The sequence below is a fragment of the Garra rufa genome, chromosome 11 (assembly GCF_049309525.1).
Source record: "Garra rufa chromosome 11, GarRuf1.0, whole genome shotgun sequence".
In the NCBI taxonomy this organism is placed as follows: Eukaryota; Metazoa; Chordata; class Actinopteri; order Cypriniformes; family Cyprinidae; genus Garra; species Garra rufa.
Genome location: NC_133371.1, coordinates 19,985,688 through 20,057,776, shown reverse-complemented (window position 1 = coordinate 20,057,776; position 72,089 = coordinate 19,985,688). Strand labels below are relative to the sequence as shown.

Sequence of the window (72,089 nt, the reverse complement as noted above, 5' to 3'; positions counted from 1 at the left end):
TACAAGCTGGCGTACCAGATCATCTTGTGGTCGCAAGGGAAGCTTCTCTCATTGAGAGCAGTTCACATTCCTGGACGTCTCAATGTGGGAGCAGACGTCCTGTCGAGGCAGGGGCCGAGGCCCGGGGAATGGATGCTTCACCCAGTGGTGGTGAAGCAGATATGGAGAGTCTTTGGTCAAGCCCAAGTGGACCTCTTTGCGACTCAGGAGACATCGCAATGTCCCCTTTGGTACTCTCTAGTTCCTCCAGCTCCTCTCGGACTGGATGCCATGGTACAGACGTGGCCGAGGCTTCGTCTGTACGCTTTTCCCCCGATCGCTCTGCTCCCGGGAGTTCTAGAAAGAGTACGCCGGTACGGAGTACGGCTGCTGCTAGTAGCCCCATACTGGCCGGCCCGAGTATGGTTCTCGGATATAATCGCCCTCCTAGACGGCTCTCCATGGGAGATTCCTGTCAGGAGGGACCTTCTTTCTCAGGCTGGGGGCACAATCTGCCACCCCCACCCAGAGAAGTGGAAGTTATGGGTGTGGCCCCTGAGGGGGCACAGCTCATAGAAGCTGGTCTCCCAACCGAGGTTGTTGAGACCATCCTTCAATCCAGAGCTCCCTCTACGAGGAAACTTTATGGCCTAAAGTGGAACCTGTTTGCGTCATGGTGTCATGAACGCCACTCAGACCCAGTCCACTGCCCGGTTGGTACAGTGCTGGAGTTCCTGCAAACTCGTTTGTCCGCTGGGTTAGCTCACTCCACCCTGAAGGTGTACGTGGCGGCTATATCGGCTTACCACGCCCCTCAGGGCGGCCTTTCAGTGGGCAGAAACCCCCTGGTCTCACGTTTCCTCCACGGTGCACTCAGGCTGAGGCCTCGTGCAAGACCGAGAGTCCCTACATGGGACTTGGCTGTGGTGCTAGAAGCACTGTGTAAGCCCCCCTTCGAGCCTCTGGAGGAGGCCTCCGATCGGATGCTTACCCTAAAAACAGCACTGCTGTTGGCGCTAACATCTCTTAAGAGAGTCGGGGACCTGCAGGCCCTTTCAGTGGCCCCTTCTTATATTGACTTTGCCCCAGGGTTGGCCAAAGCATTTCTCTACCCAAGAGCTGGGTACACACCCAAGGTCCCCTCAGTAACACCACAGCCAATAACGCTGCTAGCGTTTTATCCTCCTCCATTCGTGGCGCACGACCAGAGGAAGTATAACTTGATGTGTCCAGTAAGAGCACTAGACACTTATGTCCACAGAGCTGCCCTGTGGCGTAAGTCAGAGCAATTGTTTGTCTGTTACGGCCCCCCTAAGAGGGGGTGCCCGGCTTCCAAGCCTACTATCAGTAAGTGGATCGTTGATGCCATCTCTACTGCATACGAGTCCTCTGGTCTCCCATCCCCGATGGGAGTCAAGGCTCACTCAACTCGAGGCGTCGCAGCCTCCAGAGCTCTGATGGCAGGTGTCCCGATCCAGGACATCTGCAGTGCGGCGGGTTGGTCCTCACCTCTTACGTTCGTCAGATTCTACGAACTAGACCTCAGAGCCACTTCGGGCTCAGTCATCTTTCAGCCCTAGCATAAAGGCTAGGCTCAAGAGGTCAAAAGGCGCTTTCCTTCAAGTAAGGAAAAGAGTTTCTACCCCTCCTGCTCTGGCAAATTCCCCAGACAAAGGCGTATGACTCTCCTCTATATTCCCCACCATCTGGGCCTGGCACTGCCCAGGCAAGTGGTGTGTTATCCAGCCTCGTGTGCCCGAGGGCCGAGGCCTGTATTCCTCGTGTCTGGTGGTTGATCACAGACAGGGATGAGTTCCAGTGTCCTGGCAGGATCACCAGGCACTTCCTATGTCCCTCTTGTACTGGCTGTACGCAGACAACGGACTACCATTTCTCCTCGTGTGCCTGAGGTCCGAGGAGCATTTCTCCCCCTGCACTGGTCGTGTGACAGGCAGCGGTTGAGAACCTTATCCTCGTGTGCCTGAGGGCCGAGGTCTTTTTATCCCTCTTGTCTGGTGGTGGATCACAGACAGAGCTGAATTCCAGTGCCCTGGCAAGGTCACCAGGCACTTCTTGCGTCCCTCTTGTACTGGCTGTAACGCAGACAATGGATCGCCACTCCTCCTCGAGTGCCCGAGGGCCGAGGAGCATTTCTCCCCCTGCACTGGTCGTGTGACAGGCAGCGGTCGAGAATCCTATCCTCGTGTGCCTGAGGGCCGAGGTCTCTTATTCCTCTTGTCTGGTGGTGGATCACAGACAGAGATGAATTCCAGTGCCCTGGCAAGGTCACCAGGCACTTCTCGTGTCCCTCTTGTACTGGCTGTAATGCAGACAAAGGACCACCATCTCTCCTCGTACGCCCGAGGGCTGAGGAGCTTTTTCTCCCCCTGCACTGGTCTGATGACAGGCAGCGGTTGAGAACCTTAGCCTCGCGTGCCTAAGGCCGAGGCCTACTCTACCCCTCTTGTCTGGTGGCTGATCACAGACAGAGATGAATTCCAGTGCCCTGGCAAGGTCACCAGGCACTTCTTGCGTCCCTCTTGTACTGGCTCTAATGCAGACAAAGGACCGCCACTTCTCCTCGAGTGCCTGAGGGCCGAGGTTCATTATCCCTCTTGTCTGGTGATGGATCTCAGACAGAGATGTATTACCACTCGCGTCCTGGCAAGACTACCAGGCGGAGTTACCACAGTGTCTCATCAAGTAATTATTTTTAGACACTGTCCCTTCTCGGTCTTGCGAGACCAGACGAAGGATGACATGACCTCGTGGGCTCGAGGGCCGAGGTCTCCTTTCCCTCTGATCTGGTGGGCTCCACAGTCAGAGATGTACTACCACCCATGTCCTGGCAGATTCCCAGGCTGAGGTTTGTATTGTATTATAACGCTGTTTTTCCCCCCTTGTTCTAACAGACACTAGGCAGGGTGCGGAAATTATGGGGGCGTTGATACCTCGTTCCCCATAGCGTTTCAGGACGCAGTGTAGAGTTCCCGGAAGGGAACGTCTCAGGTTACGTATGTAATCCTGGTTCCCTGAGGGAACGAGACACTGCGTCTCGGACCATAATTCCCACATCCCTGCTGCGCTCGCTTCATTCCTTTGAAGCTGACGCCGGCTTCAAACGCACGTGCTTTTATACTTCCTGGTCGGCGACGTCACCGCGCCTGTGACGTCACTCCCGTTTCTCATTGGACGTTGGACATGACTCAGAGTGCGGCCCGCCAATGGCATTCCCCATAGCGTTTCAGGACGCAGTGTCTCGTTCCCTCAAGGAACCAGGGTTACATACGTAACCTGAGACGTTTTCTTATGCGCTATTAAAAACACAACATTGAAGAAACATTAATAAATCAAGCACGTCCCGTTTTATGAAAGTCACGTTACATGATTTAGCTAATTTGCAAGTGAAATCAGTCTTTTATGGAGGAGCGAAAGCGCACCAGTGGAAAGGGGGCAGAATGGGGCGCAATAATCGCCTCATTTCGATTACTGCATTTTCATGATCGTTGGAAGGAGAAATCGAAATCGAAACCAAATTTCGATTAATTGAACAGCCCTACGTGGGGTATTAAAATTTCTTTTGAATGTGTGTGCGCGTTTTACTTTTGGTTTCGTTTTAAGTATCGCGCGTGGTGCAGAGCATGCATTCTGCTGCGCGTTGTCAGTGACAGGAAGACGGCTAATATCTCAAATCTTCATTAAAGGTAACAATAAAGATTAAGTTTAAATGGTTATGTAATGTTGGAGAGAACGGCGAACGCATCAGCTCACAGCAGTCTGTGCAGTAGTTAGGTTAGCAAAAGTTTTGTAAAGAAATGAAACTAGGTCGCACCACAACAATTTCTCGCACTGGCACAAATGCTCCCAAATATAATTTGACGTTGCGCAGATTAAATTTTGGGAGCATAAACGGTCGCAATTTTGATCCCTGTATATTTCAGACGCACAAGTTCAGCACTGCTGTTATTTTGTCCCTTCATACTCCTGCCGTATTTATTTTTCATTCTATGCTCTGAGCCACCGGGTTCACCTGTTCGCCCGTTCTAGCCAATAGCATTATAGAACCTACTAGGGAGGCGGGTATAAAGAGAGTAAGCCCCCATCTGGTTGGTCAAATGAGGACAACCTATGCATGCAATGCACAAATGTTTGGCACATAAATTAAATGTCAATTATCGCAACTCTCTGCGATATTGATATCGTGTATACTAATATCGCGATAACGATAATTCTTCGATATATCGTGCAGCCCTAGTCCAAAGCCCCCAGTAAGGACACTGGTTCCATTGGGCCACTTACATGTAAAAGAGAGAGCCTCTTTATGATAATGCCAGCTCAGCTTGCGTCTCCTATGAGGAAAAACAGCGCAGATGACCTCTGTGTAACGGGTGAAAGCAATAGTGAATTTAGCAAATGATAAGATGGTTGTGAGCTGTGTTTTTTAGGGTGACAGAAAATTTGTCGTAGTCGATTTAGCGATCTGCAGATGAAGGTGAAATTGGCAACTAGGCATAGGGATGATAACCGGTTTCAAGGTTTACCGCGGTTTGAAAAAGTCACGGTTTCAAAACCGCAAACAAAAAAAGCTATACCGTTCTTACTATATGTGCATTTTCTGTGTCGTCAAAGTGAAAGCGCAGGACTCCCTACTTCCCGACTTCCCTGCAGCGAAAACAATGCAGCCCCTCCCCCAGCGGTTAGTGCTGCAGGCACGTGTCTGTGATTGTGCACGTGCTCCGCAGTCAGTGAGACTCAGCAGTAATATAAGTTCAGGATGGTCGAAGGAGGTGAACCCCCACAACACAGAGTGGGGAATAGCAGACTATATGTACTAACGTTACGTTTCTGTGATTGAACATTAGTACAACAATTAAGTTTAAAGTGAAATCACGTCTTTGCTTTTAAGCCTTCTGCCACGTTAAAGGTGCAGTGTGTAGGTTTTTGCGGCATCTTGTGGCGAAGTTGTGAATTGCAACAGTCCACCGCTCACCCCTCCCTTTACAGAACTACGGAAGCCGATACAGGATTAAAATCTCGCCGTTTTTGACAGCAACGAATAATGAGATTTCTTTTAAAACGTAATTTAAGGAATTACACTTACTTAATCATTCAATAAAGCTATATTATTGTGAATATTACTGTTACTTGTTCATCATTGTGTCAGTGTTTTTTGTTTGTTTTTTTTTTTTTTGCAAGCTGATAATTCTAAGTTAATAAAAACATAATGGTTCATTAAGGTCTTTATGCACCCCTGAAAACATAGTTATTGCACCTCTGTCTAGAGATCATCTTAAATATTACACAGTGCACCTTTAACATCTTTTCAAAATCACAGCATTAAAAAAAAAAAAAAAAAAAAAAACACTCGCTGGCTCTCATGTGTCTTTGAGTATTTGTTTATTTTTGGAACTGTCACTAATGGTCATATTTTTGCTTTGATTTGTGATTGCATTTTTTCCATTTAGAAGGATTTGTTTTTGAAAATGTTATTTTGTTGATTATTGTTGAGCTGCAGGCATAGGCTCACACAAGTGACTGCAATTAAATTTAATTAAGAAGTTTCAATTATTGATTTTAATTATTTTGGCTGATGTTCCATGTTACAAAATGTTCTATGTTTCCTAAAATAAAATATACTATGTTCAGTTAAAAAAAAAAAAAAAAAAGGTTTTTTTTTACCCAGACATTTAAATATAACATTGTAGAGCAGTAATTATAATACCGTGAAACCGTGATATTTTTATCCAAGGTTATCATACCGTCAGAATCTTATACCGGCCCATGCCTATTGGCAACAAAAGAGAAAAAAGATCTACATCCCCACCTGACAAGATCTGTGTCTTAATGGAGTTGGCCACGGGGGGTGGTTTCAATGTGAGAGCGTCATCCGGGGAACACCCCAGGCTCACTGAAGGTCTTCTGCTGGTGGACTAAGCGGTGACTGGAAATGCCGGAGGATCCGTGGACTCAAAGAAGTTATCTTCCGGATATATCAATTGGCCGTGTTAAATATCTGTTACCTTATCTTACTTTCTGTATTTGGCGTGCCGTGCTTGTGCAGGATCATGAGCTGCGCAGACTCAAATCACTGGTGCTAATTCTGGGTGTTGCAATTTGTTCACCAATATAAGTTGCAATTATTTATTAATAAAAAATTATGGAATTACAGTTGTTATAAAGTGAAGTCCTGCCAAGTCATGAAGTTCAAGTCAAGTCTCAAGTCACTGAATCCCAAGTCCAAGTCAAGTCGTGCCACTTTCTTTATTTAGTCAAGCAAGTCACTTAAATCTGTGACTCGAGTCAGACTCGAGTCAAGTCATATGGCTTTTTAAATATACTTTTAAGATTAAAGTAGGCCTACAGTATTTAAAGTCCACATTCGATACAATTAAGCACACTCTTTTTTTTTAAGTTTTTTTTATTTATTTATTTTTTTTTTTTCATAAGAGCAACAGGTCAAATCTGTCTGCAGGTGGTTATTCTGACAGATTGCTGTTTGTTTTGTTTGTTTTATAGTGAGTGCAACTGTATTCAAACAAGAGCTTTCAAAAGCACAGACATTACTATAAGTGAACCACAAAACAAACAGAGGGTATCTAGGTATAATATATTTATGCTATGCAACTGAAGGGTGCACAGAACTCCAGAGGGTCAGGGGAGAAACCATGTTACAATGGTAATTCAGGGGTTAATGGATGAGCATATATCTAATGAAATTCTTAAAATGAATGTGAATATTAGAATATTATGTCTGAAATATTAAATAGATGTTCCATATAAATGTTTTCCATTATAAATATGTCTTTAAAATACTTCTATCTTCATTATATGTGCTTTACTGGTTCAGTAATATTAATATGTGCCTGCATGACCATTAATTTCCAATGACATTTAAAAAGATGGTGGGGTTGCATAACATCCTTCAGCTGCTCAAGAACAAGGTACCTCTATAGCAGTACAATGACATGAGTGTGGCTGTTTTGTAACAGTTAGTAAGCAAGATAAACATACTCACACAAAAAAAGCATCCCGTCACTCTGAAAGAACAATGTTCTCTTTCTCCCCCTCTGTCTGGCTGTCTTATTGAGTGCTGTTGAACTTAAGTGATCATGAGAGTGCTTGGGGGACTGCAGAGGTCCAGAGACACATACTAAACATCAGGTGTTTAGAGGGATGCTGTTGCTATGGTGACACGTGGGACTAGTGGGTTATTTACAGAACATTTTGTTCTGTAAACATCTGAGTTTTGAGTTGCGTTCAGAAAGGCTGCTTCCAACTGTTGCATCTATTAATATTAATTAATGCTTGTGTATATGAAACAGTGAAACTGTTTTTAATCCATCTTTTTTCTTTATGTGAATCTGAAAGTAGGGACTTCCAACAATATGAATGATTTCTTCTATTCTGCAGCCCAGCATGAGTTATAAAATGTATTTACTTGGTAAGACTATGCTGTTATTTCGCAATCCTTGTAGAAAGAGTTTACAGTTAGCATGGAGCGGAAGTTGCAATCATCATTTCTATCTTTTCTTCTATATTGTGACATTTAGCCATGTTTCTGCATAAGAGAAACCCAGCCGCAGTTTCTGTTTTATGAGGCATGAATATTTTTCAATGAACTCAGCACACAGACTGATATTCGAATATCCTAGATAGCTCTGATTTGGTGCCCAGTTGGCAAGCTGTGTTTAATTAGTGCCTCAATTATCTGGTTGTATCATGCAGCCTCATAAAATACAGGTCTTCCAGACCTACAAGTCAAAATATATTTCACCTCTGCTGATTGATCAAATGAAGGCAGTCTGATCTGATCCTTTGATCTGGTTTATATGATTTGAAATTTTGCATAAAGACACACAAAAGAAGTGAAGTCATAAAAATGTAAAGGCAATTAAAATTGGATAGCTTTGATACTTGTGTAGGTATACAAATTCTTTTAGAAATGTCAGTATATCCTCTTGCCGACAAAAAGTTTGACAAAATTGCACATTTGATTTTAGATTAAAAGTTTGTCAGGCATTAATTTAGTGAAGTGCACATTTATGTAATTCTATCATTGTCTGCAATACCCTATACAGCCACAGGATGTCGTTGCATCATCCTGTGTTGTGTATTCAGCTAGTGTTTACATTTAATGCAAAGAGATTTACAAAAAACGAAAAGCACAAGAAAAAATCACAAAGCAAAATTTCTCAAAAAAAAAAAAAGACAATAATATTAGCATTACTAATTTAATAAAGTACTAATGAGTAAACCAGAGTTTACTCACATTCACTTTAAATACTGGTTCCTTAATCGGTTAAATTGTATTGCAGTGGGGATCATTAAGAGACAGAGTGAGAGAGAGAATATTTATGTACTCATACCCAGTGTAAATTAGATCTTGATGGATTGGTGTGAATCATAAAATGAGCCTTGAGCAGTGACTGCTGTGCAATGCATTCCAGATACTCCATGAACAAATGTCACCGCATACCACGGTCCCCACACACCATAACGGTCAGTCAGGGGTCATGTCATTAGATAACAACACACAGTAGTGAAGAGAGGTTACCATTCGATGCAAAGGATACGTGACAGGTTTAATGTTACAAGCTGTGTTTCAAAAGGTTTTCTGTGTTTTTCAGACAATTCCTCTTCTTCCGAGGCATGTATGTTTGGAACTACTGAATGCTTATTAGAGATGGTCTTTCATCTTTGAGTGGGAAAGTTCACAGTGTTACCCATTTCTCTGTAATACATGCATACTTGAAACATTGTTTACTCATTTATCTATGCCTTCCCTCTCACACCTGTCTTTGTATCCTTTATCAGATTATTCAAGTGGCGTAACATAATTCGCTTTTATCCAAAAATGCAAAATAAGGCATACAAAAGTGACACTGGGTCATATACATTTAACATACTGAAGGATAGAATTGACATGTAGATGCTTGATAGAATGGTGCTCTCCATTTAAGCTTAATTTTGACTTTTTTTTAAAGTTGATAAAACACTTGTGACACAAGCAACTTATATCTATGGTGTTACCAAGAAAGACAGTAACACCACAGACAAATTAGCCTAAATCCAGACTTTTCTAAAATGTGCCATCATGATGATTTCAAGATCAGGGGACATTTTGGAAATATTAATATAAAATATAAATATAAAAATATGTATTTATCAAAATTTTGATTAAAATATGTCAGATCTGTAAGTTAACACCACAGACAGAAATAAAGTGTGACATGAAACTGTCAGAAATTTAGCTAACTTTAAAAAAAAAATGAATAAGAAAGAATGTACTCACCGTGCACCCCTCAGATCAACCATCACCTGCAATGACCTTTAGGAAATAGTCCAAATAGATTTCCCTCTTAGAACACCACAGACATGAATTTGGGGGACACAACTTTTTTTCTTAGATATAACAAAAAATGTATTTTTTAAAACAATTTAACACAATTGTACATGTTAAATAAAATATATATTTATAATATAGCCACTTTATTAGTGTTAAAAATGTTGTTGCAATTACATTCCATGATACCTCTCTGAGGTATGGCAGTAACATGCATATTTTGTTGCAAATGCAATCTTTCAAACTCAATTAAATATGTGCACAACTTGTGTTTACCCTACAGAGAACAAACAAGCAAACATTTTATGATTTATTGTTATTTAAAGTTTATTTCAGCTGTTGGAAATACGTGGAGGGACACCACTTGTCACCACAAATGAGGAATGACAGTGATTTGTTCTACCTACTGAAATCCATTATTAGCTAGATTAGTATCAATTTACATGTCATTCTCTTTAAAACTTCCCTCACAGATTCCCAGTGGCTTTTGTAGAACTGTTCAACAAGAAGTAAATGTTGAGTAACATACATTTTTTTAACAGCACACTGTAGTTCACCCCCCCCCCCCCCCCACCACCACCGGGAACTTCAGTGCTGTATCAGGAGCTGACGTGCAGAGTTCACTAAGACTATAAAAGGGCATCACGTGTGTAATCACATCCTTAGATCCTTTGTCTTCAGGAAGATGTATGTTTGTGTATGAGGGTCCCATTTGGATCTCTTCTTGAAAGAAGAGATTCAGGCAGATGGCCCATGTCATCAGCCCTATGGTATCTACACTGTGATTTTAACGGTAAAAGACTGTAAAAATACTACACTAAACTCCTATTAATTAGTTAACGGTAAGTTCCCCTACTATATATGGTGAAAAACTGTATTGGACATTACATGTAATTTTATGATAGTATACCATTTTTGGAAGTGGAAAAAGAATGTATAATTTACAGTGAATAACCGTAAATTGACATTCCCAGAATTCCCTGTGTTTGATTTTACGTTTGATGTTTTTTAATTAAAATAATTATGTTTTTTCTTAGTTTTTTTTTTATCAGATTTGTACATTAAAGTTGTATCTAATATAATGGCATTATTTCAGTTTTATGTGTGTCACCACGATGGTGTTTATGCTAGTGTGAATGGCACTGTGCACCTTCTATATATGCTAGTATTTAAAAGTTGCTTGTGATGGGCGACTTTTACAGGCATTATTTTCTAGTTCCCAAAAGGGTTGGTTGGGGAGGGGGTGCATTCAATTTTGGATTTACGTTATCTGAACCACACAGGATACTTAAAGATGCTAATGTTTAATCACACTGTGTCGCAAATCCCTGTGGTGAAGCTTTACAAGGGTCAGAAGATTTGTGAGCACACAAAAGGGCGTACACTCCTACTTGTGCCAGTCCCCGTGTGGGAGAAAGTACCCCAACCAAATCTGACTTGCAGGGCAGTGCAATTCAGGGGTGAAGCATATCAAGCTCTTGCTTTTGGCCTGGCCTTGTCACCTTGCACCTTCAAGAAATAAACAGATGTAGCCCTGGCTCTTCTGCAACTCCAGGGCATCCTGTACTGAATGACCTCAATGACTAATCTAATCTTAGCTCAGTTTGAGGCTTTAGCTGTTCAATAAATGGCAGCAACAGCCCTGGCCATTCCATTAGGCCTGCTCCATATGAGACCATTACAAAGTGGCTTAAATGCAGGGGCTTTCAACCTCAGTGCAGCCCTCTGCAAGTTATAAGGGTAATGTACATGTGTCTTTGAATCATTCTTCTGTGGAGATGACCTGACCAGAGTGTCCCACTTGGGCTGTGCTGCATCTGAGGGAGCTGTCATCTCTCTTGGCAGATAAATTGCCTATAGCTGAGGACAGTATTTATCAGCTTAAAGTGCTTTCTTACAGACCAGAGGGGCTACCATGCGACTGTCTGCATGGACAAATGTGGATGGCCAGGATGAATTGTGTTATTAACTCTACCCACAGGTGGTGGAGTAAATATGGCAGTGCAAAGGTGGAATTGTTCAAGTCAGTAGAGGTACATTGTTCCCCCCGATCAGAGATGTGGAAACTGTGGGTTTGGCTCCTGAGGGGGCCCATTCATAAATCTGGGTCTCCCAGCTGATGTTGTTGAGAGCTTCCCCTACAAGGAGATTGTACGGTCTGAAGTGGTGATTCTTTGCATATTGGTGTGAAGAGCGTTATTAAGACCTTATTCAGTGCTTGACTAGTTCAGTGCTGAAGTTCCTTCAAAAGCGGCTTTCAGCAGGGCTGGCTACTGTGATACTAGAGGCTTTTGCGCCAAGTAGTTCTAGGAACTCATTTCTTGGAACTAGCCAGCATGGTGGTTCCTAGAGAACCAATTTCCCCCTACTGCCATTTTCCTGGTTGCATTAACACCAGCAGCAGGAATTCTGATGCGGCTGACTGCATCGTCTTAATTTGCACCAATTACAAATGTTAACAACTGGTGAATGGAGGATGCCTTGATTGGAGCTGTTTTAGTTGTGTGTCATGGGATTTGTGATGTAAATCATGATAATGGAATGTAAATGCACAATTTACGTGCATTTGCACTGCAAGTTGTTGTTAGACATTTAGTCAGATTTTCATACTCTTTATGATGTTTGATTAAACAAGGTTCAGGAGGAGCACGATCAGATAATCAACCCATTCGGCACAGGTGCAACCTGTTTAACCAATCATTCAATCAGCGCATCCTCTATATATTACCAGCCGTCTTACCTCCATCCAGCGATAGTTTCTTGGCATTCGGTTTGGCGTTGGTCAAAATATTACAGTCAAAGACTAAACCTGTACCGGGGTTTTTGGATCATCCGTTGCAATCTGTCGGCCTTAGATTGACTTCGCCTCGCTCGACACCACTAGTACCGCACGAGACCCGGCTTTCGAGCGTCGCAGCGACAAGCCTCAGACCAGCCTGGGTCACGCCCTACTTCTCACCGCAGCAAACCCGACTCGCTTCCCGCTTTGGTTCAACTATTCACCGCTGCCTTTTCCGGCCGCAGCGCTTCATGTAGTCAGACCACCAGCTCTCGTAGCAGTCGCTAGCGAGAGATGGGCCGTGTTGTTAATTATTTTTAGGTAAGTTTAGTGGACGGTATACGGCGTATACCCACTATTTAAAACCCCTTTTGATGTGCATTATTCAGTAACGTTAGTGTTCCGCATTAGCCAAAATCATGACAGTCTACCACATCCAGTCATATGTGAATAAATGTAAATATTCGCTAAAGACAGTGATAATGCAGCCAGGACCGTGGCGCCGGCTTGCTATGAAATGTATTTGATGATTGCGCCTAATACGCCCGCTCCCTAGTCATTTGAATCACTACAAAAACAACACCTTACAAAGAAAACTAGTAAGATTTTTACGATCAAACGTTTCTTAAACCAGCGAACCTCTGTAAACATTTTAGTCCAAGGATCCAGTAATGCGTTCAAATAGAAAGTTAAAAACGAAATTCATAAATGAAGCGTATGGCCACTTCTCCAGGCATTACTACACCACTTGTTAAGCCGCTAAAGGCAGTCAGTTGTTGCTAAAAGCCGATAAACAATGCGATGCATAATTTGTTCATGTCATTTCGTAACCAGAACACAAATGAAATTATTAAACTTTTCTGTGCGTGATGTTTCAGTATTGTAGCTGGGTTTTTAAATTACACATTGTACTCCGAGATAAATAAGATAAAGATTATAGAAAATACGTTAAACTGTGTTCTTAAATTAACAATTTTGAAGTGGCAAACTAACAACTAAGGCGCATCATAAGGCAACCATTAATATTTTTGTTGAGTTCAACTATAGCAACCTACCGGTATTTAGACTTTTTTCACACACACACAATCTCAAAGTAAAGTTTGTTCCGCTACAGGTCTGCACCTGTCGTATGCCCTCGTTTAAAATAATGCCTCTTACCTTTTCTGTTTTTCAAAGTGTTGTTATCAACAAAGACACGTTTTACTAGTTTGTAATATATATGTTCATTCAGGCTGCTGACCGCTGACAAAATAATATGCTCAATAGCGCCAGCTGGTTTCTGTTTTCAAACTCTGGTCAATTTGAGCGTGTTTTCTCAATTTACTCCGTTAAATTATTACAGCATTTATATCCAAATGCACATTTTTCCAAAGAATAAATTATACTTCTCCTGTCGATGCATAAATTTAAGAAATAAGCTTAACAAATTGTATTATGATTTTGTCATGTTTATTCCTGGGCGCATTATTCAACGTACATTCACACTGTCACGTTAATAATGCGAAGGAGAGCTCGTACTATACACAATATTTTAATAATAATAATAATAATAATAATAATAAAAAAAAATAAAAAAAAGTCATAACGCACAGCCAGCACAAATAGACAGAACGGTAAATAATGTACTTGATTATAAGCACCCATGTTCAGAATTAATAGACACAGTATCTATGATGACCCAAAGCCGACAACGTTTTAGAAGAAATGTTTGCTCTTTGAAGAAGTAAAACATCGGTATGTATCATAGCACCACAAACCACTCCCCTTTCCCGTGACCCAAAGCTAAAACAGCGAAAACAAACATAAGGCTGCCTCCGCAAGCTGTAAAGGCTGCACAGACTCTTGTAGGATTACAAATTTATAAAAGGTTAAACATAGATTCCAATATAACTGCCTAAACAGAAAAGTAATGCATATTGTGATTTCTAAGAGCAGACAAACCAGACCCTGAGACAGGAACCTTATGTCTTTACGCAGTTCCTGAACATCTGGCAGGTTTCTCTTATTAAGTGTGAAATCTAAGCTCAAAGTACAACTGTGTCCTTTTGTTTATTCCCTTTGCATTTGAATGCTAAATAGATCAAAGCCGGGAAAATCCTACTAGGCTGACTATCTGTACTGCATTTGCATGCTTTGTTTAGATTGACTCCACCTCTATGTTTTCCTCTCCCCCTGGAAAGGTATATAAACTGTAATGTATATGCCTTAGTAGACGACTTTTGATGACTGCAGCGAACGAACAGCTAGGATCTCAATAAAGAGAAACTTCTGCTTCAAGATATCCAAAACGTCTCCTGGTCTCTGAGAAAAGTTCACAACACTCTCCAGCATTTTCTTCCGCACATCTCAAGCTTCAGTGACCTACAGCTACAGCAGCCGAAACAAAAGCGAAGTTGCTTCCGCTTGCAACAAGCCTTAACATCTCAGTGTTTTCCTCCCGTTACTTCTAATCCCTTTTCCTTTTCAGTGGCCTACAGCTCCCATAGCAGACGCTAGTGCGAGGCCGCTTTCACTTGCTGTGCAGGCTACACAGGCTCTTCAAGATGTCTCAAACCGTACTCGCTTCCCAATGAAGGAGGCATGAGGCTGTCTGTGTTTGCAACTTAGGCCCACACATCTCAGACTTTTCCTCCTGTTACTAATAACCTCTTTCTTTTCAGTGGCATCCAGCTCCCATAGCAGACACTAGCCCTATTTAAGTATGAGGCTACCTCCCTGACAATTGCGGCCCATGCTCCTCTCCCTCACAGCTTTCTACTTCATTCAAAATAATGTTGTCTTTCTCCAGGTCAAGTTCTGGCTCTTAAGCATCAGGATGAAGCAGGTCATCAGCAAGCCTAGGCCGCGCCCCAGACTCGGCCACTCCTCACACTGCACGCTATCATGGCTTTTTCTCCTATATTTCCCATGCCTTTCCTTCTATCTCCTGCAGCAGACGCTAGAGTGAAGCTGCCTCCGCTGGCCGCTCAAGACCTCTTACTCTTACCCTCCTGCTACTCCTTTTCCCTATCAGTAACCAGGGGCTAATCCATGCGTGAGGCTGCCTCCACAAACTGTTATGGCACCGCCCTATCTTCATTCTGATCCTTCTATTCAATCTAAACCTTGGTACACTTTATTCACAGCAGTCCCACTACTTACTCCACTGAATGCTGTCGCTCTGGAACCACCCCCTGGGCCTAATATCATCAAGTTCAGAGCACTGGATCTGGAGGCGGGCCAATCGCCAACCCCAGTACCTCACTATTCGCAACTCATATTCCCATAACTCATCCCTTGAAACCGCTCCTTGACACGTCACTCGACTTTATCCTCTAAGCAATTTCTTTGGCTTGGAGATTTTCGGAAACCACAATAACGTCTAAATTCAACGGCATCAGATTTACCCATTCTAGATAACGAAATTATCGCTTCTTCGATTAAACAAAGACAAACCAAGAAGAAAAGGCTACTACATTGACATTTAACCTCCTTTCTCTAATTTAACTTTATCACACCCCTTTTATTACTTTCAATTTGGGGACGCGCAAGCTAAATCTGCACTGTATCCTCAATTTGTCGTCGACTCCAACCACCCCGTCGTATGTTAAATTTAATCATTGTCACCACCAGCCGTCAAATTCAATTTCTTATTTAGCATCGGACGGGGCTCCCCCTTCCGGTGCAGCAGGGCCGCGGCTCCCTTCAGTCACGGCGTGAGCCCTCCGTCTGTCATTCGGGTTACGCTGCCTACTCGACGGCGGATGTGCTCTCCCTGCCGGTGCAGCAGAGTCGTGGCTCCCTTCGGTCGCAGTGGGAACCCCTCATCCGACACTCGTCGCCTCGCAAGGGGGTCTCTCCCTTCCGGTGCAGCAGAGCCGCAGCTCCCTTCGGAAGAAGTGAGAGTCCCTCCATCAATCGCCTATTTTATTGCCTATCCAGCATCGGACGGGGCTCCCCCTTCCGGTGCAGCAGGGCCGCGGCTCCCTTCGGTCACGGCGTGAGCCCTCCGTCTGTCATTCAGGTTACGCTGCCTACTCGACGGCGGATGTGCTCTCCCTGCCGGTGCAGCAGAGTCGCGGCTCCCTTCGGTTGCAGTGGGAGCCCTCCATCCGACGTGCCTCGCAAGGAGGACTCGCTCTTCCGGTGCAGCAGAGCCGCAGCTCCCTTCGGAAGAGGGTCCCTCCATCAATCGCCTTATCTTTATCGCCTATTCAGCATCGGACTGGGCTCCCCCTTCCGGTGCAGCAGAGCCGCGGCTCCCTTCGGTCGCAGCGTGAGCCCTCCATCCGACGCTCCCCTCAAGGGGGACTCTCCCTTCCGGTGCAGCAGAGCCGCAGCTCCCTTCGAAAACAGTGAGAGTCCCTTCATCAATCGCCTATTTTATTGCCTATCCAGCGTCGGACAGGGCTCTCTCTCTTCCGGTGCAGCAGGGCCGCGGCTCCCTTCGGTCGCAGCGGGAGCCCTCCATCCGACGCTCCCCTCAAGGGGGACTCTCCCTTCCGGTGCAGCAGAGCCGCAGCTCCCTTCGGAAGCAGTGAGAGTCCCTTCATCAATCGCCGATTTTATTGCCTATCCAGCGTCGGACGGGGCTCTCTCTCTTCCGGTGCAGCAGGGCCGCGGCTCCCTTCGGTCGCAGTGTGAGCCCTCCGTCTGTCACACGTTACGCTGCGTACTCGACGCCGGACGGGCTCTCCCTCCCGGTGCAGCAGAGTCGCGGCCCCCTTCGGTTGCAGTAGGAGCCCTCCATCCGACGCGCCAACCCCCGCCTCGCAAGGGGGACTCTTCCTTCCGGTGCAGCAGAGCCGCAGCTCCCTTCGGAAGCAGCGAGGGTCCCTCCATCAATCGCCTCATCTTATTGCCTATTCAGCATCGGACTGGGCTCCCTCTTCCGGTGCAGCAGAGCCGTGGCTCCCTTCGGTCGCGGCGTGAGCCCTCCGCCTGTCAGCCGAGTTACGCTGCGTACTCTACAGCGGACGGGCTCTCCCCGCCGGTGCAGCAGAGTCACGGCTCCCTTCGGTCACAGTGGGAGCCCTCCATCCGAGGCACCTCGCAAGGGAGACCCTCCCTTCCGGTGCAGCAGAGCCGAAGCTCCCTTCGGAAGCAGTGAGGGTCCCTCCACCAATCGCCTCATATTTTGCCCATTTCAGGGTCGGACTAGGCCCCCTCCTTCCGGTGCAGCAGTCGTGGCTCCCTTCGGTCGCAGTGTGAGCCCCCTATCCGTCGCTCGAGTTACGCTGCGTACTCGACGACGGGTGGGCTTTCGCTCCCGGTGCAGCAGAGTCGCGGCTCCCTTCGGTCGCAGTTAGGGGGCCACATCCGACCATCGAATCGTTTAAAAAAAAAAAAAATTGGCACTCTCCTCCTTTTCCTTACATAAATTTAGTTCTACGCATATTTTGGGGGGGCTACCTAAATTTCTTGCTTCGTGGCAGCTGTCCTATGCATAAAAGCTTCTTTGGGGAGTTCTCTGGTTCCGGCCTGTATTCCGGCCCGGAACCCTTCCCCAGGACAGCACGCCAAAATATGCTTAATACTCGCTCAAGCAGATTAGATGTAAGGGCGAACTCGTGAAATGATGTTTGATTAAACAAGGTTCAGGAGGAGCACGATCAGATAAACAACCCATTCGGCACAGGTGCAACCTGTTTAACCAATCATTCAATCAGCGCATCCTCTATATATTACCAGCCGTCTTACCTCCATCCAGCGATAGTTTCTTGGCATCCCTCCTCCACCCCTACTCCCCACTTCTAATCTGTTTCGATCCTACACTAGCAGGGGGAGTTCTCTGGTTCCGGCCTGTATTCCGGCCCGGAACCCTTCCCCAGGACAGCACGCCAAAATATGCTTAATACTCGCTCAAGCAGATTAGATGTAAGGGCGAACTCGTGAACAATCATATAAATTGTGTGTTTACATTCCAGGTTAGTTATCAGGTATATCACCTACAGGACTAATATGATGAAGTGAAGAGCGGCAAATCCCTGTGGTGAAGCTTTACAAGGGTCAGAAGATTTGTGAGCACACAAAAGGGCGTACACTCCTACTTGTGCAAGTCCCCCATGTGGGAGCAAGTACCCCAACCAAATCTGACTTGCAGGGCAGTGCAGGGTAAAGGCATTACATAAAGAAAAATAATATATAAATATATTATATATATATATATATATATATATATTTTTTTTTTTTTTTTTTTTACTGAGTTGCTGATATTCTGCATTACAGTCTCTCAGGGCTTGATTACCTGGCAAAGAAAATGCCACAGAGGTCTTTGAGGCCTGTTTTTGTTCCCTGTTCAACACTCTTCATCAAAGCAGAGAAAACAAAATACACAACAAAGACATTTTTGCATTAACAATTTATTAATAAAACAAAATTCTCTTTTGAATATGCTTATTACAAAGTATCTAAATACAGGCATCTGAGGTATATTTGTTTGTGGAGTGGTTGAGATGGATTTATTTTATCAGAGAGGGGAAAGCAGTGTGCAAAGACGTAAAATATATAAACAATACTGAGAAGAAAGACCCCCTGGGATCAAATGGACAGAATGAAACAAAAATGTAAAGAAAAAAACAGCAGCATTTTAATATTTTTGTTGACACAGCACAGGCAAGATTCCTTTGAGCTTTTTGTTTTTAAACTTACAGTATCCCAATGCCCTTAAATAAATGAACTGATCTTGTACTGCTAATGTAAAATATAGTTACTATACCTGATAACTAACAATATCACAAATATAAGCGTTTACATTTTCAAAAATGTGAAAAAGAAACAAAAATACATTAATTTGACAGTTTGTGTCCATGCTAATAAAGATGTAATAGATATGTTGGGAACAGCATCGCAGAAATAATTATATAAGATATTTTTTCCCCTTAAAAAAAAGTAAAGATATGTGTAAAAATCTTTGGCATAAACATACTGTCTGCATGAATTGGTCTCAGTATGATTCATTTAGTCCTCTACATCTAAAAACATTGACAGATGTTGAAATCAATAGAATTAAAAACATTTTAAGGCTTTAATTCAATGATGTTTGACAAAATGACATTATTTGTCACATGCACACTCATTCATACAAGCAAATATCAAGGCCAGCACATTGAAAGAAGAAAAACAACACAAACACACGCCAAACACATTCAAATAATGTAAGCAGACATCTTTGCATTTTAATACGTCTATCATTTTGTCATGTTTGGTATTTTCGAATCAAACATTCAGTGTCTGATTTACAGAAAATGTATATTGTCCCAGTTAATATTTTATGATAATAAGCACATTTTCTAAAGAAAACAAATTCAATGACACAAATTACAAATGAATCTACATATTTTAAATTACAATGTGCTGTGTACAAATTAGATAATTTGCTATTCAGATAAATGAATACAGAGTTTATTTATTTATTTGGAATTCACTTAAATATCTATTAACTCCTATAGTATTATACATAATATTCTTGGCATATTTGAGTAGCTTCATAGTTATTTACTGAATCTAATCAAGTTGACCAGTATAAGTTGTGGATGTATACTATTATTGCGATAAATATGTATATACATAATGCTACTAATATCTCCAGTTCACAGTTTTACGTGATTAACATTATGTGATCATTTTTGACAGTATCTCTATATAATCTTTACTTTTTTTATTTTACTTTATATTTTAGATTTGCTTTACATAGTGTATAAAACAGTAAGAGCCATGAATTGAGTAATGATCTTTCAAACTGTTATCAAATAAATTGGCTGATGCCTGTAGGAGTCTACTGAGACAGCTCCCCTTCTCTGTATATGGCTCAAGTGCACTGGTGGAGTTGAGCGTAGTGGCCATAGCTTACACAATGAGAACATTTATCAGCATTTGCCATAGTGGTCTTAGAGTCAGCAGAGAGGTGAGAGTGTACGGACCACAGGCCCTTAATATAATCATCATCTTCTGTTGTTTGAGTAATCACCACACTCTGCAAATCTTCTCAGGCACCATGTTGGTGTTTTTCTGGCACTGGAAGGCTTTGGCGAACTCTGGGAAGTTCTGTAATGACCCAAGAACTCTGTATAAAGAGAAATTCCAAAGTAGTGATTATCAACACATTCTGACATGATTGTGACAGTCTAAAGGCATAAAGAAGAAGTGCATCATTGTCGGTAAAAGAAGGTTAACATACCTAAACTTCCCTGGACTGTGGACATCAGTTTTGATGGAGTTGACAGCATGCTCTGGTCTATGTGTTCCACACCAAACCTTGTAAGCAAAAAAACAGATATTCACAAAGCTTAATTAAAGCATTCTATTTGTATTAATAATCTATTTGCATAATAATTGAATATTATGAAAATTTAATGTTTCGCAATGAAACAGGAAGTTGCTGTAACTCAGGCAAACAATTTCCGATCTGCCCCAAACTTCACACATTTAATAATAGTCGTGTCCATAACACATGTCCATGCCCATATTTAGAAAGTACATATTAAAAAGTGACAGCAAGTGTTAAATAGGGTAGCAACATGCTTGAAACATGCTAAAATATGTTAGCAACACTTAGCTAAGTGCTAAAGCATGCCATTGATGCAATTAAACAGGAAGTTACTGTAACTTAGGCATGCAGTGTCTGATCTGCCCCGAACTTCACATGTTTGATAAAAGTCCCGGCCTAAACACTTCTACGTGCCAATATTCGGCTTTTCCTAAAGCCACCGGTCGGCGGTGAGCCCAGGTGTGAGGGCCCTTTCATCACTGCTTGCAGCTTTAATTTTAAAAACTAGTTTGCACTGTCCGCTTAATCTGGCCCATAATGCCGATACACTCTTAAACATGACAGTTTTAACAGAATATTAAAATTCTGTTAAAACTGTCATGTGTAAGCTGTTTTTTTAAGAGTTTATTGGCATTATGGGCCAGATTTAGCAAACAGGGCAAAAATGTTAAAATAATCTTTATGATAATCAACATTATGCCACAAGTGCTTTCAACTGATCTTAACTTGTACTGAACCTGAAATATTCCTGCAAGTTCTTAGTTATATTTAAGTGTTTCACCTGTGCAAAGTTCAGGAAAAAGAGTTGCTCGTGATTGAGGTTAATTCCAGGCAGAGGAGCTTCTTTTCCATGTTTTTTCACATAGTTCTGGTAGGCCTGAAAAAGTAGGCACAGTGATTCTGATAAATCTTGGGAAGTATTTACTGAAAACAAACTCTTGTCTCTTAAATTTCTAAATAATAATTAACATCAGACATGATTTTTTTTATCTCACAGCCAAATCTGAAAGCTCTCTGAATGTGAATAAGTGACAGATTTGTGATCGTATCTTATAAACTGTTTACTGTATTTGATGGTTCAGTGAGACCTAGTATTAAACACACTGAATTGTAGTCCATGAGCCATTTTCTCCCCCTTTGGCTTTTCTAAGAATCTAAACTATTAAGCTGATTCCCTCTGTCATCACAGTCTGTCATCACAAAAATCCATCCACAGCGGAATAAACTGAGCTGCCTTCTCTGCTCAGCATATGAGTACCTATCATTGTGTTTTTGTTTTTTTTCTACCTTCAAACTAACTCTATTTGACTCAAATTAGATTCACATTTCAACATGATTGAAATTTTGGCCCCTTTTGGAAGTGAGAAAGTATATTAAACTAAACCAATTCCTCTAGCAGTAAAGAGGGATGTCAAAAGAGCTGCAGTGAAGGCTAAGATGCCCTCTCTTTACTTGATAAGACTGGCGAATGCCCCCGTTGTCAGCAATGTTCTCCCCAAGGGTATTATTCCCATTTAGCTGTTCACACAAAGGACAGAAGAGAGGAAAAAAAGAAGAAAGGGGATGGAAAATAAGACAGTAATTTAGATGTCTTTCTACATCTGTAGAAAATCACAGTTTATTCTAGTTCCAGGAAAACTATTTGTGGGACTAATAAGGTCCAAATTACTGCTGTCAGAAACTCACAGATAGCTATAAGGAACCAATGACATGAAAGTCTAATGTGCCACATAAGGTAAACAACCTAGCACAGTAGGGTAAATAGAACTGTATTATTTCCTGTTAAACAATGTTTGCTAAATTATCGGTGATGGTAAGCTTTATTTAACTGGACATCATGTACTACATAACATTGTAGAAAAAAAGAGGCAGTTATTGGATACATTTTGTCCATTTGCCAAGTCCCAGGAGTAGCTTCCATACTGGTCCACAATACATTTGGAAAGCTCATGGAATTTCTGAGTTGAAGATGAAGACCACCAGTCTTTGAGGTCACCGTCTTTATCAAAATTACGTCCTGAACAAGAAAAGAAATGTAGGAAATTTAACCCTACAGCACTGTTAAGTGACAATGTATGGGAGATCTGTTTCTAGTCTGATACCATTGTCATCAAAGCCGTGAGTGATCTCATGCCCAATGACCATTCCAATGCCTCCATAGTTCAGAGACCATGGCTGACCTTTACCAAAGAACGGTGGTTGAAGAATACCTGCAGGAAATACTAAGAGAAAGCAGATCATTCAAATTAATTATCAACTGATCTGTTTTTTATTTGTTTTTTGTAGTTACTGCTAAATTGTGTAAATACAATTCAAATACCTATTTGGTTTCTGCTAGATGAGTAAAATGCATTGACCACAGCAGCTCCTGTGATCCACCTTGAATTAAAGATGCATATCACTTTAATATTTAATGAGAGCCCTTTATTCGTAAGGGTTTTATGACAGTTACTAAACTGGAAATTGGAAACACTATTTTAGAGCCTAGTTATACGTTAATATATCTTATGAGTTCATACTCTTCTTTGTTCACTTTGACTCTCAGTTTCTTCAGGCGTTTCTTCTGACCAAACTCCAAGTTCTTTAAAATGTTCTCAAAGTATTCTTCTGCATTATAGCTTAACTAAAAGGAAAATGGAAGATGTGCACAACAGATTAGTTTTAAATAATTTAAATTAACATGATCTCCTCATTTCACCCTTCATCTTGTAGGCACTCACATCTTGGTATTCCTGGTCCAGGTATGTGTTGTTCATGATATTTTCTGAGAAACCAATTCTTTCTCTAATTGCTCGTGCCTGTAGCAAAGACGAGTAAAGAAACAATATTTATAAGGTGTGCCTTTGGTACATCAAAATATCAGTTATTATTATTATTTTTTTTTTTGTCATGTCTTGGCTTAGATTGTTCAGTATCAATGACTTGAAATACAAAATTAAAAATATGCCTCACCTTCTTTTCTGCAGCTTTCTTAGTTTCAGCGTCCATCCAGGCTAGATCATCCAGATTACTCACAAATACCTCTCTGATGTTAGTGATCATCTCATCCATCTAAAAAATCACACAAAATTACATCATGAGACATGTTTAGTATGTTGTGCTCATACTGTTCATCCAAAGGATGAACATGCATTATTTAGGAAGTCCAACATAAATGAGGTAATAACATTACATACATACATTAATAAATTACAAATGGATTAAACCACTTTTTCGTGTTTACATGAAACATGTAGGCTTTCAAGGAATTTTGTGCAAGACCAAGTTATACTGCGGCTTAGACATGTATCTAGTATGCAGGCCAAGTTTCACATCAAACTTTAATAGAAAGTCTTATCTGTGAGGGGGAACAAGTAAATATATCCTAACCTTTCTAAAAAACTGTAAACCGTTTTGAGTTCTTTATCACCTATTTAAAACCAATGACCTGTGCAAAAACACCAAAAACTGTATCTATTCTGTTTATATTTCACAATGATAAAGTTATGGAAAACTGGAAAAAGAATCAGCTATCTGTAATGCATTTTCACACTTTGCCTGATGGATTTGTTTTAACTGGAACTTACAAGACATCTTGTTCTCTCATTTATAAAACTGGCAGACTAAAGAGACCACTGGTAGCTCACTGAATGTTGTTCTCATTACTTCTAGATAGACTCCTGGACAGATAGACAGTGCTGGATAAGGCTAATTATTGGCATAATGACTTTGTGTGCATATCTGTAACATTATCCTGGTGACCCACTGGCACAACATTGATGTGAGGAATGATTTGTGGGTTGGCCTTGTAGGGGTCACCTGATCATGGACAAGCACCCACAATGCTAACGCTTGCTGTTATGCATGTGCTTTTCGCAGGAGAGTATAGTCGTAAACCCAAATGCTGCTGACATTTGCCAAAAAAAACATCATCAAACAAGCTGATAAGCTGATATTCACCAATGTACATGGCACACCTTGTACATGAAATGATTGTACATGAATCAAATATAAAGAAATACCAATCTGACCAAACAAATACAGCCGATAATATAAACAAAAAGTAAAATAAACATAAAACTTCTCTACATTTTTTGAAAATGATTTCTATAATTTTTTCAAAAACTAGGCTTAAGATAACAAAAACTATCATTTCCATTATAGCCAAGTAATTTAATGTTTTATCAAGTGTATTGCACTTAATCACCAAAGAGAAATCACTGAAGAACAAATGAGAATAAAATCTATGCGAAATATGAGGCAAAAGATGAGGAGGGAAAAAAAGGTAAAAATCACTTATAAGCAGAATATTTATATTGATTATCATTTCCAGTCAAGTTGTAATAGCAAAGACATACTAATATTTAGGTTGCAAATGTATATTTAGGTTACACATATTCTAACAAAGGAGTAAGCCATTTTATTCTAAAATGTTTAAAATGTAATTTCTACAAAAACACACATAGGTTGAGATGTGATAGAATTATGTCAGGGTTTCGCAAAAATGTATGATTGTATGTCCGCTGCTCGACAATGTTAGTAGAAAAATTGAATTAGTGAGTGTAATTTTTTTTTTTCCTATTCCCAGAGCCCATATTTGAAGAAACACCCGCACATACACTATGCAGCGTGCTGCCATGCACATGTGCTTGGCTTGAGGTCAGGAGAGTCCAATGATTAATGGAGTGTTAGAAAGTGTGTTTTATGACAGGTGGTACTGGTGCACTGCTCAGCTGTTCTTACACTCATACGAGAAAAAGGACCCAATTCAAATCATCCCACACAGGAGTATGTACAAACACACACAAGCATATTTTCACAAACCATTATAGGACCTATACAGTCATATACTGTATACATATACAGCTCACCATGTCTTTGCTATCTCCTGCAAAAGCTTCCTCCACATAAAGTCTTCCCACAGCATTCTCCATATTGTTGTTCACATAGATGGCACACTGTCTCCAAACTGCTGGTTCAGAGGTGGTCCCATAGATAGCCTGAGATGGAAGAGAACAAGATTATAAATGTATATAAAATTATGCCTGTTATTTCACAGTTTGAATGTTTTCTTTGCTCCTTACTTTTCTGAATGCTTTCCTGGTCTCCCTGTATGTCCTGCTCAAACCCACCACCAGATTCATAACGAAGCGCCACACCATGTAGTTCTGAATGTCCCTGCACATACAATCACAGAATGATTTATACTGTATATTCATGTGAAAAAATAAGTACATCCCATGGAAATAGCTTAAAAACATTTTAAAAAATTGACTACTTTTGAATTTTTCACAATTTAAATTTAAATTCAGCTTAAAAAGATATCAGTCACATGGAAAAAGTAAGTATATCCTTACATTTATCACACATTAAAAACCATAAAATTAGACTCAGGTACCAGTCAAGACTGGGTGTCAGTGATTAAAACCTGCTTAGAGAGTGCAGGTGGAACCTGTCTTATTTAAACCGCTCATATGTCATATGTGGTGTCTGATGTTCTCTTTGCTATTGAGTTGCGTGGTGTCATTTCTGCAAGGCCGTCAGGGGGAAAAAAGTTGTGGATTCCTATGAGTCTGGCAAGGGATTTTAAAATCTCCACATTATTTTAAATACATTATTCCACTGTAAGAAAAAACATCTACAAGTTTATTTATTTATTTATTTTTTGTTAGGGACAGATACAATAAACATAGATGAAACTGAAATAATAGTCATGTATCAGTGCTTGTAGCTAAAGTTAATATGCAGCACTTGTCCCTAGGAGGGCTTTTATAAATTACAAAAAAAAAACGTCTCAGGTTACGTATGTAACCCTGGTTCCCTGAGGGAACGAGACACTGCGTCATCAACGCTTTGGGGGAATGCCATTGGCGAACCCGGCTCTGAATCAGTCTACAACCAATAGGATGACGGGAGTGACGTCACCGACGCGGTGACGTAATGCGACCAGGAAGTATAAAAGCACATGCGTTTCAAACCGGCTTCAGCTTCCAAGAATGAAGCGATGCACGGCAGGAATGTGGGAATTATGGCCTATGACGCAGTGTCTCGTTCCCTCAGGGAACCAGGGTTACATATGTAACCTGAGATGTTCCCTTTCGGGAACTCTACACTCTACACATCAACGCTTTGGGGAAAGATATGCCAACTTCCCCAGAATTCCAAATTCCTGCCCAGTGGTGTTTGTCTGGGAAAGAAAGGAAGCGCTGCTTCTGGTGGATCAGGCCAGGAAAGCTCTCTGCCTGGGAGGGGGACCAGGGCAAGAGAGACAGTACACCTCTGTCTGGGGGACCAGCCCAGAACAAGGGGGCAGTGCCCGAGATACTTACCTGTTGGGGCACTGAAGGTTCTCTGCCTGGGACATCTGCCAGGAACAAGAGAAAGATTACAGAGGGAGATGGCATATACCTCGGCCCTCGGGCTCGCGAGGAAAGTGGTCCACTCTGTCTGGGGAACAGCCAGCACAAGAGGGACTAAACAGACTTCGCCTGGAAAACTGCCAGGACGCGAGTGGAATTACATCTCTGCCTGGGGGAGGCCCCAGTGCAAGAGGAAACATGGTAGGAACCTCGGCCCTCAGGCGCTCGAGGAAAAGTAGTCCAAACTCCGTCTGGGGGACAGCCAGCACGAGAGGGACTGAATTGGCTCCGCCTGGAAAGTAGCCAGGACGCGAGTGGAATTACATCTCTGCCTGGGAGTACCCAGCGAAGAGGGATATGATCCGCCTCGGCCCTCGGGCTCACGAGGAAAGCGTTGACCTCAGTCTGGGGACCAGCCAGACATAGAGGGACAGGTAGCGTCTGGGAAAGATGCCAGGACGCTAGGTTGCTCCGCCTGGGAAACTGCCAGGACACGAGCGGGATTACATCTCTGCCTGGGACGTACCCAGCGAAGAGGGATTATAGACCTCGGCTCTTGAGCCCATGAGGTTAGGGTCATACACCCCAGTCTGGTCACCAGCCAGAGAGGGGGTTCTCCTTGGCCCTTGAGCACACGAGGAGAGGGTAGTCCCTTGTCGGGGCGTACCCGGACCAAAGGGACCCAAGCAGTGTCTGGAAACTCTGGCCAGAACACTAGAATGGCTCCGCCTGGAAACTGCCAGGACGTGAGTAGGATTACATCTCTGCCTGGGGAGTACCCAGCGCGAGAGGGAACATGATAAGTACCTCGGCCCTTAGGCACACGAGGAGAAGCAGTCCAAACTCTGTCTGGGAAACAGCCAGTACAGGAGAGACTAGGAGGGCTCCGCCTGGAAAACAGCCAGGACGCGAGCGGAATTACATCTCTGCCTGGGAGCACCCAGCGCAAGAGGAAACGTCTACCTCGGCCCTCGGGCTCACGAGGGAAGGTAGTCCCTCGTCAGGGCGCACCCGGACAGAGGGGACCTAGGTAGTGTCTGGAACTCCAGCCAGAACACCCGAAGAGCTCCGCCTGGAAAACTGCCAGGACGCGAGCGGAATTACATCTCTGCCTGGGGACGCCCAGCGCAAGAGGAAACATTCACCTCGGCCCTCGGGCTCACGAGGGATTGCGCCTTCCCTGCCCACTTAGGACAGATGAGCTTGTAGCTCGTAGGTCTAGTTCGTAGAATTTAACAAAGGTCAAGGGTGTGGACCAACCCGCCGCACTGCAGATGCCCTGAATAGGGACACCAGCTAGCAGAGCTTTAGAGGCTGCTATGCCTCGAGTAGAGTGAGCCTTGACATCCATCGGCAATGGCAGGCCAGATGACTCATAAGCAGTAGTTATGGCATCCACGATCCATCTACTGATAGTATGCTTTGTTGCCGGTAACCCCCTCTTAGGGGGACCGTAACAGACCAATAGTTGCTCTGACTTACGCCACAGGGCAGCTCTGTGGACGTATGTGTCCAGTGCTCGCACTGGACACATACAGTTATACTTCCGATGGTCATTCTCCACGAATGGAGGAGGATAAAAGGCCTGTAGGGTGATTGGCTGTGGTACTGCTGTTGGAACCTTCGGTACATACCCAGGTCTAGGGTAAAGGAATGCTTTGGCCAAACCAGGTGCAAAGTCAATATAGGAAGGGACCACTGAAAGGGCCTGAAGGTCTCCTACTCTCCTCAGAGAAGTAAGAGCCAGCAGCAGCGCCGTCTTAATTGTAAGGAAGCGATCTGAAATCTCCTCTATGGGCTCAAATGGAGGCCGAGAGAGGGCTTCAAGCACCACAGCGAGATCCCACGAAGGGGTTCTGGGTGTCACCCGAGGCCTTATCCTGAGTGCACCACGAAGGAAACGTGTGACCAGCGGGTTCCTGCCCACTGACAAACCACCGAACGGGGTGTGGAAGGCCGATAATGCCGCCACGTACACCTTTAGGGTGGAGTGGGCTAGCCCTGTGGAGAGGCGAGACTGCAAAAACTCCAGCACTGCACCAATCGGGCAGTGAACTGGGTCAGCGTGTCGCTCTTTACACCACGAGGTGAAAATTCTCCACTTAAGGTCATAAAGTTTCCTAGTAGAGGGAGCTCTAGAATGAAGGATGGTCTCCACAACCTCGGCTGACAGACCACCATCTATGAGGTGTGCCCCCTCAGAGGCCACACCCACAGTTTCCACTTCTCCGGGTGGGGGTGGCAGATTGCACCCCCAGCCTGGGAAAGACGGTCCTTCCTGACCGGAATCTCCCATGGAGAGCCGTCGAGGAGGGAAATGATGTCCGAGAACCATACTCGGGCCGGCCAGTACGGGGCTACTAGTAGTAGGCTGACTCCGTACCGGCGTACTCTTTCTAGAACTCCTGGGAGCAGAGCGATCGGGGGGAAAGCGTACAGACGAAGCCTCGGCCATGTCTGTACCATGGCGTCCAGCCCCAGCGGAGCTGGAGGCACTAGAGAGTACCAGAGGGGACACTGCGATGTCTCTAGAGTCGCAAAGAGGTCCACTTGAGCCTGGCCAAACACTCTCCATATCTGCTTCACCACCTCGGGGTGAAGCATCCATTCCCCGGGCCTCGGCCCCTGCCTCGACAGGATGTCTGCCCCCCTGTGTTGTCGGTGCGGACTAACACGTGGCGGTTCCTCAGGTCTGGGAGGAAATGCCTCAAAGCCTTGAAAACTGCCAACATCTCTAGGCAATTGATGTGCCACGAGAGATGATGACCAGTCCACAGGCCGGAGGCCGAGCGGCCACTCATGACCACTCCCCACCCGGTGAGGGATGCGTCTGTCACTAGCATGACGCGGCGACAAGGAGCTCCCAGAACCGGGCCCTGAGATAGAAACCAAAGTTTCTTCCACATGTTCAAGGCACGAAGGCATCGCCGCGTGACCTTGATCTTGCAGAATGGATTTCCCCTTGGGGAAAAACCTTTGGTCTTGAGCCACCACTGTAGCGGCCTCATGTGTAGCAGGCCAAAAGGTATCACGTTGGCTGCTGCTGCCATAAGACCTAACAGTACTTGAAGCACACTTTTCTTGGCGTTGAGCCTCAACGCCAGATTTTTCATATGAGCGAGAACAACATCTCGATGCTGAGCCGCTAACTGTTCTGAGCTGGCTAGGATCAGCCAGTCGTCTATGTAGTTGAGTATGCGGATGCCCTGGAGTCACAAAGGAGCCAGCGCAGCATCCACACACTTCGTGAATGTGCGGGGTGAGAGTGCTAGGCCGAAAGGAAGAACTCGATATTGGTAAGCTTCGCCCCTGAAAGCGAACCTGAGAAACTTCCTGTGCTGAGGAAGGATGGAGATATGAAAATATGCATCTTTGAGATCTATCGTGACAAACCAGTCCTCGGACCTGATTTGAGACACGACATGCTTGATAGTTAGCATTCTGAACTTCAGTTTCATAACTGAGCGGTTCAGAAGTCTGAGATCTAAGATGGGCCTCAGCCCTCCATCTTTCTTGGGAACGATGAAGTACCAGCTGTAAAACCCGGACTCTCTGAGCTGAGGAGGGACCACCTCGATGGCCCCCTTCCTCAGAAGAGAGTTTACTTCTTGTTCCATCACCAGAACCTGCTCTGGGCCTACCAGAGTAAGAAATACTCCGCTGAACTGAGGCGGAGGAGCGCCGAACTGGATTTGATATCCTTTCTCTACCGTACGAAGGACCCATGAAGACACATTTGGCAGTAGTTTCCATGCTGCCAGAAAATGTACTAAGGGAACCAGCCTCTCGAGACTGGTCTCTGGTAGAGTTTGAGAAACTAATTTGGTGGCCTGTAACAGCTGACTGGCAAGCGACACCTGAACTAATTGCTCTGAGGACCCCCGTAGGGGTGACAAACTCCGCTACGATGTCGGGCGGAAACTGGGTATCATCTTGTAGCCGTGCTCTTCTGCCCCTCCAACGTTACCATAATAACCGGAGGAGGGGGTGAAGACACGGGCTGAAAATGTTTTTTCCCATGATCTCGACAGCTCACTGTGGAGATCAGGAAAAAACGGAAGGCTCCGCCCTGGAGGTGGCTTGCGTGTCCGCAGAAAGCGCTCATCTAATTTGCTTTCATGCGGCTCATGACTGTGCTCGGCGGGCCAGCTGATGTTGAGCCTGGCTACCGCACGAGTTACCACCTCCAGGAGCTCCTCAAATTGCGGGGAGAAAGGGGATCACCCGTCTCCATTCCCTCCAGCAGATCGAGCTGCGAACCCCACGAGTGCAGCTGCCGCTCCGCCTCAGCGAAAGCGGGGCCAGACCCGCGAGGAACGCTGGTGAAGGCTCCCTCCTCGAAGAGAGCCTTCCGGGAACGGAGCACCCGCAGTGGAAGGCGCTCACACTGCGGACAGCCAGCCCCCTCGAGGGCTGACTGAGCATGCTCCGCTCCTAAGCAGAGAACACACAGACTGTGTGTATCCCCACCAACGATGAATCGCTGGCAGGGAGGAACACACCGTCTGTGTGACTGCTGCACCGCCATCTCAAATTTCTTTCCCCTCTTAGACATTGCTCAAATAAAAGTTGTGCAAACTGGCACAGAAAAACAGCAATGCAAGAACCAGACAAACAGACCAACATAGAGCGCTTCGCTGAATGACAAAAGCTGAAGCCAGTTTGAAACGCACGTGCTTTTATACTTCCTGGTCGCATTACGTCACCGCGTCGGCGACGTCACTCCCGTCATCCTATTGGTTGTAGACTGATTCAGAGCCGGGTTCGCCAATGGCATTCCCCCAAAGCATTGATGACGCAGTGTAGAGTTCCCGAAAGGGAACTAAAAGTGCACAAATGTATAATAAATATACTAAACATGACTACAAGTGTCACAGTTCTGTCTGTCTTGTCATTGGTTTTGCCCATTTATCTTCCCCCTGTCATTTTGTTATCATTTGGTTTAGTCCTCGTTTGTGTAATCACCGTCATCTGTTTCACCTGTGTATTATCAATCAGTTTGCTTTATAAGTCAGTCTCTGTTTTCAGTTCCCTGTCGGTCGTTAAATGTTGTATTAGTGTGTGGATTCTCTTGCCTGTTCCTGAGTGTTCCAGCCTGCTTCTCTGAAGATTATATTAAATATTAATGTTTATTGTTTACCTCGTCTCTCGTCTCGTCAGTCCAGCACGTATCATAACAGGAACGACCGACCGAAACAGTTTACCCGGCACTTTCCCCTGCGTTTATTTTCCCGTTTATTTTCCCTCAGTGTTTTGTTTATTTTTGTTTGATTCATTATGGACCCTACTGTTCATCTCATCCTCCTGAGGCAGGAGGAACGCTCTCTTGAGGACCATACACGTGAGTTCATCTTCCTGGCAGAACATTCCCACTTCCCGGATAGCAGCCTATGCATCTACTACCACCTGGGACTGAATTCCACCACCAAGGCGCTGCTATCCGGGGAGGGTCCTCAAGAGAGCCTGCCGGACTACATCGAGTGGGTGTTGGCGTCCTGCCAATCTTCCTGCACTGTCGGCGTCGTCGAGGAGGACGTCAGCCCCACTCACGACCCAGAACCCAGCCAAACATCACCCTGACATGCGGAGTTACAGCCCGAGCCCACCGCAGATGGAGTGCCAGAGCCGAGAGCGACAGAGCCTGACCCATCTGACCAGGTGCGAGAGCCGGCATCAACATCCGTGACGATGGATTGTCACGTGGAGCAAGAGAGGGCGATAGAGAGCCCTACCCACTGCACCACCACTGAGGGTGAGCTTGGATCTAATTCTGGGGATTTAATAGACTTCTTCTCGGATCTTGCCCAAGATAACTCATGTGACTTAATAGACTTTTTCTCTGAGCCACTGACCTGCATAGACTTCCCTCCCACCCGCCCTCGTCTGTCTGAATCTGCCTGGTCCCCGCTGGTTCCGCCCAGCCGTCCTGAGTCCCCGCTGGTTCCGCCCAGCCGTCCTGAGTCCCCGCTGGTTCCGCCCAGCCGCCCAAAGTCTCCCAGGTCAGCAGTCAGTCCCCCAGCTCACCCTCAGCCCACCACCTGTGCAGTGGGCTCGCCGCGGGACTGCCAGCTTCCATCGGCGTCTCGGCTGGAGGATCCCTCAGCTCCGCCTCCAGCCTCCGAGTCCAGGACTCCGCCTCGGCCCTTCGACCCCGCGGTTCCACCACGGCTCTCGACGCCCTCCTCTTCACCGTTGCCCGTCGATCCACCAGCTCCACCGGGCTCCATCGTCTTTCCGGCTCCGCCCTGGTTCCTCCCTCCGTCGGCTCCACAGTGGGCCGTCATCATGGCTGCGGTCTGGGTCGGTTCCTCCTGCCTTAAGCCCCACCCATGTCCTCCCTGGCTCCTCCCTCCGTCGTCACCCCTCTGGACTGTCTGTTCTGTCACCTGGACTTTTGTTCTGGTCCTCCTCCGGGGGTTGCGTCCTCCGCTGGAACCCCCTCCTTCATTGACTCTGGTATCCTGGTTTTTCCGCCCCTCTCGTTTTTTCTTTTTTCCACGGCGCGAGGACGCGCCTTTCCGGAGGGGGGCGTAATGTCACAGTTCTGTCTGTCTTGTCATTGGTTTTGCCCATTTATCTTCCCCCTGTCATTTTGTTATCATTTGGATTAGTCCTCGTTTGTGTAATCACCGTCATCTGTTTCACCTGTGTATTATCAATCAGTTTGCTTTATAAGTCAGTCTCTGTTTTCAGTTCCCTGTCGGTCGTTAAATGTTGTATTAGTGTGTGGATTCTCTTGCCTGTTCCTGAGTGTTCCAGCCTGCTTATCTGAAGATTATATTAAATATTAATGTTTATTGTTTACCTCGTCTCTCGTCTCGTCAGTCCAGCACGTATCATAACAACAAGTTTGTTGCTGTATTAACCAAGATTTTGTGGCTTTTTTAAATATATTTATCATTTGCAAAAGATTTAAAATAGTCAGGCATTGAATTCCAAAATTTAAACCTTTTACTGAGAGAACAGTCTAAGCAAATTATGTTTTACAAAGTATAACTTTACAGTTTCCACTAGAAGCCATTCTGGATCTCCCCTCCAGTCTCTCAAAAATTACATAAGGACATGGGGGTAAGACCATTTAAACATTTAAACACAAGCTTTACATAATGAAAAAGATGGTATCTTATTTGATTTCTATCTAAAATTTTCAAAGCTCTATTGTGAATACATTCAATCTGATTAATTATGGATTGATTTGTCTGAGACCAAATTGCTGATCCATATACCATATGTAATAATATAATCGAATTTAAAAACAGAAATTTAATTGAGAATCTGAAATCATACCAAGATATTTTTCCTCTGATACTTGTTCAATAATCTCATCTTTATTTCTAATGTTTCAGTTGATTCTGTTACAGGTAATTGTCTTATTGAAAAGCATACAGACTTTTCTTTTTAGTATATAAAGTTTAAAAAAGAGGCATCAAGCCAAGCTGACACTTTCTCTAAGTTTCTTGTTAACTTCAATTTCCAAACAATTCCTTCCAGATACGTAGATAACCGTGTCATCAGAATACATTTGAAGACTCACATCAGGACACACTTCTGGAAGATCATTAATATAAATGCTAAAAAGAATCAGACCCAAAATTGTTCCTTGAGGAATTCCTATATCAATATTATGAGGAATTGTCTTAATTAATAATGACAACACTTTGTTTACAACTACAGAAATCATATTTTTTTTTATTGTTATTATTCACATTAAAATATTGTTATTTCTGGTATCAAATGCCTTTTTCAGATCCAGGAATACTGAACCATCTTTTACTTTGTTATCAAGTGAATGCTTAAACATTTCAAATAATTAGCAAGTAGCTGTTTCTGTGGAATGGTTATATCTGTAAAGAGTTTAAAAGATTGTTCGTCTCTAAGTGATGCAAAATTTGTTCTGATACAACCTTCTCCAGCACTTTGGAAAGAACTGGAAGAAGACTAATTGGACTATAAAATCATTTAATCTGAATTCCCACATTTAAAAATAGGCTTTACCATATTTTTTTTTTTTTTTTTTTTTCAGGGAACTGTCCAGTTGCACACACATTAAAAGTAGAAAACTTTTGTAAAAAATAAATTCAGAAGTTTGGGTTCAGTACTTCTTTACCCTTTTTTAAAAGAAATTAATATTTACAGCAAGTGTATATATAGCAATGTTAATAACACAATCTAAAGCACTACACAGAAGATTGCACATGAAACTACCTCTTTGTGTACTTGGCAAGGACAGGGTTAAGCCTCTTAAAATAGTTTGGGGCATACACAATAACCTCCTCACTGTCTGTAATGGGAATGCCAACTGTGTCCAGGATCTTATTAGTGAAGAGCGTCCAGTTGAACACCTGAATAGGAGCAGTGCAGAACAAAATGAAAATTTGTCATTTAATTGAGGTTTTTATAAGATTAAGATAACAATCACACTTTATTTTAAAGGACTAAAATTTTCAGAACAAAAATTTTAAGATAATGTACTCACCCCCTTGTCATCCAAGATGTTCATGTCTTTCTTTCTTCAGTCATAAGGAAATTATGTTTTTTGAGGAAAACATTTCAGGATTTCTCTCCATATCCATGAAGCCCCAAGTTTGAACTTTCAAAATGCAGCTTCAAATGGCTCTAAACAATCACAGCCGAGGAAAAAAGGGTCTTATTTAGCAAAACGATTGGTTATTTCCTAAAAAAATAAAAAAATAAAAAAATTACAATTTATATACTTTTTAACCTCAAATGCTCGTCTTGTCTAGCTCTGTGTGTACTCTATGTAGAGATTAAAAAGTATATAAATTGTAATTGTTTTTAGAAAATAACTGATCGTTTTGCTAGATAAGGCCCGTCTTCCTCGGCTGGGATCATTTAGAGCCCTTTGAAGCTGCATTTAAACTGCATTTTGGAAGTTCAAACTCGGGGGCATCATAAAAGTCATTTATATGGAGAGAAATCCTGAAATGTTTTCTTTGAAAAACATAATTTCTTTACAACTGAAGAAAGAAAGACATAAACATCTTGGGTGACAAGAGGGTGAGTACATTATCTGTAAATTTTTGGACTACTCCTTTAAGGTCCAATTCTCGCTATTAACAAACCATTAAATACGACTTTTGCCTTAAAACGTCTCGGGTTACGTATGTAACCCTGGTTCCCTGAGGGAACGAGACGCTGCGTCATCAACGCTTTGGGGAACGCCATTGGTGGGCCGCACTCTGAGTCATAGTCTATAAACCAATCAGAAGACGGGAGTGATGTCACCGGCGCGGTGACGTTCCCCAAAGCGTTGATGACGCAGCTCAAGTTCCCGGAAGGGAATCCTAATTTCCTGCTTATTTATAGATATTAAGGTAGTTGTTAAGTTTTGGTACTGGGTAGGAATAGGGGTGTAGAATATGGTCATGCAGAATATGTGCTTTATAAGTACTAATAATCAGCCAATATGTTAATAATAGGCATGCTAATAAGCAACTAGTTAACAGTGAGAATTAGTCCCTATACTAAAGTGTTTCAGAGATAATGCTGTTTGATAAAGATTGACTTATATGCTACATATTATAAGTAAAATGTTAGGTATATAAGTGTATCGTAAAACATTGTATGCAGTTGCATGGGATGTGACGCTTTTCTTTCTTTTTTTTACCCTGGAATCAAACTCTAGAGTGAAGTTGTTTTTCAGGGTCTCCAGAGGCATCTTGTTGTAAAGTAGAACCGGGTTGTTTCTCTCCTCTGGTGTGTCTGTCGCCTGTGCAGACAAGGAGAGCATGAAATTGCAAAAAGGGTGACAGCATTTCATAGGATGTGAGAAGGAGATTCAACAGCTATTTGTCCAGTTATTTTAGTCCCTTCACTCTATACACACAGCATCCCAATCCCCTAATACTATAAGTATGAAATTCCATTACCTCTAAAGGAGTGGTTTTCAATTCCAGTCCTCGCATACCACTGCTCTGCACATTTTTATATGTTTCTCTTATCACTTCAGAGGTCTGTTCTATTCGACCCTAAGTGGCTTGCGAAGTGGACATCACAGGATATTCCATGATGAAACACAGTTCATAAATGGAGCTCTCTTCTAATAGGCTTGTTATCTAAATGAGGAGTATTAAATAAGAGAGATTGAGCGGTGGTACGCGAGGACTGGAATTGAGAACCACTGCCCTAGAGGATCTACAATATAACCTTGCTGTACACAGTCTTTAAACCAAACCCCAACTGCACAAACGCAGATTTTTATTGAGTATGAGCATTTAACTGTATTATTATTGTCAAGACAAAGGTCTCAAAAGCAGTGTGGGTCTGACTTGAGACCTTGAGTAACGCAGGGTTAAGTTGAGCTGCACAGCCACTCTAGCAAATAGTTTCAGAGGGAGCACAAACATGTCATATGGGTTAAACAAAGAAACATACTGTTTCTTGGCCAATGGATGTGTAATAAAGTTTCAAGTAACTCCCAAGTGCTTTTCTGGATTTAGCTAAAAAAAAAAAATGAATACATAAATGCATAACTAAATACATTAAACATTAAACCCTCTTAATCAGAAAAGAAAGCCCACATACCTTAGGCCATGTAGTAAACAATATAAATACAAATATAAATATAATGTTTTATAAATGTGTTAATGGAATTGTTGATTGGTAATAAAAAGTGATTAGTTCTCACTTTAGATTAGGTCACAGAAAACTTTTAATATTCAAACTTTACTGAATATTATTTGCATTCATATTCACTGTCCCTTAAAATGATTAAAATACTTTAAGGACACACAGACACACACACACACACACATATTGGCAAAAGAGGTTTACAGGGAATCTTCATAAGCATAATGGTTTTTATACTGTACTGTACATGTTTTATTCCGTATGCTATCCCCTAAACCTAACCCCAACAATAAACCTAACTCTCACACAAATCTCTCTCTCTAGTTTCTCTCTAGTTTTCTATGAGGGTAGGGTTAGGGAACAAAAAATTACAGTTTGTACAGTGTAAAAAAAAAACATTAAGCCAATGATATATAAATATAAATATATAAAGGTTGGTTTAAAGCACTTAATTACTGCCATTTTCCCATTTTCTGTCAATTAATCTAAAGTGATAACTATATATGGTTAATAAATTGTTAACATAGCAATATCATATGAGCAAATTAAACAAAAAATTTGGTTAATTATACTAGCATTGAATTAAGGGCTCACTATTTGTATAGGGTCTAATAATGTATTAACTATAGTTTTCTAAAAAATGTTGTTTTAATTTTAGAAGCTTTTAATGCTTACATTAGCTATTTCCTTTTCCATCATCATCACCCGGGCAACCTCTTGCCTGATATTAGTGTCATTGACCTCCAGACCCCGGTCATTTCGGATAAGCTTTGCCAAGTCAGTCATGAAGTTCTCATATGTTACACAGGCCTGAGAAAACACACACACACACACACACACACACATTAAAAACACATCCGTGCTAAATTCAATACCTGTTAGCATGCAAATGTTTTTCAGTCATATACAATAGCACCCAGATCCTGGCTTCCCAGTCATTTAGGAAGCATTAGTCCACTGAGAAATGATTCAAGCTAATTCATTCTTTCCACTCATCCTCTGCTTTCCTGCAAAAAGTTACATAATCATCACTGTTTGTCATCAAACTGGAAACATAAGACAAGATCTTCTCCAGGTGTTTCCATCTGTTTGTCCCTTTCTAACTTTCTTTATTGTCTTTTTTGTATTAAACAGGTCTGGAACATAATGGCAGATAGCACTTATACATCTGACCTGAATAACAATCACTTAATGATAACAGATTAGCGTATTTTAAATAAGTAGCTTGTTGGATCTTTCAGGAGATGGACTGGGCTTATCTTTCACTTCTAACATGTGTGGCCTGGGCAAATCTAATATGAGGCCGGAGCAATGTTCTGAGACTGATGCAATCATTTCAATCTATGCAGGAAGAACTCCGGGTATAAAAAAAAGCCAGGGGTTGTTTTTTCTGTAACTCCTAAATTTTGTACATTTCATAAATAAGAACTTTTTAATGAACAGACAGCTAGAGACCACACTTCATTCTGGTCTAAGCTACCGCTGAGAGAGAGGTAGACTGAAACACAAGGATAAGTATGACAAAATCCACCTTTTCCTGTTTAACAGGCTATTCTTACCTCCTCATACGGCCCGGTGCACACATAGTAGTCTCTTGAGGAGAGGCCTAGACTTGGCTGGTCAAACTGACACAGAGAATAAAACCAAAAGACAATCAGCCTTTCATTCTTAATAAAAAAAAACAATGCATGTACATGCAGTGCCGCAATAAAACTGTATCCGTTACTCCAATTAAAAACCTCACAGACCAATAAATATGGATACTGTTTGTTTAAGCAATTATGCAATTTTAAGTCTTTGGCTTGAAAGTATATATTATAGTTTAATCTTTTCTGTGGACAAATTATTTAAACTAAAGTGAACATGCATTTGTGTTTGTATGCAAAATAGAATAGGTGTAAACTGTTGTTGCGCACACCTACATGAATGATGTGCGCATTGGAGTCTCTGTCATCTGTACCAATAAAAAAGCTAATCAGGACTTGCTTTCCATATTTCTCATTCAGTTTAGCTATGGCATCTTCCGCTCTCCAATTCATTCCTGTAGAGGAGATGAGAGAGGAGAAATTGGAATACAACGTACCTATGAGGTAATTGGGCTCATGCATAAAAGCCTACTGAGAAACTTTCTCGTACCGTACTTGGTGTCCCAATCATCTGCTGCTATAGGCCACTCAAAGACATCTGGCAGCATTGTAAGTAGAGGCATCCCACCTCTCTGTTCAATGAGGCCTGTCAGGAAAATATCGAAGTAACGCAGGGTTATTTAAGCAGCCAGTCAGTTGTGGAAATTAAATTGTTTGTTGATCATCTCTGCATGTTTGGCAGCTCATTTGAAAAACTGCATAATGATTTGATAACGACATGGAGTCTTGACGGCATCTTTCTAACAATATATAAAGATATAATAATAAACCAGAAAGCTATATTGCTATGACAATCAATCAAGTTATACTCACTCTCATTAGTGCAAGACCTGTAGAGGACTTTAGCTTTGAGCAGTGAGCTACTGCTTCCACTCTCTTCTCTCTCCAGCACTCCTATAGTAAAAGAATATAAAGTATCATTGCATTTGTTGGACAATATAACAGACTGTCTTGGAGATGGATTTAGAAATGTCAGTCTTGTACTGCCATTATAGAGAGTGGCTAAAAATCATCCCAAATGAAAACCTCATGCACCATGCTTTCGTGTATACTTTGCTACTGTCTACCTCTCATTCAGTAAGTGGCCCATCTGTTGCTTTAAATCTCTCATATCCTGTTTGCAATACTTGTGTTCAGATTTTGTTTTAATTAGTGCTTGGTTCCCAGTGTTTCCTGTGAAAGGGCACAGATCATGTGTGTGTGAGTGATTGGATTAGAGACCGCCTGGTGGCCATGTGGCACGAACCCCTACAGCTTCAAAACTCTGTCACTTCATCTCAGTCACTCTTTTTCTCCTTCCATCTGACATGTGCAGATTACTTGTTTTTTTCTCTTGCTGATTTACAGACAAAATACTTAAAACTTAAGACTTAAAAAAAAAAGTCTTGAAGCACTTAAAGCCTGTCATTGATCTAAATCTGAGAGGATATTATGCCTATATTGTGCCTGCTGATAGTACTGTTTGTTTGCATGTGGTGTCTGCTGTACTTTGTTTAGCCACTGATTCAATTACAGGTATAGTTCACTCAAAAAAAGAAAAAAAAATAATAATTTACATAACTTTCATATTCTAAAAATAAAATTCTTTCTTCTGTGGAATAGAATACAAGCTTTTTTACGTATTCCACAGAAGGAAGAATTTTATTTTTTGATATATATATTTTGAAAAATGTCTTTGTGGAGAAATGTATCCTTTAAAATGTCTTCTTTTGTGTTCCACTGATGAATGAATAATGATTTGTTTTCTTTTAACTATGCCTTTAGAGTCAACTGCTCAAACACAGACCCATTTTTTTAGTGTTAATGCGGAAGTAGCAGAAGTATTTAGTGAATTTTCCAGACTACTGACTAAATGCACCACAGACTTAGCCTTAGGAAATAAGAGGATTGGTCATTAGTTAGCCCACAAGTTTAAAGCTTTAAATTATACAGTACTTCAACCAGCCATAAAATGTGTTTTATTCTTTGTTTTTGTAAGCCATAATTTGTGGAACACAACTTATAAATGAAAAAATAATAATAATACTAAAACAGCACTGAATGACCAAAAACACCCATTGAAGTGGAAATAAATGAAAACAGATGTATCTATATCAAAGCCAAGCTACTGGTTTTTTCTCTCTCTTAATGGAATGACCACAAAAGCTTGTATACAGCTCCACTGAAAGTTACTTTTTGATACTGAGATCAGCACTAGCCTTATCTGACCCACATCTCCCAACAAAGCCCACTCTGTCCCGGCAGGAAACAGCCCTTCCCTCGAGCATCTCCTGCATGTATATGCATGAGTATTCTTCTGGCCCTGTTCAGAAAGCTTCTCATATTTATATCCCATTTTCTGTCAGCTTGATCTGGATTATGTCTCTCACAGCCTATCACAGTGGGCTAAGTCTGCTAGAGACATGTTAACATTTAGACATTAAGATCCATAATGTAGTGTATTTATCTTCCATTTTCTGTGATGGCAAAATATCCCTGCTTACAGATATGAATTAATGCAAAGTGCACTGCCTACGTAAAAAGAAAAAAGTATGACATAACGCTTCTGTTCTCTTTTCATGTGTGTTTCATCCTTTTCTTTATTTCCTCTTCCTTTTTCTCCATAGTAGCCTGTTTAAAAAACTGTCTGTGATCTCTCTCACTCTTCGTATTTCATCCGTGCTTCTCTGTTTTTTTAAATCAGCTTTTATATTCTCTATAAGTCTTTTTGATTACACTGTAACTCTAGCTATTTCCAGCGGTTCTGCTGACTCACATACTGAAATTTATATAGTGTTTTACAACTCCTCACACCTGAGCAAAGCACATGCTTCTCAACCAGTAACAGAAAATACCCCCTGGCCATATAAATCATTTGAACAGCATCCAGGGTAAATAGCCACATTTACTGTAATAAGGTACTGAATTAATGCCACAAGTATGTGAAGCTTGGTGCTGAAGATGTAAGGTAGTTGCTGTTTATGACAAAAGCTGCTTAGATAAATTGCTTTGTGGAGAATAAAAAGGAGTGAAATTTTATTCCAAATACTCTTTTGTGTATGTTCTTAGTGGCAAGTTTAATATAGGTTTGTTTTTCGATGCCAAGAGTGAGGATCAATAAAAAAAGTCATATTAAGTAGAAATAATCAAAGTCTGCAGCAAGAGTGAAATGGAACATGTTTCTCTGTGGCCCATCAGATTGAACTGTTGTGAAGGGTCAGTGCTTTTATTATTGAAATGTCAGACTCTGGACTGGCAAAGGTGCAATGTAAGCATTATGAAAGTGTTTTCAGCACAGATGTAGAAGCTTTTATGGCATGAACTTTGGCTAATCGTACCATAAGCACAATAGCTATGCAGTAACTTAAGTATGTAGCTCATTCCGCTTTTATGCAAATAAAAGTTGTATTATCATAAATGTGACAGCATGTTTACAATTGGCGAAGACCAAATATAATCATATGACAATAAACTACTAGAAAACCATTATAGTCAAATGCTAATGTGAATATTAGAGTGGAATGGTCTGTGTATAATGATGCATGAGTCTACATAAGCATTTACTCCACAAATTAAACCCATCTCTCAAAGTCCCAACAGCTGAATACAAAAGTGAGGTTGGGAAACCAAAGCATAGGCCCTGAACACTAATTTCATCAACACTGCATTTGCATAAAAGTCTAATCAAATCTCTAAATAGACTCTTATTTTCCAATCAGCATTTCCTTTCATCCCACAAAAGCTCAGCACACTGAAAAATGCTAATGAGGGGATTTAGATTTCTCCGGGGAAGTCACAATCCTCACTACTCCTTGATGATTATTTTTATTTCACCCTCAGTGTTTGTTCATTGATTAGTAATGATTTTCAATTAATTAAACGTTAAATAAGGTGAGAAAAGTCATAGAAATTCTCATCAAGGCAACAATAAATGAAAACTAAAGCACGTCCTTGTTGATTTTTGCTGTAAATCAAGAACTCATTGCCACTCTGAATTAAAAGCTCATAAAGCAAAGGCTGATTGTAACAGATCATTAATTGTTAAAAAGGTGGCACAGAGAGAGGGGCTGTAAAAAAGGCACTGAGCAAGCTATGTTTTGACAAGCCCTACCGTCAAGGTTAAGTTATAGCTCTGGTAGCATTTGACCCCTGAATCTTGAGCTCCCCACAGATTCAATAACATTTAACTCCACAACACATCCTCAAGCCTCTGTCTGTGCACAGCCCCCTACAGCTCCTAACCTCTCCAGTCAAATCTCCTGCATTTATAAGGTTAAGCCTTCCTCCTTCCACCACCTGGAAAATGATCATTAGCACACATGCTTCCTCATCTACACCCCCTCTAAAACATCTCTTGACCTCAAGGGGCTGCTCTGGAATTGTCTGTGTAAATCAGTGCCCATGCTGGGGTTAATAAGCTCCTCGTTCCTGGTCAGACAGCTTAGGTCTGCTGAGGGTCCTCAAATTGAGGCCTCCGATTAAGAGCCATTTTTCTCTTGCTCAGTCTAGCAGTCTACGTGCTGTACAACCCCACATTATAACATTAATGCTCTCTCCATCCCTCAAGACACACTACAGTGCTGTCAGCATTTACAGATAAAATTGTATTTGTCTGACAGGTTTCACTACTGTGTCAAGAGGAACAAGAGACACAGCTTTAAATTTCAACTTCAGAGCCTCAGGCAGAGTTTCACTGAGCTTAAAATAGTTTAGATCAGACACAACTAAACTGAAGACTGAATGGCTTTTACCTGTTTTTAGTTGCTGCTTCAGTGGCCAAGAGGCTCTAACTATCTAAAATAGTGTAAATATAGTGTAATTTAATGGAATTAATTTATTGTATGAACACATATGGCACAATATATTGTAAGAAATTTGTTCCCACAATGTATTAATTCATTCTCTCTAACTACTTTAGGTAAATTGTGGCTATAATTTAAATATATGAAAACAAAATAACAAATTACAACACAGCTTTGATTTGCCTAAATGAGGAAACAAATGACAGTTTTTCTCAATTGCTTAAACATATTTCTTGAAATTATGCCTCTTATTTGCGAAACTCTAAACACAAATCCACAACTCCTAACTCAATTCCCCAAACTTCCTATATTGAGGTCAAAATGAAGCTCTCCACTCAAAACTCAATCTTGCTAAAAAAACAAACTTTGCTCTCAGACATGACACACAAATCCTCAAAAACACACACACTACAACACAGTTTTTCACACTGATGAGATAAATTCAAAACAATACTACGAAAACAATACAAATAAAAATCTTTTCACATGATGAACACAACAAATCTATGCCTTTGCAAGAGTTTTATTCCTTAATTTAATGTACTGTAGAGTACAGTACAAAACAGCAAACAACAACAAAAATAATTATTCTGCTCAGCATCCAGTCTTTGGTCTGGGACAGGCCAAAGAACCTCTTCAGCATCACTAAATTAGCCCTGGCCAGGCAGCAGGGGTCAAATCCTCTTGCATGCCTGTTCCAACCCTGGTACTCATCAACTAAAATATTTGAGACTGCTTGTCTTCTTGCCCTTCCCTTCCTCTGTCTCTTCCACGTTGTCGTCGTCATAATCCTTCTTCTTCTCCTCTTCCTCTTTCACCTCCTACTCTTCCTCTTGAAAATTACACATTACTGTATGTGGGATATTGATTGAAAAAACTGGACAGGATTCACAGTTACACTTGTACTAGTGGTCTGACAAAAAAATAAAAAAAATAAAAATAAAATAAAAACACATTACAATGTCATTGTGAAACAAAAATGAAAAAGAAATATGGGCACAAAGGTGAAAATAAATTAGAAAATTAGAAAGTCCACTGTCAGAATTTGTAACTCCTGCATTGTCCTCTGTCTATATATGCATTCTAATTGAAGGTTCATGAGCTGTACCTTTGATCTATTTCAGAGAACTGCTTTATCATTGGTTTATCTATATTATCTTCATTAGTGAAAGTCAATATTCACTTGAATAATGGCAAATTTACAAAAAGTCTAATAGAAATGTGTAGAATATATGACAACTAGATCAAAAATTTTGCATTTAGGTGATGACTTATACGATGAGCTAATGACTTGATGTTTTGAGGGGTAAGACTATTGCACAGAGAAATACAGTATATAATACATTTTGAGCAACATGACAAAAGACTAGATGATGTGGATGTTGAACAAGTAGTTGTGACAATTTCATTTCTGATCTGAGAAATGCACCAAAGTGACTGAGAAAAACTGTAAGCTGACTTTGGCTCTTTTATCTCCACCGAAGCTTCTGCTAATTGAGCTCAAACTTCGCAGACTTGAGTGAACAATACTGAATGCTTGTGCTTTCTAAATGACCACATGGTGTAAGCACTGAGAAATGTAGGGATTTGTGTGTAGAGTTTTGCAGTAACAGTTCACCAAATATAACTCATGTGTCAAAGCAGGGAATAGTGTTTATAGTTTAGGGAAATGGGTGTGCTTTTTCAAAAATGGCGTTATAGTTTTGAAATTTTAGTTCAAAATACTGGTTATAGTGTTTTAGCAATTGAGAAAAACTGTAACTCCTGCGCTCTCCTCTGTCTATATATGCTTTCCATTTGATGGTTCATGAGCTGTACCTTTGAGCTATTTCAGAGAACTGCTTTATCATTAGTTGTTTATTAGTTGTTCTATATTATCTTCATTAGTGAAAGTCAAGATTCACTTGAATAATTCATGGCAAATTTACAAAAAGTCAAATAGAAATGTATAGAATATATGATTGACAGTTTGTGACAACTAGATCAAAAATTTTGCATTTAGGTAATGACTTATACGATGAGCTAATGACTTGATGTTTTGAGGGGTAAGACTATTGCACAGAGAACTATATAATACATTTTGAGCAACATGACAATAGCAACTGATAATGTAGGAAACCGCAGACAAATGTATATAATCAGGTATGAATGTACCAAACCAATCGCAACTTGATCAGAAAAATTAGAAGTTTTTTATTATGTGCACAAGAGACTAGATGATGTGGATGTTGAACAAGTAGTTTTGACAATTTCATTTCTGATCTGAGAAATGCACCAAAGTGACTGAGAAAAACTGTAAGCTGACTTTGGCTCTTTTATCTCCATCTAAGGTTCTGATTGGTGTGTGCTAAATTTTGACTCCTAGTGTTTCCACTTGAGTAATTGTGTGCTAATTGAGCTCAAACTTCGCAGACTTGAGTGAACGATATTGAATGCTTGTGCTTTCTAAATGACCACATGGTGTAAGCACTGAGAAATGTAGGGATTTGTGTGTAGAGTTTTGCAGTAACAGTTCACCAAATATAACTCATGTGTCAAAGCAGGGAATAGTGTTTATTGTTTAGGGAAATGGGTGTGCTTTTTCAAAAATGGCGTTATAGTTTTGAAATTTTAGTTCAAAAGACTGGTTATAGTGTTTTAGCAATTGAGAAAAACTGTAGTACAACGTGGTAACGATGCACCTACAAATTACGAATTAATAAACCATTACTATGAATCAATAAGCCATGGAAACTAATTCGTAATTTGTGGACAGGATATCTTTTCCCCTATATGTTATGTTAAAGGTACCATAGTTTTGTGATCTTTAAAGTACGCTATTGTTAGCTTAGCAACAGGCTAATGTCAAACTCTATGGAAATAAAATGTGGGTTGAATCCCTGCTCACTTCACATGAAGAGCATTGGTTAGGCCATTATTTTAATAGATAACTGCCTATGTAGGTAGGATATAGCAAGCAACTTACTGCCTCATTACTTTGATAAAGTTCATTGTGTCATGAACTTTATCAAAGTGGGAGACATGGCCTGGCAGGTAGTGCACATACTCACAATTTATATGGTGTAATTTGTTTACAGATAATTTAAATTTGGCCTGGGTCATTTTTTGAACCCACACCCTTCTCCGTATAATTTCTAGTAATTTCTTCACTATTCTATAATTGTAAAGGCAAAAAGCTACTATTTTTTTCTTTAAACTAGTCTTATTGGCTTTAAATTACCTTTGAGTACTACCTCCAGTTCATCTCTGAGAATGTCAAAGGTACTGTAACGTGAACTGGTCTCAGGTATGATGTTCTTCTTTAGCCAGCCACCACAGGCGTACTGGTAGAAGTTGTCACAGGGGTTCACCGTGTGGTCCATGTTATCAATGAGGCGGGATGCTACAATGCCAGAGAATATTTTTTATGTATGAACTTCATGACATCATCAACAACAACAAAAACAAATAATAATAATAATAATAATAATAATAATAATAATAATAATATAAAAAGTCTTTAATAAATGTGCAAGAAAGGCTATCAGTTGACTGTCAGACATGTTATGATTAATTCTGTGCTATGTGCAATGTTGTAAAATATATTTACCTGACTGTGTGCAGTCAGCTGTTATGCAGACTCCATCTACAAAGGAAAAAGAAGCACAATGGATCAGAGGTCAGGAGCAAATTAACACTATAAATAATTTATTTAATAATAAATCAAACATCTATTTAAAAATTCTTTCTCTGTGGTGGGTTCAGTTACATCTCTACAGACAATTATCTCTGTACATTTTATATCTGTCCATAGACATACAGTATAATTTATGAGAATCTCTCACTGAACTAAGATTCAACAGGCATCCACTTTCTGACCCTAGTCCCTACCGCCCTGCCCTCTTATCCAGACCCCCATGGCTGAGAGGAAGAGCATGTGGAGAACATCTCGGTATTTCAGCATTCTATCTGCCTTTGCTGTTTAAACATTTATCTAGCACATTAATGGCAGATGATCAGGGTGTGAAAGGCAAGCTGCAGTGACTTCCTATAAGCTCCATCTGCTGCTCAAAGGCCTAACGAGGGAAAGGGGCTTACATGGATAACCAGCCATATTATGGGGTAGATATTATCTGGGGAAGCACCAGTATATGCCAATACTACCCTGGGAACTAAAATAACTACAGAACCAAAATAAGTTTTCACTAGGGGTGGGAAATCACCATTCATGACTTGATCACGATTCTTTGTCATGTTGGTTTTACTATTTTGCAAGTTGTCTGAACAGTAAAGCCAAACTAATTTCCCCATTTTAAAAAACAAAGCCTTACAAGGTAACATAATATAAAAATATAAAAAAGTGGGCGAAGATGAAAATCTTTTTCATTATTTTATTTTTGTTATTAAAAATAAGTACAAACATACACATTACAAATACACTTAATATACAAATAAAACAAACAGTAGTTTATTTTTCAAGCATTCCAGGTGTAGCAATAGCAAGAAACTGGATGAACAAATACAAAAATAAAACACTATATACTGTACACTTTACTGTATAAATTATATACTGATTCCTATTAAAACAACTGTATTAAAGTTCTTCAGTCAAGACAAGTAAGCGATTTTTCTGTTTGTGTTTTGTTGTTTTATTAGCATTAAAGGGATAGTTCACCCAAAAATAAAAATTCAGTATTTTCTCAACAACTTACGTTCACTTTAGACATAACCAACTGTGTTTATATGTAAACCTTGTATGTTTTTGACAGTATTAGCGCAATCAGACACAAAAGTTCAACGTACAGTACAGACCAAAAGTTTGGACACACCTTCTCATTCAAAGAGTTTTCTTTATTTTCATGACTATGAAAATTGTAGATTCACACTGAAGGCATCAAAACTATGAATTAACACATGTGGAATTATATTTAATTCTATAAAATATTTAATTATATATATACTATATATATACTATATATACTTCTGCACAACACAACTGATGGACCGAAACCCCATTTATAAGGCAAGAATCCCACTTATTAAACCTGACAGGGCACACCTGTGAAGTGAAAACCATTTCAGGTGACTACCTCTTGAAGCTCATCAAGAGAATGCCAAGAGTGTGCAAAGCAGTAATCAAAGCAAACGTTGGCTACTTTGAAGAACCTAGAATATGACATATTTCAGTTGTTTCACACTTTTTTTATGTATATAATTCAGTGTGAATCTACAATTTTCATAGTCATGAAAATAAAGAGAACTTTGGTTCAAAGGTGTGTCCAAGGTGTGTCCAAACTTTTGGTCTGTACTGTACGTGTACTAATACACAAAAAGGGGTGTAATGGTACACATAAGTCACAGTGTGGTACATACCTCGTACAACAAATTAATTTTTTTCATTTATTTTGAACAGACAGTAGTGCTACATATATGTAGCTTGTGCCGTTGTTTTTAAATTAGACTGTATAATTTCAAGATTTAAGGCAAAAATAGAATGGCCTGAGATTAGATTTGTGAAATTATGCTACATAAGATACCTGTACAAAACAAAATCAGCAGCTAAATAACAAATAATTAAAAATGCAGATTTATACTCTGACAGCAGGTGGCATTTATGGAACAGCAGCAATAGAGTTTCCTTTGTTACCCCTGTAAACAAAGCTTATAAACACTAATATGCATTATACGGTGTACTACGGGGCACCTGAATGCTCTCTCTCTCTCTTTCTCTCTCTCTCTCTCTCTCTCTCTCGAGTGTGAGTTGCATGTCGGGAGTGTGGGGTGCGTGAGCGTTTCACGGGTGAGAAGAGCAACTGATTTTCCTATCTATCTTTTGGGGAAGTTGTTTTAAGTTCCCTTCCGGGAACTCAACACTGCGTCATCAACGCTTTGGGGAATGCCACTGGCGAACCCACCTCTGAATCAGTCTGTAGCCAATAGAACGACGGGAGTGACGTCACCGGCGCGGTGACGTCAGCGACCAGGAAGTATATAAGCACGTGCGTTTCAAATCGGCTTCAGCTTTTGTCATTCAGCGAAGCGCTCTATGTTGGTCTGTCTGTCTGGTTATTCATTGCTGTTTTTTGTGCCAGTTTGCACAGCTTTTGTTTGAGCAATGTCTGCCAAAAGGGGAAAGAAGTTAGATATTTCTAAGGCGGTTCAGCAGCCACACAGAATGTGTGTTCCTCCTTGCCAGCGATTCATCGTTGGTGGGGACACACACAGGATGTGTGTGTTCTGCTTGGGAGCGGAGCATGCTCAGTCAGCCCTTGAGGGGGTTGGCTGTCCGCAGTGTGAACGTCTTCCACTGCGGGTGCTTCGTTCCCGGAGGGCTCTCTTCGAGCGTTGATCTCCCTCAACCGCCTATGAAATCCCCACAATTTGAGGAGCTCCTGGAGGTGGTAACTCGTGCGGTAGCCAGACTCAACATCAGCTGGCCCGCCGAGCAATCTCATGAGCCGCCAGAAAGCAAGTTAGATGAACGCTTTCTGCGGACACGCAAGCCACCTCCAGGGCGGAGCTTTCCGTTTTTCCCTGATCTCCACAGTGAGCTGTCGAGATCATGGGAGAAACCATTCTCGGCCCGTGTTTTCACCCCCTCCTCCGGTTACTACGGTAACGTGGGAGGGGTCGAGGAGCACGGGTACAAGATGATGCCAGCAGTTGAACAGACGCTCGCGAGCTATCTGTCTCCTGCAGCGGCATCATCTTTGAAGGCTCCGACCTTGCCCATCAAGCCTCTTAAACTAACATCTAGCTTGTTGGGCAAGGGGTACGCGGCAGCGGGTCAGGCTGGGTCATGTCTGCACTCTATGTCTGTGTTGCAGGCATACCAAACCGACCTGCTCAAGGATTTAGACGACGGCAGGGAGGTTAATGTCTCAGAGTTGCGGCGTACAGCAGATCTTGCTCTCCGCGCCACTAAGGAGACCGCCCGTGCTATTGGGCGGTCTATGGCAGCCCTTGTGGTCGCGGAGAGGCACCTATGGTTGTCCCTGTCCGATGTGAAGGAGAAGGACAGGGCCCTCCTGCTGGACGCCCCAATTCAGTCTCCTGGCCTGTTTGGCGACTCGGTCGATGCGGTCATCAGCAGGTACCAGGAGGCCCGCAGACAAACTGCAGCTTTCCAGCAATACCTCCCTCGCCGTGTCTTTTCCTCTGGGGCTGCTGGACGGGAGCAGCCCCAGCCACGTACCAGCTCCTCACGCCGCGAGGCGCAGAAAGCGAGCGTTGCTACCCGCACCCCTCCTGACAGATCAAGGGGGCGGGGTAAGCAGCGCTCCAAGTCGGGGCCTCCAAGACTAGGCCCGACCTGAGGGTCGTGCTTCAGTCGAAGAGGTCCTCGGCTAAGCGGCCCTGACTGCTGTGGCTCAGGGCCGTTGAGGGCAGCCCCTCTCGGGGGGAAATGGGGTCCACCACATTATATGGTGCCCATTTCTCCTCGGGGCCCTCAGGAGACCAGTCAGCTAACCCTGCCAGTGTTTCAGGGCGCGACAGTCTCTCACAAACCTCTGCTGGTGGTCCCGCCCGGCAACGTAGCGGACCCAGTAAGTTTGTCACCCCCACGGGGGTCTTCAGAGCAGTTAGTTCAGGTGTCGCCTGCCAGTCAGCTGTTACAGGCCACCGAATTAATTCCTCAAAGGTTACCAGAAACCAGCCTCGAGAGGCTGGTTCCCTTAGTACACTTTCTGGCAGCGTGGAAACTACTGCCGAATGTGTCTCCATGGGTCCTGCGTACTGTAGAAAGAGGGTATCAAATTCAGTTCAGGGGCCCGGCGCCGCCCTTCAACGGGGTATTTCCTACTACGATAGGCCCCAAGCAGGTTCTGGTAATGGAACAAGAAGTAGATTCTCTTCTGAGGAAGGAGGCCATCGAGGTGGTCCCTCCTCAGCTCAGAGAATCCGGGTTCTACAGCCGGTACTTCATTGTTCCCAAGAAGGATGGAGGGCTGCGGCCCATCTTAGATCTCAGACAACTGAACCGCTCAGTCAGAAAACTGAAGTTCAGTATGTTAACTGTCAAACAGGTCGTGTCTCAAATCAGGTCCGAGGACTGGTTTGTCACGATAGATCTCAAAGATGCGTACTTTCACGTCTCCATCCTTCCTCAGCACAGGAAGTTTCTCAGGTTCGCTTTCAGGGGCAAAGCTTACCAATGCAGAGTTCTTCCTTTCGGCCTAGCACTCTCACCCCGAACTTTCACAAAGTGTATGGATGCTGCTCTGGCTCCCCTGCGACTCCAGGGCATCCGTATACTCAATTACATAGACGACTGGCTGATTTTAGCCAGCTCAGAACAGTTAGCGGTTCAGCATCGAGATGCTGTTCTCGCTCACATGGAAGCTTTGGGGTTGAGACTCAACACCAAGAAAAGTGTGCTGTCTCCATTACAGAGAACCACTTATCTAGGTGTCGTATGGGATTCGACCACGATGCAGGCACGTTTGTCTCCTGCTCGGATCGAGTCGATCCTTACTGCAGTAAATGCGGTCAAGCTAGGCCTGTCACTCACTGTCAAACAGTTTCAAGTACTGTTAGGTCTTATGGCAGCAGCAGCCAACGTAATACCTTTTGGCCTGCTGCACATGAGGCCGCTACAGTGGTGGCTCAAGACCAAGGGTTTTTCCCCGAGGGGAAATCCCTTCCGCAAGATCAAGGTCACGCGGCGATGCCTTCGTGCCTTGAACATGTGGAAGAAACCTTGGTTTCTGTCTCAGGGCCCGGTTCTGGGAGCTCCATGTCGCCGCGTCACGCTAGCGACGGATGCATCCCTCTCCGGGTGGGGAGCGGTCATGAGTGGCCGCTCGGCCTCCGGCCTGTGGACCAGTCAGCACCTCTCATGGCACATAAATTGCCTGGAGATGCTGGCGGTTTTCAAGGCTTTGAGGCACTTCCTCCCAGACCTGAGAAACCGCCATGTGTTGGTCCGCACCGACAACACAGCGGTGGTTTATTATATCAACCACCAGGGAGGTGTGCGGTCACGCCCCTTATGCAAGCTGGCGTCCCATATCCTCCTGTGGTCCCAGGGGAAACTCCTCTCACTGAGTGCAGTTCACATTCCTGGGCATCTCAACGTGGGGGCAGACGTCCTGTCGAGGCAGGGGCAAGTAAAGCCCGGGGAATGGATGCTTCACCCGCAGGTGGTGAAGCAGATATGGAGAGTGTTTGGCCAGGCTCAGGTGGACCTCTTTGCGACTCAAGAGACATCGCAGTGTCCCCTCTGGTACTCTCTAGTACCTCCAGCTCCACTGGGGCTGGACGCCATGGTACAGACGTGGCCGAGGCTTCGTCTGTACGCCTTTCCCCCGTTCGCTCTGCTCCCGGGAGTTCTAGAAAGAGTACGCCGGTACGGAGTCAGTCTACTATTAGTAGCCCCATACTGGCCGACCCGAGTATGGTTCTCGGACATCATAGCCCTCCTAGACGGCTCTCCGTGGGAGATTCCGATCAGGAGGGACCTTCTTTCTCAGGCTGGGGGCGCAATCTGCCACCCCCACCCAGAGAAGTGGAAGCTATGGGTGTGGCCCCTGAGGGGGCGCATCTCATAAGTGAGGGTCTCTCAACTGAGGTTGCTGAGACCATCCTTCACTCTAGAGCTCCCTCTACAAGGAAACTTTATGGCCTGAAGTGGAAACTCTTCACTTCATGGTGTAGAGAGCGACACGCTGACCCAGTCCACTGCCCAGTTGGTACAGTGCTGGAGTTCCTGCAGTCTCGCTTCTCCACCGGGATAGCCCACTCCACCCTGAAGGTTTACGTGGCGGCTTTATCGGCCTTCCACGCCCCTCTCGGTGGCCTGTCATTGGGTAAGAACCCCCTGGTCATACGGTTCCTTCGCGGTGCACTCAGGTTGAGGCCTCGGGTGAACCCCAGAATCCCCACGTGGGATCTCGCTGTGGTGCTTGAAGCCCTCTGTAGGCCTCCATTCGAGCCTTTAGAGGAGATTTCAGATCGCTTCCTTACTATTAAGACGGCGCTGCTGTTGGCTATTACTTCTCTGAGGAGAGTAGGAGACCTTCAGGCCCTTTCAGTGGCCCCTTCATACATTGACTTTGCGCCTGGTTTGGCCAAAGCATTCCTCTACCCTAGACCCGGGTACGTACCGAAGGTACCGACAGCAGTACCACAGCCAGTCGCCCTGCAGGCCTTTTATCCTCCTCCTTTCTTGGAGAGCGACCATCGGAAGTATAATTGTATGTGTCCAGTGCGAGCACTGGACACATACGTCCACAGAGCTGCCCTGTGGCGGAAATCAGAGCAACTGTTGGTCTGCTACGGTCCCCCTAAGAGGGGGCTCCCTGCAACCAAACCGACTATCAGTAAATGGATCGTAGATGCCATAACTACGGCTTATGAGTCCTCTGGCCTCCCATCACCGATGGGCGTCAAGGCTCACTCTACTCGAGGCATGGCGGCCTCGAAAGCTTTGGTGGCAGGTGTCCCTATTCAGGACATCTGTAGTGCGGCGGGTTGGTCTACACCCTTGACCTTCGTTAGGTTCTACGAGCTAGACCTACGAGCCACTCCAGGCTCCTCTGTCCTGAGCTGACAGGAGTCATACCTCGTGAGCCTGAGGGCCGAGGTATAAGTTCCTTCTTCGCTGGGTACCCCCCAGGCAGAGATGTGATTTCGCTCGTGTCCTGGCAGTTTCCCAGGCGGAGCCCATGCCAGTGTCCTGGCCACAAGTTTCCAGGCACTACTTGTGTCCCTCTTGTCCGGGTACGCCCCGACAAAGGACTATTGTCTCCTCGTGTGCCCAAGGGCCGAGGACATCTCCTTCCTCTCGGTCTGGTTGGTCACCAGACAGAGGCCTCCACCTCGTGAGCCCGAGGGCCGAGGTGCTTTACTTCCCTCTTCGCTGGGCGCGTCCCAGGCAGAGATGTAATTCTACTCGCATTCTGGCAGTTTTCCAGGCGGAGCCATCTCAGTGCCCTGGCCAGAAGTTTCCAGGCACCACTTGGGTCCCTCTTGATCCGGGTAAGCCCCGACAAAGGACCATCCTTTCTCCTCGTGTGCTCGAGGGCCGAGGAGAACCCCCTATCTGGCTGGTGACCAGACTGGGGTGTATGACCAAAATCTCGTGAGCCCGAGGGCCGAGGTTTATCCCTCTTCGCTGGGTACGTCCCAGGCAGAGATGTAATACCGCTTGCGTCCTGGCAGTTTCCCAGGCGAAGCAACTTGGTGCTCTGGTACCCCCAGACACCTCTTGTCCCTCTACGTCTGGCTGGTCCCCAGACAGAGGTGGACTCTTTTCCTCGTGTGCCCGAGGGCCGAGGCGGATCAGATCCCTCTTCGCTGGGAGTTTCCCCGGCAGAGATGTAATCCCACTCGCGTCCTGGCAGTTTTCCAGGCGGAGCCAATCCAGTCCCTCCTGTGCTGGCTGTTCCCCAGACGGAGTTTTGGACTATTTCCTCGTGTGCCTGAGGGCCGAGGTTCACATCATTCTTCCTCTTCGCTGGGTGCGTCCCAGGCAGAGATGTCATCACACTCACGTCCTGGCAGTTTTCCAGGCGGAGTTCTTCTGGTCCCTCTTTGCTGGTGTCCCCAGACTGAGCGACCACTTTCCTCGTGAGCCCGAGGGCCGAGGTATATACCATCTCCCTCTTGCTCTGGCATTTATCCCGGACAGAGGTGTAATATTTCTCTCGTCCTGGCAGTTTCCCAGGCGGAGAACCATCAGTGCCCCTCAGGTAAGTATCTTCTGGCACTGCCCTCTTGCTCTGGGCTGGTCCCCCAGACAGAGGGATATCGTCTCTCTTGTCCTGGCAACCCCAGGCAGAGAGCTCTTCCTGGCCTGATCCACCAGAAGCAACGCTTTCCTTTTTCCTTTCCCAGACAAACACCACTGGGCAGGAACTTGGAATTATGGATAGTTGGTATATCGTTCCCCAAAGCGTTGATGACGCAGTGTTGAGTTCCCGGAAGGGAACGTCTCGGGTTACGTATGTAACCCTGGTTCCCTGAGGGAACGAGACACTGCGTCTCTGACCATAATTCCCGCATTCCTGCCGCGCTTCGCTTCATTCCTGGAAGCTGAAGCCGGTTTTTATAACGCACGTGCTTATATACTTCCTGGTCGCTGACGTCACCGCGCCGGTGACGTCACTCCCGTCGTTCTATTGGCTACAGACTGATTCAGAGGCGGGTTCGCCAGTGGCATTCCCCAAAGCGTTGATGACGCAGTGTCTCGTTCCCTCAGGGAACCAGGGTTACATACGTAACCCGAGACGTTTTTGATTTGTCTGTTTAGTTTATTTTTTCGTTGCTGTCGGTTTCTTTCTTTTATTTGTTTGTTTCTGTTTGTTTTTTTTGTTTTTTTTTTTGTTTTTTTTAGTAGTTGTTTAGTTTAGTTCCGTGGCGGGGTGTGAGAATGGAGGCTCACCCGAGTGGGTGGGATTCATCTCTTTCACTCTGTCATGGAGTAAGGTGCGTGCCTGTTGCTGATGCATCTGTGGAAGATGTACTTGTTGCTGTGGGTGAGCAAATTGGATTTGAGAACATAGTTTCTGCCTCGCGCATGAACAAGGCCGTTGTAATTTTCTTGAAGGAGCAGAGGTTGGTCGGTCGGTTGATTGAGAGCGGAGTGTGGGTAAGTGGTGTTTTTTGTGTTATTTCACCGCTGATGCCCCAAATAATGGATTAGAAAGAATAAGTTTCTTTAGGAAAGTGAATAATAGTTTAAAAGCTTTTGATAAGAAAGCAGTTTTGGTTTTAGGTGGTGATTGGAATTGCACCTTATATTTCACTTTAGATAGAAATGGTGAAGAACCATGTCCTCCTTCAGCAAGTGTTTTAAGCAATATAATTAGGGATTATGATTTAATAGATGTTTGGAGAGAGCATCATCCAGTGGCAAGACAGTATAAATGGGTAAAAGCTTCTAGTGATCATATTAGTTCAGCAAGGCTGGAAAGGTTTTATATTAGTAGAAGTAAGAATAATAGTGTAAAAAAAATCAGTTATTTCCCCAAATGGTTTTACGGACCACCATTTGTGTTTAATTGAATTAAGCTTACAGTTTTTTACAATCGTTTTTGCACTAATAACAGAACCGTAATGTCTTTTTTCAAAACTCTAGACACATAATTCACAACCAATGATCAAAATGCACATTTTTCGAACCACTTAACACATTCTTCAAATTCTTGGATACAATACACATAAGCCAAAGATAATTTGTTCATTGAACTTAAATCACCTGTTCAAAATGACACAACTTAACATCAAAGTATTACTATTTTAAAATGCAACTCACACATTACATCTGAGATGAGTGTGCATTCATTTCATTACAAAGATTGAACTATCAGTTGATACATCTGCTTAAAATGATAAGTAACTGTTGCATTACCCTTGAAGCATAGCTTTTATGGAAAATGGATGTTTCAGGATAGATCATTTGACACCAGTTACCACAGAATATGACCCAGATGGACTACACTACACTCAAAAAAGGTACAAAACTATACCTTTTAGGGTACAAGTAGCTGTCACAGGGGTGTTACCAAGGGTACAATTTTTTGGGTACATAATTGTACAATAAGGACCCATTGTGTACCTTTAAAGGTACCTTTATATGTTTTGTTGCCCAGGAACAAAATTGTACCTCTGCAGTACTTTTTTTTTTTTTTTTTACCATGTATCTATGGATGTCATATTTCATTCTTTATCAGATATGGTTTCTATGGCCCCATGTACCTCTTTTACAGAACACATTTTCATATTCAACATTACTGAATGCAAGATGTCATTTTTATGTTATTGCTTTTGTGGTTTTAATGAGTTACATAATGGCTACCCTGGTAAAAAAAAAAAGAAAAAAAAAAGAATGTATCAAGAACGTTGGTACACAAATTAGCCCTGCTGAAAAAAAAAAACATCCAAAACCAGCCTAGGCTGTTTGGCTGGTTTTAGCTGGTGGTTTCCCAGCCTGACCAGACAGAAAAGTGGCCAATACCCCTCTAAAACCAGCTATGACCAGCTAAAACCAGGCTGGTTGACCAGCTAAAAACAGCCAAACAGCCTAGGCTGGTTTTGGATTTTTTTTTCTTCTTCAGCAGGGCTAATTTGTGCACCAACGTTCTTGATACATTCTTTTTTTTTATTATTTTATTTTTTTACCAGGGTAGCCAATAACTCATTGAAACCACAAAAGCAATAACATAAAAATTACATCTTGCATTCAGTAATGTTGAATATGAAAATGTGTTCTGTAAAAGAGGTACATGGGGCCATAGAAAACATATCTGATAAAGATTGAAATATGACATCCATAGATACACGGTAAAAAAAAAAAAAAAGTACTGCAGAGGTACAATTTTGTTCCTGGGCAACAAAACATATAAAGGTACCTTTAAAGGTACACAATGGGTCCTTATTGTACAATTATGTACCCAAAAAAATTGTACCCTTGGTAACACCCCAGTGACATGTACTTGTACCCTAAAAGGTATAGTTTTGTACCGTTTTTTCTGAGAGTGTAGTGTAGTCCACTTGGGTCATATTCTGTGATAACTGGTGTCAAATGATCTATCCTGAAACATGCACTATTTTTCATAAAAGCTATGCTTCAAGGGTAATGCAACAGTTACTTATCATTTTAAGCAGATGTATCAACTGGAAGTTCATTCTTTGTAATGAAATGAATGCACACTCATCTCAGATGTAATGTGTGAGTTCCATTTTGAAATATGTTAAGTTGTGTCATTTTGAACAGGTGATTTAAGTTCAATGAACAAATAATCTTTGGCTTATATGTATTGTATCCAAGCATTTGAAAAATGTGTTAAGTGGCTTGAAAAATGTGCATCTTGATCATTGGTTGTGAATTATGTGTCTAGAGTTTTGAAAAATTACATTAAGGTTCTGTTATTAGTGCAAAAACGATTGTAAAAAAAACTGTAAGACCAGCCAACCAGCCTAGGCTGTTTTTAGCAGTTTTTTTCAGCAGGGTACAATATACTGTAAACTGTATACTGTACCCTGCTGAAAAAAAACAGCTAAAACTTTGAATCTATTTTTTTTTTCCCTTTAGAAAACCTATGCTGAGATTTATTTTATCAGTAAATTCCACATTACAGTATTTCAATGATACCTCTGTGTCTGTACTGTTCTCAGTCTACAGAAAAAAAAAATGAAACCTGAATCACATATTTTGTACAACTATATTTAATGATTGTACTAGCAAAAACACATTGAAACTATGGGTAACTTGTGTATGGGTGATCTAAAGTAATGTTCCTATAATATTTCATAATAAATTTGTTTTTTGAAACAATGCTTTTGTTAATGCAAGGCTTCTTTAAAGATATGAATGCAATATGCAAAGTTTTAAACACTGGACAGGCTGTGTTACAAATAATGACTGTTTTGAGTTTTGTATCTAGAGTTTTGAAAAATTACATTAAGGTTCAGTTATTAGTGCAAAAACGATTGTAAAAAACTGTAAGAAGAATATTTCAGACTCTTTTTAATCTTTGTGTTTTAGAAAAGTATTTAGTCCAGTGAATTTTGTATTTGGTCTCAAATATGTTGCTGCAAAGAAGAAAATAATGTCTTTGATCAATTTTATGGTGGGTGAAGCAAAGTTAGCAATATGGTTGACAAGAAAGCGGAAATTGAAAAGTGAATGTTCAGTGGATCCTGACTTGATCTTTAAAACACTGCTAACTGCAAGGGTTAGAGCAGAATTAGCTTTTTATAAAATGACGAATAATTTAACAGTTTTTAATGAAATTTGGGGAATTGAAAAATGTTTGTGTGTTGTTGATGAAGAGGAAAATTTAATAATTCTTGTGTAATTTATGTATTTTTTTTTTTTTTGGGGGGGGGGGGGGGACTTCATAAAAGAAAAAAAAGAGAAAGGAAAAAAAGAAAAGAATTGAAATTGTAAGGAAATTTTTGAATAATAAAGTAGTAAAGTAGTGTAAAAATCAAATCTCTCTCTCTCTCTCTCTCTCTCTCTCTCTCTCTCTCTCTCTCTCTCTCTCTCTCTGTCTGTCTGTCTGTCTGTCTGTCTAGTAACTTCATTATTAACTGTATTAGTCTGCTATCAATGGCTCAAGTCTCCATTACTAGGTCTAAAATGACGTTTTGGAATTAGCCATGGAAGCATTGGATGAGATATGTAAGAAATTAATCCTACTCGCAATAGCGTTTTAAGGACAAAAAGTGGATGAACATCTTGAAATATATAATCTAATCGATGTTTTGAGGTGTGCTAACCGTAGTATAAGTGGAATAATTAACTTGGGTTCGATGAATGTTTTGAAAATAATGCACACTGCACACTTCGCATTGTGGCCACATTACCACCTCGGGTGTGCATTATTTCATAATAAGAATTTAAGAATTCAACGGCCCATCACAAATTATTCCTTACGTAAGAGGAAAAGAAAATGCCATCAAAACATTTCTGAAGATGGTCAGTTCCTCTCAGAGATACATACGTACATATAAACACCCAAAGATTTCTCTTCCTATATTTCAAGCATCACAAACAGTGAGTTTGATCTGCCTGGTACACTATTTCCTCCTTTTTACAGATTTCATTAAAATTCCACATTTTGGGAAATTATTGCAATCCAGTTTGTGTGCAATTCTGGAGTAGAAACCGGTTCCGATTTATAGCCGGTTGATCAGTGCATCTCTAGACTTAAAACTGTTCCACACTGGTAATTTTAAACAAGCAAGAAGAGCATGTGGAGATCATCTCAGTAGTTTAGCATTCAATCTGCCTTTTCTGTTTTCTGTGAAAGGCACTGGAAATGTTATCATCATGATTAAATTATATATTAGATAATAATATTCCCATTATTGCTAATATGTTGGGGTGTGGTTTTTAAATGTAAACAGTCACAACAATTTTATTTGCATTACACTATTTACACATTTATCAGCATGTAACCCAACTCCTGCCCCTAAACCTACCATTTGACAATAAAACACGGTATATAACAGGCAGATACAACTACAATCATAATTTATTTAAAAAATATTAACATTCCAAGTCTTCTGAGGCAAAACGATTGATTTGTGAGTGGAATACAAACAATCACTGTCTCTATTCACCGTAAAGCTCAGATCCTGTGTGCAGTCTGTGCACAAATTCAAAAATTGCCACCAGAAGTCAGCTTTGGGTGTGAAATGCCATTGGCTCTTGTTTGTCTCGTGAGTGATTGCGTCATGCAGATTTTTTGGGAGTATCTTTTTAAATGAGATGTGAGCGTGGGATTATTTTCAGCAAATTAAAACATTATGATTTAATCTGTTCTTCACATAAAGATATTGTATGGTTCCAGAAGACTTGGAATGCAACACAACTTGTTTGTAATACTTTTATACTGCTTTTTAATGGTCTGTTTTTGCAATAACTAATGTGATCGTTTGGAGCTCTTTGAAGCTGCATTTAAACTGCATTTTAGAAGTTTAAACTTGGGAGCACCATACATATCTATTATATAGAGAGAAATCCTGATTTTTTTCCTCAAAAAAAAAACATAATTTCTTTACGACTGAAGAAAGAAAGACATTGAACATCTTGGATGACAAGGGGGTGAGCACATTATCTGTAAATTATTGTTCTGGAAGTTAACTAATCCTTTAATGTAAATTACACACTTTTTTTGCATATTATCTTTATAATACATTATTGTTTTATGTTGTATGAATGTGAACTGTTGATTATTCCTCTGAATTGTATTGGTACAATACGTATGTAAATATCATTCTTCCCTGTGTTTTCATGGAAAAAAGGGTAAAAAAAACTTAGATTTTGTTTGTATTTTGTAATTGTATTCATTCATTAGTTCATTAGTGTTGCCTGTCTTTTGTATGGAGTATTAAACATTTGAAATTTACTGGAAATCATATATTATGAAAGTTGTTTTTTTTTTTTTGGGGGGGGGGGGGGGTGGAGATATAAACAATATATTTCCACTATCCATCTCTTCCATCAAGAATAGAAACTATTGTATGACTTAGACTTGTTAAGACTTGTGTGATAATTTGTGTTAACTTGACATTATTTGCTTGTGTAAAATGAGTTCAGCAAGATAAGGTCAAATCTTATTAAAAGAAAATAAATAATTTTGGCAAAAGAGGAATTTTAGCTTTTAGAATAATTTCTAAGATGACCACAGTGGAAAAGGCAGCTCAAAAGCAGCACTGTCAGTATTTCTGTCACACAATGACACAAATAATATCACGCACTCACCCTTGCCACTCTGTGTGATGAAGAGGATGATGAGGGCCACAATAATGACAAACAGCAGAGATACAATTGTCAGAAGACCAATCTCCAGTGATGTCCAGCTGGGCTTTTTTTTCTGAGTGTTGTTGTCAGCCATGGTCTGCTGTCCCTCTGGGGCAGCCTGTAGAAAGTCACCTAAAAAGAGTTAAAGTAATTCAGATTCACAGGTAATTTCACAGTGACTTTCTTTGAGTGTGGTCTCTCTAAATATAGAGATTTTAGACATGCACAGTCAACACTTTGAGCTGTTAAGGTTTCTGCAACAGGGAATTAATCATTGATCCCGCTATAACCCCCCCCCCACACACACACACACACACACACACACACACACACTTGATTCACAAATACTGACTCCAGTGATACACAGGTTGAAGCACTCACAAATGCACACAGGCACGCACACAAGCCGAATCAGAGACCTGACTCTGCAGATGGGCAGCCCCTGCTGTGTTCTGGCTGACATGACAGGACCCCGACCTGGGGACAAAGTCTTAAAGTCTCCTTTTAAAGCAGGCTGACACTTTCTCACACACATACACAAATACACAGCATCCCAAGAAAATACACACAAACCCAAACTTACTGCGGCACATTCACACAATCTTGTCTCTTTCAATTTCTGTTGTATTTATGGATAATAAAAGTAAAGTCTCTTTAGCAACAGGGGGCTGTTTTGGGTGGGGGGGGTAATGAAAGGAAAAATGTCAGGGATAATTTGGAAAATTAGTCACTTCTGGCAAAATTGTACTTCCAGGGGGCAGTAGCTCTTATCTCAGTCACATCACAACATCTGCATGGGTTAGATCCGTTAATCTTGTGGACTTTTAGAGGAAAACGTGTGACTAAGTGTAACAATTTAAACAGGGGCTGGTTTTATAATTACACTGCAGTTAATAATACTTACACATGAATAATAAACAACTTGTAAAACTGTAAGCTAGAGACAGGCCCACTTTTTATCACACACTTCTATAAACCGTTACACAATTACATGAAGATGTATTATGCCTTATATATTATATAATTGCATATTATATTACTGTAGATTTGCTAGGACACCTTACTGTAATGACTTCATACATCCGCATTCACCTCACCAAATGAATAAGTATGATTGCAAAAATGGCTCAGAGAAGTAAAGTTTGTTATACAAGATCTAGTTTAATTTGTTGGCCACATTCATACATAAAGCACAAAAGAATATATTTTAAAAAATGTATTTATTTATTCAGTCCTCACTGAACCCCACTGCCTTTTATTGTATTATTATTATATTATTCAAAATATCTTGAAGAAAGAAAGTCATACAGGTGTGGGTGAGGAAACTATGACTATGACTTTTTTTGGTAAACTATATTCCTTTAGAAGTCTACATAATCTAATAATTATATTGAAAGCTTAGAAATCACTGTAAAAGGTAGAGGTGAAGTATTTTGTTTTTCGGTAAAGCTAAATTTTGCACTTCACCTTTGCACTTTACAGAACGTAACCGTGCCTTAGAATGCTTAGTATATGCTGTCAGACTGTAGTTTCCTCCACATGTGCTGATAATAGGCCATTAAAGAAATAGAGAGTAATGTACTCTGAGCTGGATAATTGAGAGGCTTTACTTGCCACAGAACCGCTCCGGGACTTCCCACTAAATGGCAGTTTTACGTGTTTCCATGTAGAGATCCAGCCTTTATAGCTGATACAGAGAAAGTCTAAATTTCAAAGTCTTTTCCAGAATCTCAGTTATCAGCAATATGACGATTTGGTGCTCAAGGACCTTTTTTTCTGTAATAAATCATTTTGAAAGCAGGTGTATTGCATTTGTGTGGAAACCGTGACACAAATGTTTAGAATTCTCTGATAAATTGAAAATTAAAAACAACAGCATTCATTTGAAATAGAAACCCCAGACCAATTACCGTAATCCATGCTCATTGAGCTTGAGTGATTATCCTATTCCACCATATACACCACCGCTCAAAGGTAGTGTATAAGGTGGTATATGATAATCAATGAAGCTCAATAAGTATGAAATACTGTAATTTGTACAAAAAAAATTAAGAGATGACATATAGCTGACAGCCAGCAGCAACATCTTGCACCATATGTAAGACCAGAATTTTTTTTTTTTTTTTTTTTTTTTATAGCTATGTTCTTTGACAACATTGTAACAAAAAGTCATGCTAATAAAGAGGTTGAAATTGAAATGGAAATCGGTTGGGAACCTCTGACTTGTGACTAATCCATTTCCATTCTCTTTAAAGAAAGATATAAACAGAAGATAACAGACAGCTCACTTTGTTTTCCCCTCTTTTTTGACCATCCCTTATATTTTCTGCTGTAAAATTAATACCTGAAATGTGACCTCTAATTATGTCAACATACATTCTCAATATCTTGAGGAAGTTATTACCATTCATTCACATTCTTAAAAATCTTAACCACATATATCTGGTGGACAATATCTATACCAAATTCTATTTAGATAAGGTACATCTGCAGCAATGAACAAAACTATGTATCTCTCCCAGCCCTGGTCTGTGATATTACCCTAAGTGGCTATGTAACAGCTTATGCATGTCCTCTGACTCCCCACTGTGGACATGATCAGAGCTCAGGGCAGAACTGTTTCTCCTTGTTTATCTGCTCGTGACTGCTACAAGTCTGGAGCAAATCAGAACCAAGGGCGTCTTCATCAGTTTTGACTTTTCAAATCCATCTAGGACACTCAGTCAGGGAGTAGATTTAGATTATTGAAAAAGAGGGGGGAGTGTGCAAGAGATGACAGATGCGTCACTCGCCACACAAGGCATAATCCTGACATGAGAGTCCCAGGACCCCCGGATCGGATATCGTCTGACGTATGTGGATCGGCAGGGAACCAACCCGCCTTAGCGGGGGTACTGCATCTCCCTGAAGGACTAAGGAACAGGAAGACCTTTCAACCTAATCTCTTCCAGCACAGTCTTGCTGGTGTGTTCACAAACCAAACTAAATAGACGCTTTAAGAAAATGAATCATGTTTTTACTCCAGGAAGTTATGGCAGTTAACCACTCCGTGTAAAGGATATATTTGTAATTTTTATTTTAAAATACTATCCTGTCCCCAACCTGTGGACATAGATGCTGACATAGGCTTCAAGATCCCCACCACACTAGAGGATGGATACCCGAGCCGAGCCCGACGGGACCCGACGGAACCCGACGGGTCGGGCCGGGTTCGGACAGATATTTAGAAAGGATGCTCGGGTTCGGGTCGGGCTCGGTCACCTCAGCGCGATAGTGCGCCCGTGTTATAACGGCGCTTTTTGCCCAGTGTGCACTGATGCTCTCATCTGTTGACATTTCCGAACGCTTTTTTTACAGTGACTTAATAAAAGCGGGCTTTCCACACAAAAAAGTGCATGTGTCATTAGTATGAGTAAAAAGAGATTTTAACTGTGTCGGGCTGGGATCGGGCTCGGACATAAATATCTTAATGCTTGTCGGGCTCGGGTCGGGTTCGGTTACTGCTCTGTCGGACTCGGGCCGGGCTCGGACAGAAAAATGCGGCCCGATCCGCACTCTACACCACACTGGAAGATAGGGACTCTGGAGAAAATATGTATGTTAAAAAATATGCAGAGATTAAATTCATAATGTAGGTTGATGTCCCCGAAGCGTAAGTTTCAGGGAGAGACTATCTTATCTCATCTTATCTTATATTTTCTTATCTATGTATCTTGAAAATGAAAATATTTTTTAAAAAAAATGTTTTGTTTGTTTTTACATAGACTGAAAATCAATGTGGAGTCAAAAACAAAATGCACAATGAATAAAAACATTGTTCAATATATCTTATTTTGTGTTACACAGACAAAAGAATTTGAACAACATGACAGCGAGTATATAGGTAAATATGAGAGGACTCATTTCAAAAGTTCTTGAACTGGAAAAACCATGTCAATTAATAAAATTGGATAACTACATGGGCGTTTTTTATAATGAATAGGGTAAGACGGGGGACAATGTCCCCCCTTAACAACAGTGTACATTTACTTTTAATTATAACATTATTAAGATAAATATCAGCAACCTAACACTTTTTGAATTTCTCAGTTTGTGTAAATCCATGTGGGGTTCAGAGTAAAAAAAAATTGTATCCACAATAGTCTCACACTTGTGTAGTACACATGTGTCACTTTGTTTTATAATTACAATGTACGTTTACGAGAAACAATATGCCCCCGGGGGGGGGGGGGGGGGGGGTACATTATAACATGTTAGGGGCACATTGTAAAATTACCATATTACAGCTTAAAATGTTATTAAAATATGCAACACACATCTAAACAGTATAGTTCAGAACAATGTGGACAATTGAATGAAACACATTCAGACTATATTGAGAGACACTGCCCTTCCTCCACACACAGCTCTAATTGAACAGAAGACACATAAACGAGCCAAAATGCTATACATTTCTTGAAATAATAATTTCTGAACATTAAACATCGATTGTCGGTCTTTATTCACCTGTTTTTGGGGGGGTTACCTTTAAATAAAAAAGTAAAAAGTGTAAATTACATTGCTAATGTCATAGAATAGCATAGTTTAATAATAGCTGGGCACATTGTAACGCAGTGTTACAGCGTTCCCCATCTATGGAATTTGAAACTGGTAAGTGTCTTCTGCTGGTCAGCGAAGCATTAATATACCTAAGTAACAGATTGGAGATTAAAATAATAGCAGATTTATCTAATTTTAAATAAATACTAAAAACTGAAATAAATTTACTTCAGCCAGAAATATAGTTTTACTATGGTAAAATAAATATTCAGTGATATCTTCAAAAGGCGTTTGAATTTTGGCACACTTTTTTTCTCTTGATATAGCAACTAGTAAATACCGTAAATTTGGTTTTGCTAGCATGTGTGGAAATACCTAAACTACGTGTGTTACTGTCACGGGTGCGTGCAGGAGTAGACGAGACGATAGACAATATATACAAAGTACAATATATTTAATATAAATCTCCGAGTGGAACAAGGCAGGAACATACACACATCTAATTCACAACAGGACCGACAAAGAACTGAACTCAAACACAGACTCTTAAAGACAGACTAATGATCAAACACAGGTGACACAGATGACTAATAATTACAAGGACAGGTGCAGGGAATCACAATGACGAAGGGCTAAACCAAATGACAGATCAACGGGGGGAAGACAAATGGGAAAAACCAAAGACAAAACTGACATAACTCTGACAGTTACATTTAACCTTGCGTTAGTTTGTGCCCCGTGTCCCGTACATACAGGTATACGAATATTTACATATTAAACTGCCAATAGTTTGCAGCACTATGAACACAAAGTGAAAGATTACACTTAATTAGCCAGGTTTTAATCAAAAGCAAAGATGTCTAAAATGAACATCTAATTCATGGAATTATTAAATAATAACCTGTAACAATCTGGTTCTGTTCTGGTTTTCTCTTAATGGATTTTTAGTTTCCAGAGTTAACTAGTTAGTCCTAGCTATCCTTGTTTTAACCCTCATTGCTGTTTATATCTTGCCTTCAGTTTTTCAGTTCCTTGTCTTGAGTTAATTTTGCTGTTACGTGTTTTCCCATCTTCTTTCTTCAAGGGTTTAATTTTATCTTTTTACTTTAAAATAAAAATACACAAAAATGGACCATGCAGATACACAAAATTAAATTAACTAATCCCTGTTTAAAATAACTAAATCTTACAATTGTTATGCAGATGAAATGTAAATAAATAAATAAAAATTGTGTATCCAGCCTTTAAAAAATTAGGAAATGTTATCTTTATCCAGTAAATCAGAAACAACAGGAAAAGTCATGGAGACTTTGATTACTGTTGTTTACAATGGAGTCAAAATGGTGGAAAACAACATCTTAGTAATTAGTAGTAAATTAGATAAATTTCACAGTGACAATTACCCTAAGCAATTACCCTAGCAATCTGATACGTAAGAGAAAGTTGCCTCACACTTGCTTCAAAGATTTTAGGTTGGAGAGCAACTGTGAAGGGTCACCCATAATGCAAATTTAGTGCTTCAGTGCAGCTTTTACTGTAAGAGCTTCTGTTTGATTTCTTGTTGGCACTGCCATGGTGAATCACAGACTTGGCTATAATATATGCCGTCTGTTTCGCTTTTGGCACAGCAATGGTGAATCCTCAAAGCACACAAATACATCCTCATAAGCTCTAGATGACTTCTCCATCAATGTGTAATCCATATAACAGCTCTCAGTAACTGTTGTGTTTGTACAGCTCATAGAGAATACATCTGTACTGTAACTAAACCACACTGTTTACACTTAATGTCTACACTAAATGTCTTTGATCATGCTCTAAATATTTGATGCTGTTAAACTCAGCAATATTGTCCCAATGTTTATGTAGAGCTTTAAATACTTTATAGAAACAATAGCCGTATCCACAGAATTTTTTGTTCTTGTAAAAATGTGCATCTCCAGACGCTCTTTTCTGTGGTTTGGCACTCTGGCTGAAGTTTGACAGGAAAACATAACAAGGCGTCCACAATTACATTCTATTTACAAGTCTCACAGTGCACTTCTAACGATGCCAGTTGGGACATCCGATTTCTGCATCTGCCATGGTCTTAATTTGTTTCCATGTTTGCATGTGCTGTATTTTCACAACTGTCCTTACCTCTCATGAACACTATTAAATAAGATAAACTGTTGCACAAAATATCTTAAGGATTTGTACAAAATGGTTAGTTCGTGGATTGAGGTGTGAGTGCTATCAAATGCATTTAAGGAATGTGTCATATATTGTATTTTTATTGCAACTAACCCAAAGTCAGCCTTAACCTCAACAATAAAATCTTTAAAGCAACATCCAAATTACTCTGTTAGTAAATCCCTCTGTTAAAATAACTTGGTAGTTCTATTGTTTGTTTGCTTATGTTTAACATGAGTAAATGTAATCAGTTATGTTCATGTTAAATAGATGGAACAAACTGAAAAAAAAAAAAAAGGAACAGAAAATGTGAAGATTCATGCCAATTTAGCAACATCTATATCTTTCAAAAGTGCACAAAATGAGGTAATACTCAAAAAAAGTGATGTCAACTGATAAGCACACATTTACATCTGAAAAAAAAAAGTGGAAGAAAATTGGAAAAATGTGCCTATATTACATTTGTAGCTGGCAGTTCGGAAATTAAATGTCCAGTGAGTGTTGCTAAAAGGTTAATGCTCTTTTGCATTTGGAAAAAAAAAAGTACCACATACACTAAACCCTACCCTAAACTTAGCCGATCATGTTAACAAAAGCAGACATGAAATAAGAATGCATTTGCTGAAGAAAAGAAACGTGTCATTTTAGCTTCTTTTTAGTGTTTGTGCTCTTTTAATGCTGTAACAGGTGAACTACCTAGCAAGTTTACTATATGTCACAAAACCCATATATATGGAGCTGATTATGTGAAGGATTATGTGATATATATGTGATATATATATAATTTTATTTTTACATTTAAAATCACTGGTGCCATGTGTGAGGGGGTATTGCAAAAGGGATTCTAGATGACTTTTATAAAGGTAAAGATATGCCCAGCTGAACTGAACAAATTTTATTGGAAAGTAAATCACATGCTAATACAGGATTTAGTCATAAAATATGTAATGTATACTGCTTAATTTTAGATTTTTATAAAATATCTGATCACTTGTAAAACATTGATGTACAGTTAAAATGCTTAGGAACACGCATGTTCTTTAAACAAAACCTATTTATCAAATACCTGTAGTATCTAAAAGAATATCTATTACAACTACATCATTTATGTTTGGTTGACTAGAACATCAGCAACAAGATGTACAAAGCTGGACTGAGTTTGTCAGGCTTCTTCTAACATCTGTCAAATTGTCTTTTGTACCCTGCAAGATCTCTAAAACACCTTCTCGCTTAATTGCAGAACTATAATACATTGTTTTCTTGGGCTTTATAAACTATAACAAAATGACGAGGACTTCAGGTTTGATTTTAAGTGGAACATGAGAGAGAGCAATGTCATTCAGCAACAGGAACATGATGGTAAATAAGTAATGAGTCTGTTGCATTCTGAGTTCATTGCACATATCTCAAAACCTAAAATAAATAACAATCTCACTCTTGTGTTAAAACAACTGACAGATGTATATTAGTGCAGATGTTTCAGTCATGGAGGTTTGACATGTTCAAAGATGTAAAAGACACAACAGGCCAGACAATGCCCAGTTTTTTCCATTCTTTGGTGTTTTGGAAAAACTGTTTATTAAAGTCTATCAGCAACCATAGATTGTTTAAGCATGTTGTGCTGATCTGAGATGAAACACTCATGACCCCATGGCTTATCATGTGTTCAGTAAGAAGGTGTCACCATTGTTGTAGCTTACAGGTCCTGTTATGTACTTTCTCTACGTCCACACACACAGTATGCAACAACATTTATCTGAGACAGCCTGAGCAGATAACATATGTCATATAAAGTTTTTAAAAATGCAAAACATGACTGAAGCGTTTAAATTTCCATTTCAGCCCATGATAATTAGACTGTAGAGAACTGTTTAAGACCAGAGAGTGTTGTAGCATGTGGTGAGTTGTAAAACTGTCATTGTAATGAAATACATGACCATATCCATCCTATTTATATATGTATTTAATATCTACGTACAACTAGAAATATCATGGCTGATTACATGAAGATCTGTAACACTTTCAATATTCTTCTAAAGACTGAACAAAATTAGACAAAAATGTATTCTATTGCTTTTTTTGATTGTCAGTTGTTTCCTATAGTCTGTGCATATTGTATTATGTGTTACACTAGTAGGGTATAAAGAGCACAGTTTTGGGATGTTATACATTTTTATCTACTTTTATTTGTAACAAACAAATATGTAAATATTTGCAAGAAAAACACTAGTTAGAGATGTACAGTAAAATGTTTTACAGTGCTTGTGGTCACTTAGGTTAACATAAATGCCACATAAAAAAGACATTAAATTGCCAAGGAACATGAACATCAGCAGTTAAATTTGTATCTAATTTTAGATTTACTTCATATTTTTATTTATCTGAGATGCTATTTAAAGGCGGCTAAATACTGAAACGTATTAAGTATGCAAACAGTACTTTCAGAGCAGTGTGTATGTTGATATATATTAATAATTACATATAATAAAGACATGGCAACAAATATTATTAAATAAAACCAGAGAATAACAACTTTAAGCATTTCCCCAACCAGTGCCTAAATTAAATATTTTGATCAGCACACCATGTTTCTAAGTCATGTGCAGCATGCGTAACGGACTCACCAGGTGTCTCTGGAAATTTACGATCGATGATATAAATGGGCATCACCAACCGATCAAACATCCATCAAATCCGTGAGAAAGATAACCTCCTTCCAGATCGATGACTTTTAAGAGTATTCTGGGTTCCCAGGGTATCAATAACAAATCATTCAGTGCTCTCAGTTCCCTTGGCTACCTGTTAACGTCGCGATAACGGGGTGTCCTCGTGTCACACAGTTATTATTGGTGCGCACAAGAAAGCACCTGGAAAACGCCTTAGGCTTAATTCAGCGAAACGAACGATGTGAGACAACAGCGAAGTACTTAAGTTCAGCCGGTGTCTAATGTTGCCTCCCACGAAAGGCGGTGTTTAGGAGTGACTGAAGCTGGCTGCAATGCCAGCTCGGAGTCGAGCGCGCAACTGTGCGCTGATCTCGCACCAGTAGATCAGCGCGTAACTCTGCGCTCCACTTAGATGCGTACATTTCAGTCACTTCTGCACTTTTTCTACAATCTGTAGGGCTTTACCTACTGAGAGAGTAATACAAAGACATTAAGGGCTTCCGACAGTAATTTTCGGGGAACAATCCTTGATGTTCTTCTCGCGCAAAATGTTCTGTTGGCTAACTATAACAGTTAGCTATAACCGTCAACTGTCTTCAGTGCGTTTTAAACAAACCCTTAAAGTTTTATGTGATTCTTTTTATTTATTATATCTACAGGCGCTCGAATAGCGTACTGTTGCTATAGCAACCTCTTCAGGCGACTTTTGTTCATGTACAATAATTTAACTTTTGTGCTTTTTTAAGTGTTGTTTGAAAACCTTATTAGGAGTT

General features: G+C 41.4%; 1 protein-coding gene across 1 annotated transcript; it reads right to left on the bottom strand.

Annotated features, from left to right (window-relative positions):
* Positions 1–18,444: 18,444 nt before the first annotated feature.
* On the bottom strand, positions 18,445–71,548 carry LOC141345585 (neprilysin-like). Its single transcript, XM_073850458.1, has 23 exons — positions 71,275–71,548; positions 61,901–62,071; positions 47,294–47,329; positions 46,925–47,086; positions 39,737–39,817; positions 39,414–39,509; positions 39,200–39,318; positions 38,837–38,902; positions 37,953–38,087; positions 36,316–36,417; positions 34,893–35,029; positions 25,413–25,506; positions 25,200–25,328; positions 23,302–23,400; positions 23,070–23,147; positions 22,869–22,972; positions 22,670–22,728; positions 22,452–22,571; positions 22,233–22,366; positions 21,802–21,867; positions 21,131–21,226; positions 20,260–20,336; positions 18,445–20,145 (listed from the first exon to the last, which is right to left on the bottom strand). The coding sequence occupies exons 1-23, from the start codon at positions 71,333–71,335 to the stop codon at positions 20,046–20,048; spliced, it is 2,322 nt and encodes a 773-aa protein (XP_073706559.1). The 5' UTR covers positions 71,336–71,548; the 3' UTR covers positions 18,445–20,045.
* Between the last annotated feature and the right edge of the window lie 541 nt (positions 71,549–72,089).

Bases quoted from the DNA above. Each gene is read 5' to 3' on its own strand.
- LOC141345585 (XM_073850458.1), bottom strand. From the start codon at position 71,335: ATGTTTGATCGGTTGGTGATGCCCATTTATATCATCGATCGTAAATTT. The intron at 47,330-61,900 runs GTGAGTGCGTGA...TTTCCTTTGTAG, and splicing joins CATCACACAGAGTGGCAAGG to ATGGAGTCTGCATAACAGCT. The intron at 36,418-37,952 runs GTAAGCATTAAA...TTGTCTGCACAG, and splicing joins TGGAAAAGGAAATAGCTAAT to GCGACAGACACACCAGAGGA.